The sequence below is a fragment of the Helianthus annuus genome, chromosome 11 (genome assembly GCF_002127325.2).
Source record: "Helianthus annuus cultivar XRQ/B chromosome 11, HanXRQr2.0-SUNRISE, whole genome shotgun sequence".
Lineage (NCBI taxonomy): Eukaryota > Viridiplantae > Streptophyta > Magnoliopsida > Asterales > Asteraceae > Helianthus > Helianthus annuus.
Genome location: NC_035443.2, coordinates 178,894,680 through 178,966,479, shown reverse-complemented (window position 1 = coordinate 178,966,479; position 71,800 = coordinate 178,894,680). Strand labels below are relative to the sequence as shown.

Genomic DNA, 71,800 nt, shown 5'->3' with positions numbered 1-71,800 from the left:
CAAAGTGCGATACTTAAACATCCATCGATTTAACGACGAACGACAAAGTATAACCCTATGTGGGCGGCACTTAAACATCCATTGGATATATTGATCAGTCGGAAAATGAATCGTAATAGCGATTGAGTTATTACCCTGATTGCGGCAGCACTTCGTGAATCGTGTGTGTTTGTGAACGATTTCTATGATATCTCAGAGCATAATTCGAATTTTAACGTCGTTTCAGTGTTAGAATTCAAGTCCCAAGGCCCTCTATTTATACCCAAAATTTGCATCTCCCGCGTGTCGCGGAAGAATTCATGGCACCTCCCGCGTATCGCCTGGGGTGTCATTTTTAGGGTAGGGTAGGTACGTGTCCAACTAGCTCAGGTGAGTCGACAGTTTCGATAAATTCAATTTAGACAGCGAGTTTTGATGATAATTATCAATTAGGGTTTACCCCCCTGAGTTTTTAGGGGCCCTGATCCTAGTTCCGATTGTTCTGAAAATTTTAGGGTTAATTCAGAATCACTTGGGTTTCTCAATTAGGGTTTCCTATTGGACAATTTAATTAAATAAATATAACTTTTGATGAGAGTTGTTACAACATATGCTCTCCGTTTTAATTTTCAGACCACCAATAATGAGGCTGAATACGAGGCACTGATCGCCGGTTTAAGACTGGCCAAAGAAATGAAAGTTCAGGAGCTTGAAGTGTTCACAGATTCATTGCTAGTCTCAAGCCAAGTCAACGACAGCTACATTGCTAAAGAACCCAACATGAGAAGATATAAAGAGAAATCCAAGGAATTGATGAACACCTTCCAAACATGCAGCATCAAGCAAATTCCAAGGTCCCAAAACAAAAAGGCCGATGCCTTAAGTAAATTAGCGTCCCTCACCTTTGCCCACCTCACTAAAAAGGTGTTGGTTGAAGTGTTGAAGGCTCCATCGATTGATGAATTGGAAGTCCAAGATGTAGTCACTGAGGAAGATCCAAACTGGATGACTCCCATCAAAAAATTCCTTCAAAATGGTGAACTACCCAACGATCAAATAGAAGCCGAAAGGGTTAAAATCAAAGCAAGACAATATGTGTTACAATGAGAAACCCTCTACAAAAGGGGTTACCTTGCCCCCTTGCTAAGATGTGTTGGTCCTGAACAAAGCAAGTATTTGATCAAGGAAATACACGAAGAAGTATGCGGAGCTCATTTTGGAGCTAGGTCGGTGGTTGCAAAGCTTATGAACCTTGGATATTTCTGGCCCTCGATGCATCGTGACACCATTGAACAATTGAAGAAATGTGATGCTTGTCAAATCCATGCCCCAATCCCAAGAAGTCCCAAACATGATCTTGTTCCAATAACATCGGCATGGCCATTCCATAAGTGGGGAATGGACATTGTTGGGCCTTTCCCTCCAAGCAAAGGAGGAGTAAAATTTTTGTTAGTAGCAATTGACTACTTCAGCAAATGGCCCGAGGTTAAACCCCTTGCAAAGATCACAGGAAAGCAGGTCATAGACTTCGTTTGGGAAAACATCATCTGCCACTATGGGCTGCCGGGAGTGATTGTCACTGACAATGGAAAGCAATTTGCTGAAAAACCTTTCAGCCTTTGGTGCAAAGAGTACAGGATCAACCAGATCTTTAGCTCAGTGGCTTACCCGCAATCAAACGGCCAGGTTGAAAGGGCCAACCGAAGCATAGTGGAAGGCATCAAGACGAGATTAGGAAGATATGAAAGCAATTGGCTCGAGGAATTGCCTAGTGTTCTATGGGCAATTAGAACAACCGAAAAAACAAGCCACAAGAAAACGCCTTACAGCTTGATATTTGGATCCGAGGCTGTAATCCCTGCTGAAATAGGAGTTGTAACCCAACGAATTGTCAACATGGATCCCGAAACAAACCAACAAGAGACCATGTTGAATTTACAACTCCTAGAGGAAGCCCGAGATCAAGCCGCAATACAATAAGCCAAATACAAACAGAAGATGGAAGCCTACTACAACAAGAAGGTTAAGAATGAACGATTCAAACCAGGGGACCTAGTCCTCAGAAACAATGAAGCTAGCAAAAAGGAAAATCAAGGAAAGCTGGGCCCAAAATGGGAAGGTCCATACACCATCCTCGAAGCACATAAGGGCGGATCCTACAAGCTAGCAGACTCAGAAGGCAAAAGGCTTCCAAGACATTGGAACGGAAAAACCCTGAGAAAATTCTATGTTTAGACAGAAAAGTTTGGTTTGTATCAAAATGAAAACCTTTTGTAAAAAGCAAGTACTGCTTGAATGAATGAAGTTGTTTTATCAAACTTGTCTTTCTATCCTAATATCAGGTTGAGAACCTAGCAAAAAACTCCATGGCAAGGGCCATGTAAGGGGATGAGCTCCCGGGCCATATCGCTCAATAGGTTCAAGGGTTGAATGAACCAATATAAGGGGTGAGTTCCTAAATCAATACAACTCCATGAGACTTATTAAGCCAAAACAATAATGTCTCATAGACAGGTCTGAACAACCTACACCAATCGTTCCTTAAGCCTTAGAAATATAACCAACAAATAGGCTTACGAAATCGAGTAAATCACAAAGAAATAATGAAGAGGATAGATACTATGTCTTCTTGTTCAAAAACACCAAGGCTAAGTGTCTGCAGCACTGAACCCTTTAAAGTGTAAAAAACATAAAGACAAAGTAAACTCAACAAAGACAAGGCTAAAAAAGAATGACAATTGCCAAAGGAAAAATAAGCAAATCCCTCAATAAAACATACAAACCAAACCAGAAGCTATCAAGGCTTCAAACCACCCACATAATAAGCTTGAAACGTTGAAGGCTTCAACCAAAAAACAGCTAACCAAAAGGCTTGAAGGGTTAAGAGCCTACCGAACAAACTAAGCAAAGCAAGCATAAAAACATAACACAAGTAACATAATAACCATCATATCATAGCAAAGAAAGTCATAAAAGACTTTCAGATAACAGTTAAAGCAAGTTCTAGTAACTTGCAAGGTAAACTACTGTCCAGACGGCCATACAGGCCCAACACACCACCAACAGGAAACTTAAGGGTTCCTGGAAACCTAATATTGTTCAAAATAATATTACAAACCATAAAGTGTTTTGCTAAGAAAGCTACGAATAATCATCAGATGGCGGTAAGCTTGGAACCTTCAGCTTTGGACTTCTTGGCTTTCTTAGACTTCTTGGCCTTAGCACCATCATCACCACCAACCGCGGAGGCCTCTAAACCAACATCCTTTGAAACATCAGGCAGACTCGAGAGAGTATCATCACTATCTCCGGAATAAGTCCTCTTCTTTGAAAGGGAGCCCAAAACCTCAGTGCACACCTTTTCGTTCAGACCCTCAGGTTTCAAATCCTGTAAAACAGACAAAGGCTTACCAAAGCAAGAGGAAACCTGATGAACATAAGGATAGGTTAGCCTCTCCATTTGTTCAACTGAGCTCTTGAACACATCAGGAGCATCTGGGCGAAATAAGGGAGACTTTTCCAGAGCATGCCCAGCTTCGTGCAGTTTGTAACCAGCAACGAGACCTTGGTGTTTTCCCAAGTTTAGCAACTTTGTATACACATCACCAAGGGCAGAATTAAACTCAGTAGAATGAAGCAGGTAAGTGACAACCTGTTGAAAGCCCTGCTCAATCAACCACTGGTTATCACTAGTTGCACGAGATACCGAAGCCTTCAAACTCTCTTTCTCTGCATCAAAGGCTTTATGAGCAACAGACAAAGCCTCCCTGTCCGCCTTTAGCGTCAACCGATCAGCCTCGAAGCTCTTCTTAAAATCAGTCATTTCAATCTCATGCTGCTTGGACAAGCCTTCAACCTTCTTCGACCAAGCTTCCTCCTTCTTAGCAAAGCTGCTTATCTCCTTTCTCATCGACGCCATCGAAGACTTCATCTTATCTTTCTTCTTGGAAAAGTCTTCATATTCTCGCATCCTTTGGCGAAAACGAGCAACCCCCAGAGGAAGCATAGCTGCAAGGTTGCAAGTACTAAGAATCATCCGGGACAGCATCACATCATCATCCATCTCGGAGATAGTCTTGTGAACCGAAGGAGGAGCAATATGACTTAGGGCCTCTTCACAAACAACAGCATCTTTAAAGCTATCATCAACCTTTACCGACCAGTTTGGCACATAAACTGCATCGGGATCCAACCCTTCAACGTCCATACTCGAAGAGCCTTGAACAGGTGTAGCAGCAACCTTTCGGGTTGAATCCTTTTTGCCATGAACAACTAACTTCCTCTCCCTTTCAGAACCCGCCTCAACACCTTGGTCCTCAGACTCTTCAACATCATCACTCAACTCCACCGGTTCAGTAGAGGTGGATTGAGGAGCAGCTTTCAAACGACGAGTAGATCGCCGGGTCGAAGTCTTGGGAGCAAGAGGCTTAGAGAAACCTTTAACATTCGACACACTAACATACCCACCACCTTCAAACCTTTGTTCGGTACCTTTAACCACAACATTTTCATCAGGAACAACAGGAACATCCCCAAAAACCACATCCGAAGTGTCATCAGTTTTGATGAAATCCAAGGCAGACATAACTGCAAGCAACAAACAGACAGAACATGAGACAAAAATTAGAAAGATAAAAGAAAGGGGAAAACAAAAATGCATACCCGTGCCATCTCTCATCAGAACCGGATCCCGGTCAGCTTTTTCCCACAACTTACTAACCCCTAATAAAACCAGCAAATGCTTAGGAAAGGGACGAACCCTCGCAGGGCATTTACGAATAGATTTCAGAAAAGCATCATTTAAATCAGATTCAAGGGGTTCCGGTTCATTGAGAACAGCATCCGGGTGACGCCACACAGTTTTAAACGGAACAATAGTGTCTGAAACCCAGAAAAAACGATTCTTCCAAGTTCCAAGTGTGGTAACCATAGATGAAATAAGGCCAGAATCAACCTTAGATGCTTCAAAAGTAAACCAATCGCCATTCTTGGCCAATCGGAAAAAACGACGGAATAACAATAAGGAAGGATCATATCCGAGGGCACGGCACAAAACCTCGAAATGTAAAACCCTAGCCATGCCCTTCGGATGAATCTGACCAAAAGAAACCCGGTAATACTCTAACAAATTCAAAACAAACAGAGAAAACGGATAGCGAAGGTTTGAAAACTCAAAGTGGCGACAATAAAGGGCGATGAAACCAGTTGGGCATTTATCAATCGAAGCATCACACGCAGGAGCAGTAGGTGTAAACTCAATCCCAATGCCATATTCCTTACAAAACAACTCTACTTCCTCTTGGGTTAACCGGGAAAAGGATCTTGCTAAATCCTTAAGGGCACCCATTTTTGCAAAGAAACTATGAAAAAGTAAAGCAAAAGAAAACAACACTAACCTTCAAAGAAAAGGGGAAGACTTGCAGAAAATACTTGGATGGAAAAATGAAACGGCAATTAAGAAAAACATAAACAAGTTAATATAGGGGCAAAAATGTAAATAATAACTTCTGCAAAACCGCCACCCTATCAACTGCTACACATCAATCAAATCAACTGTCAGTCATTTAAAATTCAAATTCAAATATTAACTGCTTTCAGCCTTTCAAGTCATCAAGCAACGAACCCTTGAACCCTTCAAGCGATAAAACACATGCATAAAAGTCAGAAGTCTTTGAGCATACTACCCAAAAAACCTCTGACTTGGGGGGCTGATGACGGGGGTAGCCCAAGACTAAATAAAGTGACTAAATATGCAAATGCTTAAATGGTTAAACGGTTCAATGGTTAAAAAGCTGTAAGATGGGAAAAGCGAGGAGGAAACAGTGGTCAGTCACATCCGGAGCTCGCTTCACCAACCCTCGGCCGCAAAAGCAAAGCAGGTCTGCACAATACACGCTATTACCCAGGGGTCAAAAGCCTTCAACCCCAAAAGGGGAAACCCTCCACTGCAAGCAGGATTACTAGTCTAAATACATGCCACTTTCGGAGATGTCTTCCCTTATAAAATGACACTTCATTTACTCCAGAAGACATCCCCTGATCAGCTCAGATTCTCTAATCTCTGGTCATTCGTGTGGAGGACTTGCTTACGTACAAGTCACTCCTTTTCACATCCACCACACACATTCCGTTTGCTCTCACTTCTGGATCTGAGAACATCTCAGAGAAAGAATCTTCAGCAAACGACAACTACAAACTAGTAAACCTCCTTCCACGTCTTGCAAACGTGGGGGGACCCCGCGACCTGCGTTAGGCAAGGTTAAACCCTTCAACCTTTTTGCCTAACCAACTCAGCTACTATCTTTGGTCTCGTGTTTGTTGCATCAACACTTAGTTTTGATAAAAGAAAATGTGATGACTTTCAATGTATGTCGGGTTGGAACGGGCTGAAGTGACAAGCATCATATTGCACATTATATATATATTAAAATGAAAGGTCGGTGCTCAATCCATGAGCCCGACTTTCACCCCTCAACTTTTCCTTTTAGCATGTTTAGTCCCTTTTCTTCATATATCCGTACAATCTCTTTCTTTTACCACCTGTTTTTGCTTTGCTTTGCTTTGCTACAGGCTACAGCTGTACCTCCAGGCAATTCTCTCTCTTCTCTTTATGGACAAACAAATGTTCTCCTCCATATCCATTCTCTACAAAGCAAATCTGAACCAAGTGAATAATTATGCCGATGGTGATTTTTCTTCCCTTGCTTGACTATGAAATTGAGTATTGCGTGACGTATACCAGTAAGCATCTAGGGTTTTTCTTCCCTTGCTTGACTGTTATCTGCTTTGCCGATAAGAGAGTAAGCAAAGTCCCCGTTGCAGACTGCAACCGCCACCGGTCGTTCCATCTGACGAGGATCCCGCCATCTTCGTTGTTCAGTTCACCGGCGAGATGTCCTGGAGGAGGGAACTGGAAAGCCGTATAAATGATCGTCTTTCTTGGTATAAATCTTAGGGTGCCCGGGGCACAATCGGTGACCCCATGCGGGGAACGATTTCACCGAGCGGTGAGGTGCCGCCTGTACAGCGGTGAGCCAAAAAAGGGGGGGATGATCGGTGAGGAGGCATCGAAGAGAGGGGAGGAGAGAGAAGGTGGGCCCCATTCAATCAACCAATGAAAAATTTTCTTTTTTTTTTTAATAAAAAACCAAGTCACCTAAGAGGGGAGTGCCACCATCAATTTAGGGTGTGAGGGGAGTTGACGTGGCACACGAGGATTGGTTATGCGTAAGAGAGGGGACTCCCCTCTTAAGGGAGTGCCCCTTACACCCTTATACATCTTTTGTTTAAAATTTGTTGTTATCACTAGATTAGGAATTTCAATTTGTTTTCTTCAGTTTTGTCACTGTTTGCGTGTGGTGTGGTGATAATCATTATCATCATGGTAGTTTTCTATGTAGGGGGTGTTTAGATACAAATATTCAAGGTGGTAGATGCATTGAAGGAACGGGGGATTGATTTGAGTAGAAATGTAATTGGGGTTCTTAAGAATGGGGCCGCAATAAACTTCTGGAAGGATTGCTGGATTGGGTCACCCTAATACTCACGTGTTAAGTTTTTTTTATGGATATGTTGGTATAAGTTCGAGTTCGTCTACGTTTTAACGTAGTTTTTGTTTGAAAATAGGTCGGGTCAATTGTAAAACGTTTTATTTATTTATGTCTTGAGTTAGACTATGTTTTGATGTAAATTTATACGTTTTGATTCGGCGGTATATTTTTGAGTTATTATACATTTTACATAGATTTATTTCGGAAACAAGCTTTATCGATTATAGTCTATACGTCCATTTCGCGTACCGCGCCGCCGCAACGCGCGGCAGGTACAAAATCTAGTGTATCTTAAAAAGCTTGTAAATAGTCATGTATTACGTAAGAAATTATGTAAAAGCTAGTGATGTGTCTTTTTTTACAACATAAGAAATTATATAAAAGCTAGTGATCTAAGTGCCTGTTTTACAAACAAAACAAAAATAATCGAGACATTGGATTAAAAAGCTCCAATAGGAATGGCAATGGGTCGGGCTTGGGTCGGGTATTGGTAATTCCAGACCCGTACCCGGTTGTAATTCTTTGTCCCATACCCGGCCCGTTAACCGTCGGGTATTTTTCGGGTAATTACCCGCCGGGTATCGGGCATACCCGCGGGTATCGGGTATACCCGTTAATTTTTTAAAAATACCCGTTGGGACAAATGTGCAATTTTTACTTTGATGTTTATATAATTTACTATTTTAATGACTATAACAAATGAAAATATGATTAATAATTTACATATCATATTCAGACCACATATACTAAACTAAATTAAAATGTTTACTTAATTAAGTAATTGTATGAGGACCACCTAATTGCATAAAATATCCACATAATAAAGGGTGATAACTTCCATATCCAATATACATGCTAAAAAGTAAGTTATATATTCACTAAACACTTGCCATATACGTATTCACATATGACTATAGAGAAGGTAATAAGTACATGTACTAAGTTTATATATATGGAAATCTATAATATCATACTTTCGGGTATTATTCGGCTAAATGGGCCGGTTATCGGGCGGGTACCACTAAATCCCATACCCGTACCCATACCCGCATTTTTTCTATTTTTAAGCCCGTACCCGGCCCATACCCATTGGGCTTCGGGTATACCCGGCCCGTATGTTTCGGGTTTCGGGTATACCCGTCGGGCTTGGGCTTTTTTGCCATCCCTAAGCTCCAACATGTTTACTTATGGGTCGAACTAGAAAGGGTTCGTTGACCCTCAAATCGGTCAAGGTTTTTATTTTTTTATTATTATTATTTTTATAGTAGGTGAGTAGAGGCATACAAAATTGTTACTTTCTTGTTTCTTAACCCCTCTAAATTGTCGGTGGTGTAGCTAATATGATTATAAAATAATTGTGTTATGACTTCCTTGTTCCATCACATTCTTTAACATAATAATCTAAGTTAAAAAGGAAATTAAAATTACTTGTATAAAAAAAGTCAAATGATTCTAACTTGAATTGACAATATGATTTTGACATTCTTTATAAAAAAAGTCAAATAATTGTGTTATGACTTCCTTATAGGAAAACTACGTGTGTTGACAAAGAATGTGCACTCTCTAAAAAGAAACTTGAAATAAACCTAATTATATGTTTTAATTAACTACATACATTTGAGAGTGTCACAAGTATGAAATATTTCATGAGAGGCTTCGACAAGATCGTGATGCATATATCAATTGGTGATACTATGAATTTACTTATTTAGAGAGATTAATTTGATCTTATAATCATCTTAGATAAATACTAGCAAGTATATAAGAATTATACATAAACACAAAATGGATGATGGCATATAAACAAACAATTCGTATGGATATTGATGAGGGTGAGTTCGAACAAAGTTTGGAGTGGGTAGCTACTTCGATGCTTACAACGTGAGGGCGATAGATATCTCCAAGAAAGCCTTGGTCCAACTACTGGTAGGAGAAGTTATCATTCACCAGATATTAGGAGTACAGCATGCACCTTCGAATTAAACACACATCACACCTATCTTCCAACATGGCTTATTTATAAAATGTCTTCAAACGAATCACAATCACTACCATGGTAACTTAATATCATATACATCCCAAAAGAGTATGATCGAATCACGAGAGGCCATGCCCCGAAGATACCCTCAAACTGTCACACCCCAACAGATGCCGGAAACATCAGAGTGAGACGAAAACGAGATTGCTTGAAACTTCATAACCACTGGCTTGTGACAATAATTTAAATAACGATTCCTATTTCATTTCAACAAATTCGAATACATTGTTTGGAAGTAAATAACAACATGACACTTAGGAGCTCACTAGAGCACTCGAAACTTTCTGTCAACTTTTGATCACTTTAATACAAAACTCAAACATTTTGAATTTGGGTCCCTGTGGTTTCAATTTTGTTGTCATTTTCATCCAAAATCAAAATCTGGTCAGATTTTTCAGTTAAAATCCAGCTTTTTTTTCCTTTTTTCACCATTTTAATGAAGGGAAAAATGGTCTATTAACGTTTTATTATAACAAATTAAAAAATTTGACCATTTTGCCCTTCATTAAAAAGGAGGAAAAAAAAACAAAAAAGTTGGATGTTAATTGAAAAATCTGACGAGATTTTGCTTTTGGATGAAAATGGCAACAAAATTGAAACCACATGGACCCAGATTCAAAAGATTTGAGTTTTGGGCTAAAGTGACAAAAGTAACCAAACCTCAGAGATCATTTTTGACAGTTTACTCTTAAACAATAAAAAAGATACCCGTTTCTAAAAAAGAAATATTAGTTATTGATTTAGTTCTTTCCTATATGTAAATAATATTTCTTTTAAATATCAAATGGAAGCATTGTCTTTTCTAGTGTCCTACATTTGTGCCTTATGCTTTTATTTCCACATATAGTCGGGGACCAATAAAACTAGTTTTTATTGTGTGGCGTTTTGTACCTCTCTTATGTTGAAATCATATAATGCACATTTGACTTAATGCACTCTCACCAAATTTTAACAATTCACGTGGCCAATAGCTTATAGATATGCCTTAGTATCATACTCAATTTATTCATTTAATGAAAAAATAAATTAAAAAAAATCAGGGGTTGCATTTAGCACCATATTGATTCCTCCAATCGAATATTACAAGTTTTATATTGTCACTCCAATATCTTTTCATAGGTAACGGTACAAGTTTGTTTGGGTGGAACTCCATTGCCCGTCAGATTGGCCCAGTTTTCTATTAACAGTGGTATGTAACGTCATTGTTTTCTTGTAGTTTACCCTCTTAAAGTGGCATCGGTATTACAGTTGAAACAGATGTAATAAACCTTAGGATAACTCTCTAGTTGGTACATGTGGCCGAAGATTTGGATTTCATAAGGTTCTTGAACCTTAGAAAATCGATGCTTTGAAAATAAAATTTAATATAGGTTTATCTCTAGGGTAGCTAGATGAGGAGTTGAAGACAATAAGTGAATTAACTGAAACCATTATAAACAAAATTGTTTGGTTACGAATACCAAAAAACCGACCTTTATAAACAAAATTGTTTGGTTACGAATACCTAAAAACCGACCTTTATAAACAAAATTGTTTGGTTAAACATACCTAAAAACCGAACCTCGAGTATAATTGTGGTTTTAATCCATAACTAAACAAAATCAACTCAAACTCTCTCCACATTTCAACTATCCAATATTCCATGTACTCTCAAAAATCACTATGTTTTCATTCAAGTTATCACTTGGTACAAAAGCACATATAACTCATAAACCAATAATGGGGTGGTCACAAAATACATTTTAAGTAAAGAAACACAAGAACACATAATTCACTTGTAAGGCCAGCGGGTGTGGCTTCACGCCCCCCGCCACCTCAACAAGATTAGCGTCCTTTGGCGCCCTACACCCCCCTGCCTCCGTTAAAGGGAGTGTTATCCTTGGCTTCCGCCAAAGGAATGCGAGCGCTAGAAGAAGAAATCAAGGGGCCCCACCTTCATCAACCAATCCGATTTTTTATTTATCTTTTTTAATATAGTTAAAAAGGAGCTTTATAAGGGGCGTTATTCCACACCGTGTAAGTTAGCGATAAAGTCTCCTGCTTATGTGTCGCCTACGTGACGCTTACGTAGCATAATAAAGCCCAAGGGCTTTGAACATGTGATTTAATAAAGTCAAAAAGTCAAAAGACTAGGGCAAAATTTTAATTCTTTTATACAAAACTAAACATGTGATTTTAAATTTGGGTTTTGATTTTTTTTTTTTTGTTGTCAAAAAAGTAGAGCAAAATTTTATTTCTTTTATATAAAATAAACATGTGATTTTTTAATTTGGATTTTGATTTTTTTTTTTGTTGCCCAAATGCAGGTTGTTTACGGTTTTTGACCGGTTTTTCGGTTAAAGGATAAAACAAGGTTGTTTACGGTTTTTGACCGGTTTTTCGGTTAAAGGATAAAATAGATTTTCTATTTGTGATGCTTTATAGTTTTGTATAGTTAAGCACATGGTTGTGATGATGGTAGGGTCGTTGGTGTTGGGGTAGTTAAGGAGCGGAGATGGTGGGATAAATTATTTTTAGATTTTGTTCCCAAAAAAAATAGAGAAGGATAAACAAAACTAATTTTATAAAAAGTAATACAAGATGAGAATATTTAATGGTAATTTTGACGTTTTTTTGAAATTATTGTCAAGTTATATATTTGGAGCAAGGTTATTGTACTATTTTTTTGTTAGAATATTTTTTACATAACACCGAATTTTAGACAAAATAACAAATTACAAGCAAATAGCAGGTAAACGGGCAACAAGCTGCGCCGTAACCCTTTTTTTAATTGCAAAACCGATCCTACTAAAGGGACCTCTTGCAAGAGGGATGGGTTGAGGGCCCAACACATTTTTGATGCACTTTGTGGAGAGGGGTCGACGATCGTTGGCGGGGTGCTTACGGCTTTTTCTGAGGTAGTCAACTTGTGCTTGGGTGGGAGGTGCCCTAGGGTCTTGGTGGAGTTTGTTGCTCCTGCCTCCCTCACGCCTTTACTTAAACCGGACGTGATTAGGCCTATGTCGTGGGCGCAATTTGGAGGAGGTTAGTCTCTAAGGCGGCTATGAGGGGTGTCGGGAAGGAGATGACTAAATACCTCGGTGATTTTCAATTTGGAGTGGGTATTCCTAGTGGGGCTGAGGATGTGCTCCATAGCGCGAACAAGTTCTTAAACGTGTTCCACTCAGATGAGTCGTTAGCCATGATTAGTGTTGATTTCTCTAATGTTTTCAACATGGTGGATAGAACTGTCCTCTTTCAGAGGTGCGGACCCGATGCTCGTCCATTTCCCTATGGGTGGATTTTCTATATGGACATCCAGCTAGATTATATGTCGGAGACGTTCATATTTGGTCCACCACCAGGTTTCAACAAGAAGACCCCTTGGGGCCTCTTCTCTTTGCCTTAATTTTGCATCCTCTCATTCACCAGATACGAGATAGATGCAAGTTACTCTTCCATCCTTGGTATTTGGATGATGGCACAATTATAGGAGATGCTAAAGAGGTGGCGAAAGCTTAGAAACCATCAGGTCTAAAGGGCCCTGTTTAGGGCTTCAACTTAACGTCAAGAAAACAAAAGTTTTTGGCCTTCGTGCAATGGAGTTAAGGCGCAAGAGGGTTTGTTTCCTAGAGGGCTTAGGAGGCCGGTGTCGGGTGTGAAACTCCTAGGGGGCGTTGTTTGTCGGGATGCGGGTTTTATCAATAGGTTGGTCGTGAAAAGGGCATCTTGTGCAGTGGATCTGATGAGCTATCTTCCATATCTGCGGGACCCTCAATGCGAGCTCCTCTTGTTGCGCTCCTGCATGGGTGTTGCTAAGTTGTTGTTCGGCCTCAGAACATGCCAACCTACGTTTGTTGGGGAGGCCATTTCAGTTTTTGACAAAGGCCTTCGGAGAGCTATCGAGGATATTGTGGTTTGCAGACGTCCATTTTTTGGGGATCTTCAATGGAGGCTTGCATCCCTTCCGACTCGTTTTGAGGGTTTGGGTTTATGCTCAGCTGAGGATGTATCTACATATACTTTTGTGACCTCGAGAGCGCAATCTTGGAGTTTGCAGGACCACATTCTTCGTGAATGTGGTATTGTCGGGTTAGATTACGATTATGTGTGCGCGCTGGATTGCATGCACATGCCCCTTCCTAATTTTGATCTTGGTGGTTTCTCTAATAAGGACACTGTCCCCCTAAAGCCCAAAATGCTTTGGCGACTGCCCTATTTAGTAGAACTGTCCAGAGTTTGGGAGAGAAGTTTTGTTTATCCCCTCGTCAGAAAACCGTGTTTGATTGTCTATGGGCTCCTCATGCTCAGGATTTCCTGACAGTCATCCCCATTGAAGGATTGCGCCAACACATGACGGCTGTGGAATATCGGGCAATTCTTAAGTACCGGCTAATGATCCCTCTGTTTCCGGTTAATGAGCCTTGTCCAGTTGGCGCAAGGTTTATTTAGATACTTTTGGCGAGCATGCGGTCCATTGCAAGGAATTACATGGGTTTAAATATAGGTAGGATTCAGTTAGGGATATTCTTATTGATGTTCTAAAACGGGTAGGGATTTCGACAAAAAAATGAGGCTCTAGTGAACTTTCTGACGAATCCGCTCGATGGGAGGTCTACTCTTCGGCCAGCTGATATTCTTATGTTTGGGTGGGCTAAGGGAAAACACATTTGTGTGGACCTTACAAGAGTGTCCCCTCTTGTTGGGCTCATGGATAAAGGGTTTGTTGTTGGCCATGCAGCGTTGAAAGCGGAATCAAGCAAGGTCGATAAACACGAGAAAGCATGTTCAAAAAATCAACGTGTGTTTATCCCATTTGCTTTTTATACATTTAGTCCCCTAGCCCAAGTGGTCGTGGAATTCCTTAACACAGTCCAGCGGGTTGTGAATAGTAATCTCTCAACCCTTAAGAATCGTTTTGTACTAATAGGCTTAACATATCAAACATAATAAGTGAAGAAGAGATTTTTTTCTATCTTGTCAAACACGTATTTTAGTCCCCATTATCTAAAAAATCGTGTATTTACATTTTTAGAGTAATTATGTAATCACTCTAGAGTGATTACACATAATTACTCTATTAGAGTAAATACATGATTTGTTTTTACATTTTGCGACTAAACGTCATGTTTGACAAGAGAGATTTTTTTTTTTAAAAAAAATAAAGAAAAAACCTCCTACACTTCTTATGTTTATTATGTTAAGACCTATTTGTATTTGATCCTTACACTATATGTTTGTATATATGTTTTTTAGTATAGTTTAAAAACGGTTGACAAACTAGCACGTTTAATTTTGCTACAACCTAACAATTGTATGTTTATTTTACCCGAATGTGATATTCAAGAAAGTTTCAGGGCGTGTGATTGAAGAGGTTACATGGTTGTATTTATGTTACAAGAAATTAAGTGTGTCAAAGTTAGCTTTGGTGTTTTTTTACGTAGGGAATTGGATCTTATCACCCCTAACTAATCAAAATTGATCGTTGGCACTAACAACTTTCACTTTGGCTCCCACCACCCCAGGGTTAACTAAACACTAACTGTGTTTGTTTTTTAATCCTACATGTCATTGTAGTCCTACGTGGCCAACCCTCTTATCCAACATGGCATGTTGACATGGCCTATTTTCAATGAGGGGGCATGTGTAATTGTTTTTTTTTTCACATATGCATTGTTATTTTTTTTTTTTAAATCTGATTTAAAGTAAAAGAGTTAATTACTGTTTCCGTCCCTGAGGTTTGTTAAAAATAACGGTTTCAGTCCATTAGTTTAAAAATTGCGATTTCAGTCCATTAGTTTCATTTTCGTAACCATTTCAGTCCACTAACTTAACTCCATCCATTTATTTTGTTAACTTTGAGTTAACTAACTAATTCAGGGACGGTTTGCGTCAGTTTTAGAAACACAGGGACTTAAGTGTAAACTCTAAAACATTAAAACAAAAAAAATAGTAAATTCCAAAAAATCAAAAAAATTCCAAAAAACCAAACAAATTCCAAAAAATTCTAAAAAATAATAAAAATTCTAAAAACTTCTAAAAAATCCAAAAAATCCGTTTCGGCGCGAACTGTTTCGAACCCGAACCGTTTCGAGCTGAACCGTTTCGACGCGAACCGTTTCGACACGTACCATTTCGACCCGAACCGTTTCGATCTGAACCGTTTCGAGCTGAACCGTCCGAACCGTTTCGACGCGAACCGTTTCGACCCGTACCGTTTCGAGCCGAACCGTTTCGACCCGTACCGTTTCGAAGCCGAACCGTTTCGAGCTGAACCGTTTCGAACCGAACTGTTTCGACCCGTACCGTTTCGAAGCCGAACCGTTTCAAGCCGTACCGTTTCGAACCGAACCCTTTCGAGCTGAACCGTTTCAACCCAACTGTGTCGTATCGAACCGAACCGTTTCGAGCTGAACCGTTTCGAACCGTACCGTTTCGATGCGAACCGTTTCGAACCGAACCCTTTGGACGCGAACCGTTTCGACGCGAACCATTTCGACGCGAACTGTTTCGAAGCCGAACCGGTACGGTTCGATACGGCACGGTTCGATACGGCACGGTTCGCGTCAAAACGGTACAGCTCGAAACGGTTCGGTTCGAAACGGTTCAGCTCGAAACGGTTCGGTTCGATACGGCACGGTTCGGTTCGAAACAGTTCAGCTCGAAAGGGTTCGGTTCGAAACGGCACGGTTCGGTTCGAAACGGTACGGCTTGAAACGGTACGGCTTCGAAACAGTACGGGTCGAAACGGTTCGGTTCGAAACGGTTCAGCTCGAAACAGTTCGGCTTCGAAACGGTACGGGTCGAAACGGTTCGGCTCGAAACGGTACTGTTCGAAACGGTTCGCGTCGAAACGGTTCAGCTCGAAACGGTTCGGGTCGAAACGGTACGGACGGTTCAGCTCGAAACGGTTCGGCTTCGAAACGGTACGGGTCGAAACGGTTCGGCTCGAAACGGTACTGGTCGAAACGGTTCGCGTCGAAACGGTTCAGCTCGAAACGGTTCGGGTCGAAACGGTACGGACGGTTCAGCTCGAAACGGTTCGGGTCGAAACAGTTCGCGCCGAAACGGATTTTTAGGATTTTTTAGAATTTTTATGATTTTTTAGAATTTTTATTATTTTTTAGAATTTTTTGGAATTTGTTTGATTTTTTGGAATTTACTATTTTTTTTCTTTTAATGTTTTAGAGTTTACACTTAAGTCCCTGTGTTTCTAAAACTGACGCAAACCGTCCCTGAATTAGTTAGTTAACTCAAAGTTAACAAAATAAATGGATGGAGTTAAGTTAGTGGACTGAAATGGTTACGAAAATGAAACTAATGGACTGAAATCGCAATTTTTAAACTAATGGACTGAACCCGTTATTTTTGACAAACCTCAGGGACGAAAACAGTAATTAACTCAAAGTAAAAACATTAAAAGATTTAAATTATAAAGATAACTTGATTTTATAAGCCACACTCTCTCCCTCTCCCTCTCCCTCTCTCTCTAACACTATCGCCACCATCAAATGCACCACCACTTTCCCCCCTTTCCGACCACCGCCACCGTCAACTCCACCACCGACTCCTACCCCTTTTCTGACCACTGCCACCCTCAACCCCACCACTACCTCCTTCCCCCCCCTTTAGACCACCACCACCATCAACTCAGCCACCACCTCCTTCCCCCTTCTTACCACCGCCACATCAACTCAGCCACCACCTCCTTCCTATTCCAAACCCTAATCCTAGCCGCCTACAATGGCGAATCTTCACATGTTCCAAACCCTAACCCTAGCCTCCGCCCTGTAAAAACCCCGAAACCTACCAATCGCACACTTTCGAAACCCTAATTACACTGATGTCTGTTACTATTATAGGTTTGAGGTAAAAAAAAACTATAGATCTGATCTAGTTCATGTAACCCGGTTCATGTTTAAAGGTGGAGCCATGGAGGTCGCTTTTGATTAGGTTGTGAAACGATGGGGATGGTGGTAGTGTACGATGGGGAATGATCGTGGTGGTGGCGGTGGTAAGCGGTGGTGAACGATTGTGGTGGTGAAGTGTCGGCTGTTAAGGTAGTGTGGCTGGTAATGAGATTTTGGGTTTCATATGTTATAAAGGAATTAATTTTAGTGAGTTGCTGATTTTAATTTAAGCATTAGACCTACTATTGAAAAGTCAAAAAGGAATTATTTTGTTATAAAACCAAATCTAGATTTCTTTAAAAAAATATTTAGATTTATTTCAAAAAATATTTTTTTCCATCAGCATGCCACGTCATCAAAAATTGGCTACATTAGCAAAAGAGTTGATTGAGTCAGTGGCTTGTTAACTCCGGTGTGATACAACAACCCAAGTGTTAAGTTGCGTGTGGTGGAAACCAAAGTGAAAGTTGAGTGTGACAGCGGCCAATTTTTATTAGTTTGGGGTGATGAGATCCAATTCCCCTTTTTACGTTAACCAATATATGGTTTGTGTACGTGGTCGTCAATTTCAAATGTCAACTCACAAACCTAAACATGTCAATTCATTAACCCGCTAAAATGGCACGATTACCTCCGCTAAGATACCCGCCTAAGCATTAAAACGGTGTTAACAAACAAATACAGTAGGATGAAAAGTAACCAATAAAATAAATAGAATATTAATAATCTAAACTATAAGTCACTGATTGATAATAATTCATTCTTACAATTTAACAAATTATATTCCAAACTTTTACTTTCGTCGTCAAGGGTAATTCCACTCACATAATCATCATAGATTTGCACATGATTTCTACTCAATTTCACTCCCATGAATGTTTTTCCTTGTGATCGAAATTAAGTGGAAATCAAGTTTAATATGTCAATCTTTGAAGATAATGCGAGTAGTATTGTCAAGGAACGATGTGAATGTTATGAGTGTCGTGGTATGAATTATTATCGACAATGATATGATAGGAATAAGAACACAGAAGAAGAAGTCACAATCAATCAAGCTATCTCATTGAATCGATAATTCTGTTACTTATACAGTTACAACAATTCTAAATTATCAACAACCTACATTACACTTAACCCCCTAGACTTATAACTATTGACCTCCCAACCCTTCTTATTATTCCTAAACCATTATTACACTTTACCCCCTTACACGTCATACTATAACAATACACCCTCCATTAACACGAATTTTGTCCTCAAAATTAAAAATTAGGAAAACGCTTTTTCAATTCTTCAAGATCTTCCCATGTCGCCTCTGTCACTGGTAACCCCTGCCAATGAATTAATCCCTGTACTCCGGCTCGTGATCCTTTCTTTAACAATTTCCGATCGATAATAGCTCTTGGTTGGATCGATACAGTTGGTAATTCCGGTAATGGTATGACATTGAAGCTGGTCCCGGAGCTGCTTTAAGCAGAGATACATGAAATGTGGGATGCAGTTTTGATTCCACTGGTAAGCTCAATCGGTAAGCCACTGCTCCTATTTTCTCCAGGATTTCAAAAGGTCCAAAAATTTTAGGACCTAATTTTTGATTATAATGCTGTCGAAGAGATGTTTGAACATAAGGTTGCAGTTTCACATAAACCCAATCTCCCACCTTGAATTGCCTATCATACCTGTGCTTATCAGCCAATTGCTTCATTCGATTTTGTGCCTTCTCCAAATTAGCCTTCAAGGTAACTATCTTAATTTCCCGCATTCGAAATAATTCCTCCAAAGATTCAATCTTTGTTTCATTCGGTATATATGGAATATGTATGGGCGGAGATATTCCATATAAGGCTTCATACGGAGACATTCCAATAGCTGAGTGATTGGTGGTGTTGTACCACCATTCAGCCAAGGTTAACCATTTAGGCCAAGCTTTTGGATCATCCATAACCATGCACCTGAGGTATGTCTCTAAACATCGACTTAAAACTTCTGTTTGGCCATCTGATTGTGGATGGTAGGCAGAAGAAAATGCCAATTGAATTCCTTGGAGTTTCATGAAATCTTTCCAGAATCTGCTCACGAATATAGGATCTCTATCCGAAACAATGGTACTAGGACATCCATGTAGCTTAAAAATATTATCAAATACCACCTGGGCTACATGAGTGGCAGTGTAAGGATGGGCTATGGCCATAAAATGGCCATACTTTGTAAATCTGTCCACCACTACTAAAATAGTGTCTTTCCCATTGACCTTTGGCAGCCCACTTATAAAATCCATAGAAATGTCAGTAAAATTTGAATTAGGAGTTGGTAAAGGTTGTAGGAACCCTGGGCTTGCCACTCGCTCATATTTTGCCCTGTGACAAACTTGACAAGCTTTTACCCACTGTTTCACATCCGAATCACATTTTTTCCAATAAAACAACTGCTTTAACCGCTGCAATGTAGGGTAATAGCCTGAGTGTCCTCCAACAGGAGAGGAATGGCATAAATGCAATATATCCTGTCTTAACTGATCATCTTTCCCAATCACCACTTTATTCTTCCTTTTCAAAATAGTTCCATCCCACATCCAATGTTTGACCTGAGTTCCTTGTTTCAAACTTTGAATAATTTGTTGCAGTTTTTCATCATTCAGCCAACTGTTTTGAATACGATTCCATAAGCATGGATCAATGGAGCTCAGGTTCAATTCAACAAAGCTAACCCTTCAACTCTGGACAAGGCACCAGCTCCTTTATTTTCAGTACCCTCTTTATACACAATTTCATAGTCATAACATAAAAGTTTGGCTAACCATTTTTGTTGCAATGGTGTACTAACTTTTTGTTCCAGCAAATACTTCAAACTCCTTTGATCCGTTCTGATGAAAAAAGTGCTTTTGCATCAGATAATGATGCCAATGTTTGACTGCCATTAAAATGGCCAATAGCTCCTTGTCATACACAGACATTGCTTGTTGTTTGACAGAAATACCCCTACTCACATATGCCAATGGATGGCTGTCTTGCATCAATACAGCCCCTAGACCCTTAGAAGATGCATCAGTTTCAAAGATAAAGACTTTAGAAAAGTCAGGTAAAGCTAAAACTGGTGCAGTAGTCAAAGCAACCTTTAACTGTTCAAAAGCCTGCTGAGTCTCTTTATTCCAGCCGAAAGCATCCTTTTTCAACAGATTATTGAGGGGTTTAGCAATTGATCCAAAAGATTTAATAAATCTTCTGTAGTAGCCTGCTAGGCCCAAGAATCCTCTCAACTGTTTAATTGTTGTAGGAACAGGCCAATTAACCACTGCTTCAATCTTTTTAGGATCTGTACTTACCCCTTCCTTTGTAATCACATGGCCCAGATACTCCACACTAGATCCAGCAAATGTGCATTTAGATTTTTTTGCTAATAAGGAATTGGATTTGAAGAGTTCAAATACAGCTTCCAAATCCTTCAAGTGTTGTGACAGAGATGAGTTGTAGACTAGTATGTCGTCAAAAAATACCAATGCACATTTTCTAAGTAGAGGCTTGAAGGTAGCATTCATAAGAGCTTGAAATGTGGCCGGTGCATTAGTGAGTCCAAAAGGAAGAACTAGGAACTCAAAATGACCTTGATGAGTTCGAAATGCTGTCTTGTGAATGTCAGGTTCGTGCATTCTGACTTGATGGTATCCGGATCTCAGATCCAGTTTGGAGAATATAGTGGATCCAACCAATTCATCAAGTAGTTCATCTATTAAAGGAATTGGGAAACTATTTTTTACAGTTGCTTCATTGAGCTTCCTATAATCCACACACATTCGCCAAGTTCCATCTTTTTTCTTTACCAATACAACTGAAGCTGCAAACGCACTTGTACTTTCTCTGATTATTCCCATATCTAGTAATTCCTGAGTCATTTTCTCAATAACATCTTTTTGGGCAGCAGGGTACCTATAAGGTTTTTGAGCAATCACATTGACCCCTTCTTTGAGACTAATTTGGTGATCACAAGACCTTCTAGGTGGTAAAGTAGTGGGTGTAGCAAATACCATTTCATATTTTTGTAATAAACTATCCAGTTGTTGCAGATCTTGCTTCCCTTGTACCACAGGCTCATGAATTACATTTTCATCTGCTACTGGCTGTATACTGAACAACTGAGCACTGGCTATAGTTTGATAGTTTGACAGAATATCATCCAGTTTCTCACTAGTGCATAAAGACACTGCATTATTCTTTTCACCTTTCAATTCACAGACCTTGTTTTGAACCTTAAATTTCATTGTGAGATCCTTAAAGTTCCAAGTGATGTCATCCAAACCTTGTAACCATTGAATGCCTAGCACCATATCATAATTGGCTAATGGAATGAGTAACACATCAGTGGTAAACCAATTCCCCTGCATCATCCATTTCATGTTCTCACACAGCTTGGTACAACTCATCAGATTCCCATCAGCTACTGTGATTTTCATTGGTGGTATGTTTTTTGTAGGACATCTCATTCTTGCAGCCAGTTTTTCATCTACAAAATTATGGGTAGATCCTGAATCTATGAGTATATGTAAAACTTTAGTTCCAATAGATCCAATAACCTTCATGGTTGAATAAGAAATCACCCCCATAATAGCATTCAGTGATATCTGTGGATCTAACATCTCTTGTAATTCAGATTCATCTTGTTCCACTGCATCATCATCATCCCATATTTCAATGGAAAACAGTTGCTTGTTTTTACATTGATGTGTAGAGGTATATCTTTCATTGCACCCAAAACATTCCCCCTTTGCTCTTTTTTCTGCAATTTCTTTCGTAGATAGTGTTTTTGTGTATCTTGGTTTAATAGGGGGTGCTACTGGTAATAAAGGTAAATTGGTAGAAGATATTGGTGCAGGGTTAAGGACAGATTTAGAATATGAATCATTGGGTTTGTAAGAAGGCTTGTAGGGTGCTTTATAGTGGCCTGGTTGTAACAAAGTCAAATTTTCTGTTTGGGTTCTGGCCAACATATATGTTTCAGGTAAGGTTCTTGGTCTCAACAGTTTAATAGGATTTCCTACTTCTGGTTTAAGAGCCCTCAAAAACAGACTAATAGCATATTCTTCTGGAATACTTACCCTGGTCAAGGCTAAGTCAAATTCATTGCAGAATTCTTGAATAGAACCTGTTTGCTTAATGGATGCTAATGCAGCCATAGCATGACAATCCATTGTTGTAGCAAACCTTGAAGAAATAAAATTCTTGTATTCCCCCCAAGTTAGCCCTTCAATAGAACCCCCTCTAGATCTCACAAATGCTTGATGCCATAACAAAGCCATATCTTCTAAATGAATGATAGCACATCTTACCTTTTGATTCTCGGGAGTAGCATCAATAGAGAAGAAATGCTCTACTCTGCATAACCAGCCTTCTACATTAGTACCATTGAACTTTGGAAATTCAGTCTTGGCTAAACGGCTATAATTGTTCCCTCTCATATCATTGAATGGATGATTAATCAGCCCTTCTGTTTGATGATTCCTTGCACCATTTAATGACTGAATTCCTTGCATAATTGCTTCCATTTGTGACTGTAATTTTGAGGAATTAAGATCTAACTGAATCTTAACAGCTTCAATTTCTTGATTACTATGGTTCATTGCTGATTTGATAGCTTCCAATTCTGTTAAATTGGACCCAGTGGCTGTCTCCAATCTTTGCAATACAGCATCATGATCTGCAATTCTTTGTTCTAATGATTGACTACGAGTTGCCATGGATGCGATTCGGGTAATTGATTGAACAAGTAATCAATTACAGAGAATGAAATGAATTCACGGATGAATTGATCAACAACTGATCAATTCGGCTACAATTGAATGGAATTTGAAAGAAAATTGAACGAATTAGGGTTGAATTCAAGAACTTCCGAGGATCGGAAGCTCTGATACCACTTGATATGATAGGAACAAGAACACAGAAGAAGAAGTCACAATCAATCAAGCTATCTCATTGAATCGTTAATTCTGTTACTTATACAGTTACAACAATTCTCAACTATCAACAACCTACATTACACTTAACCCCCTAGACTTATAACTATTGACCTCCCAACCCTTCTTATTATTCCTAAACCATTATTACACTTTACCCCCTTACACGTCATACTGTAACAGACAATCATAATTTAAATTATTAAACACGAATGTACATAATAATAATAATAATAATAATAATAATAATAATAATTTGTGTTTTGCTAACATTAGGCACGTAACTGTGCTGAGCCGTTTGTGAGCTACTCGAGACCGGTTGCTAAAAACTCGAATCTTTTATAAAAAGTGATCATTAACCATTAATAAGTCTGTAAAGTTATTAGGGATTTCGTTTGAGGAATGGTGGTGTTAATATGATTTGTCTTGATATGCATGATTATATGATATGTGTGTGTGAATTTCATTTGTAGGTTTCATGATTTTGCTACTAAGGAACAATTTGGTTTGAGAAATGATTATTAGCACTTTGTTTTTGTTTATGGATTACATATGTTTGGTGTGCATGTTGATCCACCCAAGAATGTGTTAGGTGGTGTCCTTAGAGAAGTTGACTCGATGGTTGTTGAAGAATGAAGACGACGACTGGTGGTTGTTGTCATAATGTTTGTAATTATAGATAAGGAAATAGTCATATGATATATTAGTTTTCTTGTGTTTTGAATTACCAAAGACGATACAATATATTGGGTCATAGTTTTCGGATTCGTCTCCAAAACACGTGTTTATTTTAGTTGTTTGCTAAAAAGAAAGATACAAAAAATTAATACAAAAGCCTTAAAAAAAGTTCAAAAAATATTACCAATTTCGGGGTCCTCCAACACGTCGAGCCAAGCTTGAGTTAATGCGTACTCCTCTTTATCCTCCCATGGTTGCACGTTTTTTTTTTCGTTCGGGCCACAGTTTTCTTTTTATGGTTGCGTGTGGTTTTGTTCTTTTGCGCCTCCTCTTCTTCCGGTTGTGGCTCCAGTTGCGGCTCGGTTTGTGTATCCGGGACGAAGTCGGGCTCATGTAGTGGCGAGCCAAAGGCTTGAGACGACCCGAAACCTTCTATGTTGTGATTCGGGTTCCATGAGACTATGAGAGGGGTTGGTTCAATAGGTTCATGAAACTGGTTTGATTTTGATTGTACTCGACAAAACCGGATCCGTAGGGGGTGGGTCGAGTGAGAACCGGAGAAACGGGTTAGCTAGGATTGGTCGTTTGATTCTTGTCCACTTAGAACGTGGAGGAACAAAACTGCGGTTGTAGCGATACATGGTATAAAAAAACTAGATTATTATAAAATAAAGAGAGTGGATGGTGGTAGAGAGTGTAAAATAAACAGAGTGGATGGTGGTAGAGAGTATAGGTTTTAAAAAAATGAGGTGAAAAGGTGTATTTATATACAAATTTAAGGAATTAATTTTTTTAATAAACTGAATGTTGAACAGTCTGATTTTTTGAAAATGGAACAAAATATGGCGTGATAATTTTTGTGAAGCATCAAAATTCAATCCTCATAGCGTCGGCTGTAATGGTATTGCTGGACGCTATTGGACGCGACCTCCAACTCCATACCCAGCCCCACTAAGAGGCTCTTATACTAGGAATAGTGATTCAATTCTGTCACGTCTCCATAATGGATGAGCATTGTTAATTCTTAAATCATAAATTAATTAATTAATTAATATTGGGTAGAGAGGGTGGGGAATGGGCAATGGGTCATGGGCAGTGGCGAAGGTTATTTAGTGCTCGGGGGTGCACCCGCCCACCCCAATGTTTCGGTTAAAAGTGTATAGGTTCCGATTTTTCGTTCGGAAATTTTAAAAATTATATATAGGATCGCCTCCCTCCAATTTTTTTCCTAAATATTTATACATACATATAAATTAAAGTAAAATTTCTTACCACTTTGTATCCTAAATATTTATACAATATATAAATTAAAATAAAGTTTGTTATCATTTTGTATATAAGTGATGGGTAGTTTTGTAAATATATTTTAACTCTTATTTGTTTAACCCTAGATTATCCACCACACAATAAACTTAATCGCAAGTTTTTATTTGTAAGAACGATCCTTTGAATGAATGAAATTTCTTTGTTTTATTTGGAACTATTATTATTTGACCTGACTCGAATCGATAGCCGACCCAACCCGAAACATAACAATAGGAAAAAATTTTTTAGGTCCCATCACGCCCCCTCGAAACTTTTTGTCAAGCTCCGCCACTGGTCATGGGAGCATGCTTGGGAAGTGATATGGGAACTTTGTTTTTTAAAATGAAGTGTTTCCTATGCACTCAACAACTGTGCCTTGAAGAGAGGGTCGATCATGCACATGTTTATTTTAGAATTTTACAATTCTAGAACTCTAAAAATGTGTTTAAAGTTTTTATATTTTTTTGGACGGCAAAACATATAGATATTATAATTAAAACATTCACTCTAGCAAGGAGCTAATGCCGTTAATAACAATATTAATTAAACCATAAATTTTACATTCACTTTTTTGCTTAAATGGTTAAGAAGAAGAAGAAGTAAGTGTCCTACTTCATTTAAACCATAAATTTTACATTTTGTATATACATGTCTTTTTTTTTTCTTTTTTTTTTTTTTTTTTTTGTAAAAGTTCAGTTAAGAAGTACATTTCTATTATCAATGGGGTGGTGGTCCATTAGCAAATGCAAAACCTTTAAACACCTTGAAAGATGTAGGTTTTGGGTTCAAGTCTCACAAACAACAAGAATAAAAGAAATTTGTAGTTCAAAAAAAAAAGTGCCTTTCTATTTGACGAATATAGCAATCGTCAATGTGCATATACGATGTCATATCCTTTTGTGAATATACATATCGAAATGTCTTTTTTTTGCAAAAGATTTTATGGATTCTTTTTACAATCACTCAATAATTAATTTTTAAATTGTTCATATAGAAACCTTATTATTATTATTATTTGTATTTGTCTATATCTATCTATTGTTGAAAGTTTTGGGTGTGAATAAAAGTCTCAATTGGTAAAACTCTTTGTCCCACATTGGTGTGGGAACAAAAGGAAGGGTTTTTATAAGGTAATACTTTGACCAAACCTTTGAATCTGTATGATATGTTTTATCACAAGTCCTACCCTTGCGCGCGCAGGGGGTGCAAAAATTGAGTTTCGGAACTGGAATTTGGTTGAACTCGTGCGCGCCCGCACGTCATGCGTCATGCGGACACGAATGCCAACTCCGCAAAACCTGGGCCCGCGTGAAGCACACCATCGACACGAATGCCAACTCCGCAAAACCTGGGCCCGCGTGAAGCACACCATCAAACAGCTTCTCCTCCCTTTTTCAGGCAAGTGCATTGTTGCTGCTTCAAACCGGCATACCCTCTGTTTAAGGGAACACAAGCCCGGTTCACTGTTTTTTTTTTTTCTGTACGAGGCTACTAACGTCTACAACATGAAAACAATAGTTTTTTCTTTTGGAGATTTCATAGAAAGAGGGTTTTAATATTAAGTTTTTTTTAACGTCAAATTTCTTTTATTTCTGTCGTCTGTATGACTTGAACCCAAGACCTCCCTCTCCCATGATGTTTAAAGATTTTGCCTTTACCAATAGACCATCACCCAGGCGATTTTAATATTAAGTGGAACATATGGTGGTAGCTTTTATATTTGATTATATCTATCTACAACATGAAAACTAATAGATTTTTTTGGAGATTTCATAGAAAGAGGGTATTAATATTAATAAGTGGAATATATGGTATTGGTGGTAGCTTGGTAGGGAATAGGGGTGGGGTTAGTCACGTGCCATGACCCTTATATATACAAGCATGGTTTAGACAAGAGGTTGTATCAAAAGCAAGGAATGGTCAAGCCATAAAAAAAAGGACTCAAAATACACTCTCACACACACATCTCTCTCTCTCTCTATCTTTGTGATTTGACACAAATCCATTGGAGTTGTACTATCTCCCTGTACCACATCTATTATTACATCAAGTCCCATATTCCTTTTGGGCTTAGTGTCTCTTAACTCTGTTTCTTCTTCTTCTCCACAACACATAACAATATTTTTGCACATATTTGGTATCACCAAAAAAGGGTTGTTTAAAAACAAGTTGCAAAGCTAAAAAATGGAAGTTAATGGTGATATGATGGTGTCAAGGTTCAAGAGGATTTGTGTTTTTTGTGGGAGTAGTCAAGGCAAGAAAAGCAGCTACCAAGATGCTGCAATTGAGCTTGGAAAAGAATTGGTATTTTATTTATTTATTTATTCATTTTTTCTTTCTTTTTCAAGATTTTTTTAGTATGGGGTTTCAACTTTCATTTCTTGCAAAGTTCATGCCTTTTTGCAATGTTTGTAATGGGTTTGTGTTCAACTGTTGACTTTAACTTGGTTCAGTCAAAACCAACAGAATTTCTTCATTTTTTTTATTTTTCTTTCTTTTTCAAGATTTTTTTTTTCATATGGGGTTTCAGTTCTTGCAAAGTTCATGTCTTTTTGCAATATTTGAAATGGGTTTGTGTTCAACTGTTGACTTTAGTTCACTTCAGTCAAAACCAACAGAATTTTATCATTTTTTTTTATTTTTCTTTCTTTTTCAAGATTTTTTTTTTTTCATATGGGGTTTCAATTCTTGCAAAGTTCATGCCTTTTTGCAATGTTTGAAATGGGTTTGTGTTCAACTGTTGACTTTAGTTCACTTCAGTCAAAACCAACAGAATTTATTCATTTTTTTTTTATTTTTCTTTCTTTTTCAAGATTTTTTTTTTTCATATGGGGGTTCAATTCTTGCAAAGTTCATGTCTTTTTGCAATATTTGAAATGGGTTTGTGTTCAACCGTTGACTTTAATTCACCTCAGTCAAAATCAAGAGAATCTGTGTTTATGTTATTGTTCAAGACTTCAAGATTTTGAATCTTGCATGTACATATATTAATAACTTACTAAAAAAAAAAAAAACAGAGTAATCACTAATCAACCATTTAAGCCATATTTCCAAAAGGGTATCTAAAAACTAGATCAAAACCGAGTCTTTGACTGAGTTGACTCATGACTCAGTAATCTTGTAACTTGCAGGTTTCAAGAAACATTGATTTGGTGTATGGAGGAGGAAGCATTGGGTTAATGGGATTGGTTTCACAAGCAGTTCATGATGGTGGTCGCCATGTTATAGGGTGAGATTATTCATTAAAAAAATGGGATTTTTAATGTTTAAATATATATTTATATTATCCATAACAATGATTTAAGATGTTCTCTTTGATTAAAACTAATGTTTTTGTCATGTTTTTGTCTCTCTATTACAGGGTCATTCCCAAGACACTCATGCCTCGAGAGGTATGTCTGCCATTTTTACATAAAAAGTTTTTAAACTTTTCTTTACATAAATAACCAAACAATTAGAATATAAATATATATATTATATATGTGTGTGACTGTGTGTACATGTAAAAAGTAGAAAACTTGTTGTATATATGGCTTATATAGTAAGTTTCTTGGCTTTAAAATATTATATTTTCCAAGATTTAATCATCTTTTTATAGTAGTAAAAATTATGAAAATAGGTGGTAAACATGAAGTTTCTTTTTCATGATAGTTATACAAAAAAACACACATAAATTCACATATCTACTTTATTTTCACGCAGTGGCGAAGCTTGAGATTTCCGACGGGGGGTCGAAAACGTATATACAAAAATTTCTATAAAACCAGGGGGCCAAAAACGTATATACCTAAAAATTTCTATACGAAAACTACGTACTCTCCACTAACGAGCGAAAAGTTCGGGGGTCAGCCGCCCCCTCCCACCCCACAAAGCTACGCCCTTATGACGTATTGTTAGCTTCGCTTTGGAAAGTACAATCTTTATTAACTTATTTTTATAAATTATAATTTTCATGTATTTACTTTAATTTCTTAAAAGTAAGTTAGTTTTATACATAAATAAAATAATTTCAGAAGTGGATTACGACATAACTTATTGCCAGTTTACCTGCCAGTATACGACTATATTGTAATTGGTTGATCAAGTGCTAATGTATATATGGTCCAAAAAAAATAGACAATTTTAAAGATATTTTAATTTTCCAATCAATGTGATTGATAATGTATTATGGGTTAGAAAAAAAAATGTGTTTTTGAAGTTTGTTCTTTCTTGGTCCTTGTAACTTGTAGCCTTATCCAGATAACATGTGTTCAGTGGTTGGTCTGGTATATACTATTTTTGTTTATAAAATGGTTGATTTTGAATCTTTCCTTTTCTGCATCAGAAAATGCCAAATACAAACAAATGCATGAGTTTAATGCATGTTGTACAATTCATAATAGCAATTTTTGGACTTGTATGTATTATTATTATTACTGTATTATGAACTGCAAACTCTGAATACTGCAAAAGTTTACTGAAAGTCCACTATGATAATTTGTCCAAAATTATATTTTTATTTTTTTTTAATTTTTTTTTTTTTTTTTTTTTTTGCAGTTAACTGGTGAAACAGTAGGAGAAGTGAAAGCAGTGGCTGGTATGCACCAAAGGAAAGCAGAAATGGCTAAGCATTCTGATGCTTTTATTGCTTTACCAGGTTTTTAATCACTTCACATTCTTTCACAAAAATTTTATGTACAAATTCATCATCATCACATTTGTATATTTGTTGTAAATATCTTTGTCAAAATATAAAAAGAAGTATTTTATTAGTAGTTTTTACCATGGTCGTAAAAATCCCGCCTGGGCTCAGATTAGCCGCTGATTAATCACTAATCGGTGGTTCACCGAGTAATGATCGATTAATCGCTAGTCGGTCAATGGTGGTCCTATTCCGGCCAAATTTCAACCAGACCTTATAAATTCCCTCCAATTACTTAAAAATGGATCAACGAGGGGTTAAAACATGTCTACTTAAAAAATTAAATATAAAAATGTGTGCGTATTATATGTATGAAACTTAAAATTACATATAAAAATCTCAATCCGACTAATCCCTGTTAATCTCGATTAATCGCTAGTTGGTATCTCACCGACCGACTAGCGCCTACTGATTCTTACAACACTGACTTTTTACACACATTTTGTCTTCTATAGTAATGAAATTCACTTTATGTGATCAAAAATGTCTTGAAATACAATCCGACTCTTTATTAAAAAAAATAAAAAAAATACATGAAAAATAAGTAAGAAGTTGGTAACTTGATACATTTTAACACATTTGTAATAATGACTAGAGAACTAAAGACTCGATGTCGAGACGGTCATTTTCAGAGTAAAATGTAAAACATAGAAAATAACTAGTCGTTTTTAACTGACTTTAAGCTGTTAATTTTAGCAACCATTTTTTTAGCAATTTTTTACCACTTTTTATATATTATACTTTTGTCATGGTGGATAAAGTAGGATAAAAGTGTAAAAGTTTCTTTATATTTTATACAGTTTTCCATTCTTTTTTACACTGTAGTAAAAGAGGAAACAGATATGTGGCATGCAAAGTGGTCTGACTAGAGTTATCATCAAGAAAAGTAATTAAGATTTAAAACACACAATAAAGGTTGTACCTTTTTACCTTATTTAGTCTTTCTCTACAAAGGGTACAACTCTGAATGCATAAAGTACTAACTTGGTTTAAAAAAGCGCGCCTTAAGTGTGCTTAAGCGCAAAACGACTTTAGGCGCAAAGAGTTGCGCCTTGTGTGACATAAGGCGAGCTTTGTACAAAAAGCGCACGAAAAGCGAGCTTTTTTCGAAAAAAAATCCCACTGAGGCGCGCGCTTTTTGTACGGAAAGTGTTTTTCTGCTTTAAAGTGTTATACATGTAGCTAAAATGGTTGTACATTAAGTGATTTATACATTAAATCATATATAAACTTTATTTATCACTATATTTCGGGTAAGGGATGCTAAAAGCCTATAGGATATATATAACAAATATATAAGCACCTTGCGCCTCACGTACGAAAAGCCCGCCGCTTTTGCGATTTGCGCTTCGCGCTTTGATTTTAGACCTTGTCGCTTTTGTGCGCTTCACGCTTTTTTAAACCAAGAGTACTAACCAAAGAAGCAACATTTGTTTTTTTTTTTAAAAACTTTTTAATTAATTACCAGTGAGTGATGACCAAATTTTGTTACTTTTAGTGCTGTGAAAGCTACTTGTACCAGAAGCTTTATGAGCAAAGAAAGTTTTGAACTTTTTAACAACCCACATCCCAAGATTCATGATTAAAAGATGATCATTTTTAAGTTTTAAAACCATAGTGTCTTGACCAATCTATCAACATCTTAAACTCAAAAATCAAGAAATATATTTTAATGACTTAAGACCTTACTTCTTTGAATAGTAGCATAGAGATCCCAAGTTTAAAAAGACCTTTGGGATTGCTTGTATTTATTAGGGCTGGTAAATCGTGTCTTATCGTGTTTAACTGGTCTCTGACGACGCGACAAACACAAGCATTAAATATAAATAAAACTCACTTAACTACTTCATATCTCATGTTTACAACGCAGCTGTATGTTTTATGTACTAAGAAAAAAAAATGAAAGAAACGATGGATCCTAGCCTCCTAATTCTATTTATTTTAAAAAGAGTTGATTACTGTTTTTGTCCTGTGGTTTGTCAAAAATCACTATTTCAGTCCATTAGTTTAAAAATTGTGATTTCAGTCCCTGTGGTTTCACTTTCGTAACAATTTTAATCCATTATTCTGTTAAGTATACGGACTAAAATTGTTACGAGGTGGACTGAAATGGTTACGAAAGTGAAACCACAGGGACTGAAATCGCAATTTTTAAACTAATGGACTGAAATAGTGATTTTTGACAAACCAAAGGGACGAAAACAAAAATTAAATCTTTTAAAAAAAGTAAAAAAAACACGTAATGTACTTTTCAGTAAACAGTTGACGCCTATACTTTTTCAATAAAGTTGACTAATGTAATTTGATTGCAGGTGGGTATGGCACTCTTGAGGAGCTTCTTGAAGTGATAACATGGGCTCAACTCGGCATTCATGATAAGCCGGTAGAAATTACTAAAATACCCTTTTTTCAAATTTCAAAATAATTCAAATTCTTAGAAAGAAATTGAGGTGTTCAAGAATCTTGCAGGTTGGTTTACTAAACGTTGATGGATACTACAACTCATTGCTGTCGTTTATCGACAAAGCAGTTGAAGAAGGCTTCATTAGCCCAAGTGCGCGCCACATCATCATCTCCGCTCCAACAGCTAAGGTTTTGGTCAGGAAACTAGAGGTAAGACACACCCTTTGACTTTTTAAGTCAAACATGTTGTAAAATTACAACATGTATAGAAAATTATTTTAAAAAAGAGTAAAATGCCATTTTTGTCCTTGAGCTTTGGCGAGTTTTGCGACTTTCGTCCAAATGATTGTTTTTCCGCATCTGAATCCAAAAGATTTAAAATCTTGTCATTTTCATCCGATTCGTTAACTCCGTCCATTTTTCTAAGTTAAGTTTTTTGTTAACTTAAAGGACATAACTCGGTCTTTTTACATAAAGTGAAAAAGACCGAATTTCCCTTAAGTTAACATAAAAGGTGAAAATACCCTTGACTTAACGGAGAAAACGGATGGAGTTAACGAGCCGGATGAAAATGGCAAGATTTCAAACCTTTTGGATCCAGATGCGAAAAAACAAACCTTTGGACGAAAGTCGCAAAACTGGCCAAACCTCAGGAACGAAAATGGCACTTTACTCAAAAAAATTAGTAATTACAACAAGTTAGTCGGTTTGACTTCTTTTGACCCGAATGGCTTATATGATGAACATCACAGGAATATGTTCCATGCCATGAAGGAGTGAAGTTAAACTGGGAAATAGAACAACTGGAATTCACTGACTATGATATCACTAGATGTTGAAAGACAAAAAAAATGGGAGATTTTTGCTGCACAGAAAGTTTTTTATATTTTCTTGAATGAAAGATCTGTGGCAGATGCAAAAAGGTGCTAACTTTGAATTGGGCTTTTGTTCTAGTTAGATTTTGATATGAAGGGTATTAATCTTTTTTTTTTTTTTTTTAATTTTGTAAATTATTAATGATGGAAATGACATCCAAAAAACCTGTGGGAAACCTCTCTTTTGTAACCCCCTTCACTTGCAAGTCCTGTTTGTTTCACAGGTTGTAAAGATACTATATATATGCATATTAATGTCACTTGTTTAGTGGTTTTATTTCCAACTGTTATTAACTTAAATACTTGTATACCCATGTTGTACATTGCTCTTATTATTTTTTTAATTATTTTTAAAACCGCGGTTCATTTACATTTAGAAGGATGATTACAATAAAGTGGCAGGTAAACAGGCAACAAGTTGCGCCGCAACCCACTTTTTGAATAGCAAAACTGATCCTACTAAAATAAAGCTTTAGGTCTTACGGGCGAATAATTAATATGCACGACTCGCTAAACCCTGTTCAGAAATTCCACAGCCTTCAGGGCTAGGAAACGATAAATATCAAAAGCAACGTGTTGATTTTTAAAAAAGTTTTATTGTGGTTAGCAACTTTGCTTGATTCCGCCTTCAACGCAGCTTGGTCGCAACAATTCCATTGTTGCTAACAGTGGCGAAGCTTGAATTTTTCGGCCGGGGGGGGGCGAAAACGTATATACCCAAAAAATTTCTATAGAACCGGGGGGGGGGGGGGGGGCGAAAACGTATATACCCACAAATTTCTATACGAAAACTACATATATAACACTACTGAGCGAAAAATTTGGGGGGCGGTCGCCCCTCCCCGGCCCTCTTATCCTTCGCCCCTGGTTGCTAAGCCCAACACGAGAGGACACTCCTGTAAGATCCACACAAGTGTGTTTTCCCCTGTCTTGTCTGCTCAAACACAAGAATATTAGCTGACCGTAGAGTAGGGTTTTGACTTAGCACTTCAAGAAGAGATCCTTTTAGAAAGTGTTGTAGTAAGACATGCACAGTATGCATTGATTGTTTGTACTGTACAAATGAGGGATTGGAAAAGAAAGGCATGATGATTTTGATTTGAACCTATGATGTTGATCACATGGAGAGTGAGAAAAGTGGCAGTAGGTATGTTGGAAACATGTTTGAAGGATGATAGAATATGTTGGAGACAACCATTGATGTGACCAAAAGGGAGGGTCTAACCCACATTCTTATTGGTCCAACAATAAGTTTAATCATCTATCTCCAGCCGGGGTCTTACTGGAAGCAGCATCTCTATTCGAGTCGGGGGTCTCACTGGAAGCAGTCTCTCTATTCCTACAGGGTAGAGATAAGGTTGTCTACATCTTACCCTCCTCAAACCCTACCTTTACTTTGCTATTGGTGGGATTTACTGAGTATGATGATGACGACGATCTATCTCCCATGGACAAAAATCAGGGTGTGTCCTTGTTGAATTAATCTTCAAGTTTTTTTTTTTCAAAATAATTATTGTATTTTACATATTTTTTCAACATTATATGGTTATTATTATTGGAATACTAGGCCCAAGAATCAGTAAACACAAATCGTGGAATCCCTCCACGACTTTTTTTTATTATTATTATAAGACTGTGTAATATTTCCACGCCCAGAGACGTGAACCATCCGAGTCACGCTTAGGTGGCACCACTTTTGCAGGTTCTTGGGCGTGAATGGAGCGTGAAATGCTGCGCGGGAGGGGCGTGGAAGATTGGGTGTTAGCCTATTAACGCTTGAAAGGGCAAAGAGGGAAGGACGTGGCGGGTTTGGTCAATGTGGCTCCAACGTGGTGGTGGTCACACCCTGGGTTTGGTCGATGTGGCTCCAATAACCCGAGTACTGCGTTCAAAAAACTAATGATTATCAAACGGATCATAAAAAGTTATAATTATCAAATAATACAAGACTTATATTATCATTGTAAGAAGATTTTTAAGAGTTGGCTTCCATCATCTTTATAGACTTCAATTATTTCAATCTAACCACTAATTTACAACCATCCAAAAAAACCAAATGGCTTGAAAGTTGTCAATTATTATTATAAGATATAATTATCAAGGGAGTCAAAAGCAAGGTATAAAATACGAGTTTAGGTTTAGTTTAAACAGGTTTTGGTCAGTTCCAAGTCGACCCGCAAACACGTTAGCTAAACTGGTTATGTTGTGTCGACTTGGCGGGTTCATGTCACAACTTTAATTGATTAGGTATCTTATGACACAATATAAAAGATAAATAGAAATGAGCATCATGTTGATACCTTAAACATCACATTTTAATATACATGTGTAAATCTCTAATTCTAGAGTGTATTATACACAAACAAACAAACGGACAGTGTCCGCATCAACTAAAGGATATGTGTTTCTCGTTCAGGTTTGACCCGACAACACATAAACACGACCCATTTAACACCTCTACTTAAAAGGATTAGATACGAAAACATGGGCAAATCCCAGATCGAGCCCGTTAAGGCCCATCAAAACTAAAGTGGGTCTTATCTTTTTTTTGTTTATACTCATATATTCATCTCTAAATTTGAGATGGTCATGGCTCATGAGAAAATAGCCAGATAATTGTTCTAATATAAATAGCCTTGTTAAAAAACATTACAAAACTGTTTGTTTAAAAAGCAAAGAGTAAACTTCCATTTTGCTCCCTGTAGTTTGGTCGTTTTAACGGTTTTGCCATAATCCTTTAAAAATAGCCATTTACTCCCTGATCTATGAAACTTATCACGATTTCACTCTCTGCCCCAAACAGAATCCATTTTAAATGTTAAAAATTGTCAGGTTTCAGTCTAGGTATTTTGGTCTAATTATGGTCATAATTGTCTATCATGTGTTATGCACGTGACAATTTTTAACGTTTAAAATGGATTCCGTTTGGGGCAGGGAGTGAAATCGTGATGGGCTTCATAGATCAGGGAGTAAAATGGCTATTTTTAAAAGATTTGAGCAAAACCATTAAAACGACCAAACTACAGGGAGCAAAATAGAAGTTTACTCAAAAGCAAAAATGTAATCAAATTTTCTTACTTTTTCGCTTACATAAGAAATTCCAACTGATCTTGTTTTTCACCAATTTTCGAATCTCAAACTTGATGGTTTCACAGTCTCTCTCGAGCTCAAGAACGCGCTCCCTCATTTCACCCATACCCGCCCTCTCATTACCGTCACCGACTTGTTCCAGTGACCCGACCACCTCATCTTCATTTTCCGACACATAAAACCACCCAGCAATCGATGTTCTTATCCGTAGTTGTTCAAAGAAGATAACTTGAACAATCACACGCATAGGTAGCCTCTCGTTACGCGCTGCATGAGTGCTCGCTTCCTGTGACAGCTTTTGAACATTCATAAGTCTGCACATTTGCTCCCGCTCGAAGTCTGCAAGCCATGGATGTGCCTGTATCGTTGTCACAACGCGTATAAAACTATAATCCCAGCCAGGGCTGCAAACGAACCGAAAAAACACGAACCGAACAAACACGAACACGAACAAGACCTTGTCCGTGTTCGTTTGTTAAGGATATATGTGTTCACGAACTGTTCATGAACACTTACCGAACGAGATTTTATGTTCGCGTCCGTTCGTTAAAGAAATGAACGTGTTCGTGTTTGTTTGTGTTCGTTTGTTAATTTTAGGTAACGAACGTTCAATCGTTCATGAACACAAACTAATGTTTATGAACACATATGAAAACAAATCAGCACCGACAAGCGTTCATCAACATAATATACAATACACCGATACTTATTCAGTATTTTATTTATCGGAATTTTTAAGTATTTAAATAAGAAATAAAATATAAAAATTAAAACAGTAATGAACTATCAAACACAAGCGAACATATATGGTCGAACACGAACACGAACATAGATGAACGAACGTGGCCTCTGTTCATGTTCGTTCATTTAACTAAACGAACGAAATTTCTTGTTCGTGTTTGTTTAATATGTTTATTTATTAAACAAACGAACTTCCCACCAAACGGTTCATGAACTGTTCGCTGAACGTTCGGTTTGTTTGTAGCCCTAATTCCAGCAAGAATAACCAACAAGATACAAAACTAATGCAAGATCGATGAAGGGTATTTTAGGAAAACTTGTACCTTAAAATAAATATCTATTGCACGATAAATGCCGTCAGAAACTTGACGAGCATAGTCGGGAACAGCAGCAGCAAGAGACTGAAACTTTGGGAGCTTCAAATTAACATCGGCTGCCACGTCAGCAAGAAACATGTCAACCAGATTAGCGACAGATGTCATCGCCTCCAAAGACTGGGCCCCACTCCCTTCATCTAACCCGTCTTCGACAATGCACGGTGAACACACCGCACTAGGAGGTTGATGCATACACATGAAATATTCAATCATTCGTTGAAATAAATCAATGTCGTACAAAGTTTCCACCGTGTTAAACCCCTGGTTTGGTATCAAAACGTCCTCTAAAACCGCTGAATCCAACTGGGCCCCGACCCGTTTCTCGAGATTTTCTTGACACGACGGACTCACGTGTAGAATCATGCCGGTACGAAGAAGTCGTATGAGAAACGCGGTGTCGATGACGCCCTTTCGGTCGGGAAATAATTCCACGATATCTTCGAAAAGATTTCGTTGATCCGCTTCGGAAGGAGAAACGGTTTTGTAATAGCTACCATCGTTAAAACCCACTTCCCGGTTTAATAACGGTATGTATCGTTTTAAATAATCGACAAGAGACCCAGCTATGGTCTCGGGTTTCATTCCCCGTGACGCAACAGCCTGGATCACCCGTTTGTAAAGATGTAAACCGAGAAAGGACACGTCTTTATGCCACCAATCGTCATACGTTGTTACGGGTTTGTTTGTCGGTGAAATCCCATTCCAAACGGTGGAAGTTGGTACCTTTTCGCTGTTATTTACCGCAGCATTGAAACCCGTGCACGCTTTTTTCGCTAAAGACGTAATGCAACGTGAAACGAGGAATAACTGTTCCGCATCGTGAAGAACTTCTTCGCAGGATTCTAGAGCTTTCATGGTGTCCGCCCACGTGGCGAAAACGTCGATTAAGAAGTTTTCGGTTACCGTAATTAGGTTTTCGCCACCGAAATCGTCGGTCATTTCTAGCCAGTCTGCAGCGCATCGAAGGCTGATGACATTGTGGGCTGTAAGTTCCATTTTGATATCGTAACAAAATCGGGCTATAAGTTCGAATGTTTTCGATCCACCCGGTATCTCGTCAAGATGCACAATGCATACGTGCTCGTCTTCATTTGAGAAATCGCCAATAAGTCTTGTTAATAGCCCGCTTCTTGAGATTAAAGGAAACTGTAAGAAAAGAAATGGCAAACAAAAAACAACTCAGTTAAAGCTCATATGCATCATTTACAAAAAAAAAAAAAAAAAAAAAAAAAACACACACAATAAAAAAAGAGTGCACCATTTGATCTATTCTACCATAAACGATACCGAATTCAAACGATTACGCACCTTATGGAGGTGAAACGACGTTTCTCCGATCTCAATAGTGACATCACCCGGAAGTCCACTTGTACACTGCCTGAAACAAAACACATCATTGAATGCTAAATGTAAACACCTAAAATTGTGATCATCAAGTGACTGTACATGTTCGTGTTCGTTCGTTAAGGAAAAAAGGTGTTCACGAACAGTTCGTGAACACATGACGAACAGAAGTTTATGTCCGTGTTCGTTCGTTAAGGAAATTCAGTTGTTCGCAAACAGTTCGTGAACATTGTTCGCAAACACAAACGAACATTTAACATGAAAACTAAAAAAAAACATTGTTAACCGTAAACGTTAGACACAAGTAGTCAAGTACAGCCACCAAATGATACAATCAAGACACAAGTAGTCTACTCCAACCATTAAACGAACGTAAATGAACGAACGTAAACGAACATATTACCAAACGTCCACGAACGCAGTCGAACGAACGAGACCTTTGTTCCTGATCGTTCATTTACGAAACAAACAAACAAACATAAACGAACTTTCCGCCGAACGGCTGTACGCTGAACGTTCAGTTTGTTTACAACTTCATTTCAATTATCAAACTTTACAATAAACCCTAACAAGTGACCGGATTGTGATCATCACTAAATCTTTCCAAACATCATCTACACACAATTAGGTTTGGTTCAACAAAACTATGAGAATCATATCAAGTATAAAACTTTACAATAAACCCTAAATTTAATCAATCATATCCCAATCTTTACACATAATTGATTTGAAAAATGTGATTATTAAGTGCCTGTCAAACATCATGTATACACAATTAGGTTTTGGTCCAAGAAAACTATGAGGATCATATCAAGTAGGGCTGCAAACGAACCGAACGAACACGAACAAGACCTTGTTCGTGTTCGCTTGTTAAGAAATATATGTGTTTGCGAACCGTTCACGAACACTTATCGAACGAGATTTTATGTTCGTGTCCGTTTGTTAAGGAAATGAACTTGTTCGTGTTCGTTTGGGTTTGTTTGTTAATTTTAGGCAACGAACAAAAACGAACGTTGACGAACAAAAATGAGCACAGACTAATGTTTATGAACACAAATGGAAACAAACGAACACAAACAATCGTTTCATGATCGGAATATATGATACACTGACACTTATTAGATATTTATTTGTCGGAATTTTGAAGTATTTAAATAGATATAAAAACTAAAAACACTAATGAACTATCTAACACAAACGGACACGTTACAGATCGTTCACAAACATAAACGAACGAAAACAACCTTTGTTCATGTTGGTTCATTTAACTAAACGAACGAAATTTCTTGTTAGTGTTCGTTTGTTTAATAAACGAACGAACACAAACGAACTTCCCGCCGAACGGTTCACGAACTGTTCGCCGAGCGTTTCGTTCGTAGCCCTAATATCAAGTATCAAACTTTAGAATAAACCCTGAATTCAATCAATCATATCCCAAATTTTAAACATATTTGACTTGAAAATTGTGATTATCACTGACTCTTTCCAAACATCATGTATACACAATTAGGGTTTGGTTCAAGAAAACTATGAGGATCATATCAAGCATCAAACTTTACAATAAACCCTAACTTAAATCAATCATATCCCAATCTTTACACATATTTGACTTGAAAATTGTGATCATAACTGAATCTTTCCAAACATCATGTATACACAATTAGGGTTTGGTTCAAGAAAACTATGAGGATCATATCAAGTATCAAACTTTACAATAAACCCTAAATTAAATCAATCATATCCAAATTTTTACACATAATTGAATTGAGAAATGTGATTGATTACCAAGTGTGGCCATCAAGTTGGAAAGAAGCATGAGTCTTGGTGCCAAGCTGCATAGATGCCATTAGGAAGCAGTGGAGGATCCAAGAAACATGGTGAAATGATGTTGTTCATAGCGATGATTTGATCTGGGTGGTCCGAGTCTACTGGAGAGTCTCATGCATTCGGTTGCTGGGTTTACGCTTTCAAGATTTTTGTACATATGAATATATCCATTTTATGTAGATTTGTATGTCATTTTAATTTAATATTTTTTATTCGTTTTGAGAGTAGAAGAACTATGCATCTAGATTTTTGTTTTCTTATAATATCATTCTAATTTGTTTTGGTTAAATCATCAGCCATCATGCTCAAACATATGGTGTCAGTTTTGTCAGGTTGACGGGTTGAGTTGTTTAATCTGAATGTGACCCATGTCACATTTAAAAATGTGTAACTTGTACAAGACTCGTTTAACTTATTTATCTAAGCGTATTGAACGGTTTGACGGGTTAGTTGGTAGTAATTAAGTTGTAAATGAGTTGATCGGGTTGGTGGGTTGTACAATAGGAAAAGCTGGTTGATGAGTCAACATGTTTAATTAAAGGAATAAGAAGGCTAACCTGAAAACAATCAATTTGATTAAACAAGCCAACTCAACCTGAATACGATCTATTTATTAAATGTGTTAGATATGTTACCCCAAAACCCGATCACTTTCTTATGGTATTTCGGTTCGTGTCGGAAATTACCGCCCCTTTACACCCATCCTTTCTAGTCGTTCACCCATGCACTGCCATAAGAGGATCTGAGGATGTACATTGTATGTGTCGATGTCTTATTTGTATATGGTGGTCAAGTTTTTCCTTGTATAGAAGACCAACATGTCGACCCTCTTTATTTAAAGAGTTCAATCAAAAAGAGAAGACGAGAAGGATTTTATAGCTTAAAACTAAAAGCCCGTTGAGGAAAACGAGGCAAGTTCTTAGCCGTCTCTATCGTTGCCACTTATGAATTATGCCACACCTAGCCTCTACCATGTCGATCTATTCACACGCACTCACACGTAGAGTGGTGAGTGGTGACTATTGTATGCCTGGTCATCTGTCAAACTGTCATTACATTGGCTACGATACGTAATAAACTAGAAATCATATTGTGTATTGACTGTGTATCTAATAAATGTTACACATTCTAAGACAATGAGATCACACGATGTGGGCGTCGAAAACTGGCGTTGTTGCCAGTCCACGCACACTTTTCCACCCCGTGCCTAGCGTTGTTAACGACATTGTCTTGTGGACAACAGGATTTCCACCAGCGTTGAGCTAAACTTCGCGTTGACGTGGCAGCATTGATTCAACAAGAAGATGAGTCATTTTACCCCAACAGTTACTTTTTAAAAATTAAAAATATTAACTTTTTAAAATTCAATGTTTACCTCCATAAATACCAAACACCTCTTTTTTTTACACATCTTCACACCACACCCAAACTTTTTATAAAACCCTACACTTCCACACCCAAAAACCAAGTCATCCCGTGGACGCAAAAAGAAGACATCGCACTTTGCAAGTCGTGGGTCGAAGCTTTAAGCCACTACACGCCACGCAGCCGGTCAAGCGGCCGGTTTTGGGGGAATACTATGATTTTGTCATTTTTGTAGTTGCATTGTTTATCGAATACTATGATTTTGTCATTTTCATAATTACATTGTCTATCCTTAAGGCATAAGAATACATTTTTTTGAGCTCGAACAGGGTACATGAATTCCAAGAGATGCCTTTGAGTGCACAATCCCAAAAACAGTCAAACCAGCACATGACCCAAACCCATAATAGTCTCACATTTTTACCACACTACCAAAGCAAGAAACAAACACCAAATCTCCATTGAAATCAGAATGGCAGTTAGTATTTTCTAAAAATAAAAAAAAAGTTATTTAGACAAATACTTCATCAAATCAACATGAAATCAAACCACCTCACTGTTCTCATTCTGTTGATTTTCTATAAATAAAAAGTTGACAGTTTTTTCAGTTACCTCCATACTAGTACCATCAGTATCAGTAACAGAGTTCTTGACAGCAAATGGAGTCCTTGAGCAATTCGTAACGGGTTTATCCATTTTATTATCCTTCACAACAACTAAACATTCGATAGGAAGTACCTCTTTGTTCGAATTATCGTCCACGTTCTGAGATGGGTCCGTCATATGACCTGAAACATCAGAAGTTAGGGGACAAGTTTTGGTTTCGAGTTTGAAGGTTTGTTGTTGTGGAGATGGTTTAGGGGCGAGTTTTTGAGGATTCGGTTTCATGTTTGTAGCACCTGCGGATGTTTTTGGTGGTGGGATCTTTCCGAATTTTGCACCGTTTGAGCTGGTTTGACTAAATTGTGTGGCTACTGGTTTAACTGCACCTATTGGCAACTTAGATTGAGATTTTACGCTTCCGTTTGGAGTTCGAGCACCTGACTTTCCCTACATTACAAGTCAAGAGATTCATCGGGTCATAACCATACACGAAAAATATAAAATGTCAGAACAAAACAGGACATGTCTAAACTAGTCCATTTTTTTGGTTTAAACATGATCTGTTAGCAAACCCCAAAAAAATGTTTCAAAAAACACCAGTTGGGTCCAGGATCTTGACAGATCAAACCGAACAAGGAACGAAACTGATTTGGTTTCTCAGATTTGCACTATGCATGAGATTTGCACTATGCATGAGATTTCGATATCAAACGTCGAAAGTGATTAAAAGGGCCCACAAATAGAAGAGTATTGTTAACTTGTTACCAAGCCTGTAAACAAACCGAACGTTCAAGGACTGTTCGTAAACTTGATCGGCGGGAAGTTTGTTTATTTATTTAAACGAATGAACGTGAGCACATTTTTTTGTTCATTTAATTAAACGAATGAACATGAGCACACGTTTTGTGCGCTTTTGGCGCCTAGGCGTTTTTTCTGGGCGATTCCCAGTAATTGCGCCTTTGATTCCTAGCTAATTACAGCGCAGCCTAAATCCTATTGATATTTAATATTTTTCTTTATTAAGTCATAATATCCCCTTTTTCTGCAGTATTTATAGGGATTTTACTAAGGCTATAGGGTGTGGTCATGACCCTCATGGTCATCATGATCCTCCACATCGGCGCCATGTCACTCACTTCTAATCCATCATCCAAAACCACTACCCTAAGGGTGTGGTCATGACCCCAAACCACTTTTTTCTTATTTTAGTTTACTTTTGTGGAAAAGGAAAAGGAAAAGGAAAAGGAAAATGAAATATTGAAAAAGGAAAGTAGGCTCATGGTTGTCATGGTTTAATCCATGCCAACCATGGTGGATGAAGCAAGGGGATGGTGTAGCAATCATTGATGGTCCTATGTGGCATTAATGACCCAACCCATGCTCCCCATACCCTTTAGCCTAACAAAATGATATCACTAAAGATCAAAATCTCGTTTAGTAATATTCAGTTTGTATTATTAATTCGTAAATTCCACTTTTTCTGCAGTATTTATAGGGCTTTACTGCAGTATTTTTTTGCTTACTCTTTTATTACTTTAACGAACTATATTTGTTTTCGAATATTAACATGTTGGTTTTGAGTATTTTGTTATCTGAGACTTTTTAAATGGAGTATGGACATTTTTGTTTTGGTTTTGAGTACTTTATTGCTTTAATGAACTTTTTTATTTTTTTTATTTAAGTGCGCTTTTTTTCTCAGGCCCACGCTTTTTTGCGTCTATCGCCTAGGCCCTAAGCGGAGCGTAAGGGCCTTGAGTGCGCTTCACGCCTTCAATAACTATGGTTATATTCATATAAATATTAAATAAAGATGGAACTTTCTAACTATTTATAATAAATAATGAGTTTTCCAATCAAATTTATGGTAATTGGGCTCTCTAATAATAAAAATGAGTTTTCCAATTAAATTTATCGTAATTAATCACTAATTTATATAAAAAAGTTTACTTTTTGTTCGTTTATGTTCAGTCAATTATGTTAATTAGTTTATTTATGTTTGTTAAGTTATCTTCGTTTAAGTTTGTTAATGTCCATGAACTGTTCGTTTAGTTTTTAAACGAACACGAACATGCTCATTTTCTTAATAAACGAACATGAACAAAAAATGTGTTCGATTATATGTTCGTGTTTGTGTTCAATTAAAGTGCCTATGCTCGTGTTCGTTCAGTTCATTTACAGGCCTACTTGTTACAAAAAAAACTAGAAAATAAGCATAAAAGAAACTTAAAAGTTGTAACTAACCGCATCAAAGAACCCGATCTTAGGTGAAGGCATTCGAAGTCCCGTTGGTTGAACAGCAGGTGGTCGAGAAACTGAACCAGTTGGAGACGAACGCACAGCCACCGGTTGATTTCCTTTTTTATTCGAGATTCTATCCGTTGGATGATGAATACTCATATCTGACTGCACAGATGTATCTATACTGCTTCTTGATGTAGACGTTTGAGTGATAGTGGAGGTTAATGATGACAATGATTCTAAAGACAATCCACTTATCGAACTTGTAGGTGATACGCTTGAAGAAAGGTTTGAACTTGAACTGACAGATGGCGGTTTGATCTTCGTGTTAAGCCTTGAGGGCGTTTGAGGGATTCTCAATGTGGTTGTGAGTTTACCAGTTTTGGAATCAACTCTTTTTCTTAAAATATTTGCTGATGATTTTACTTTTACCTCAGTTCCTGAAGAACAACTACTAGAGTTGCTACATGATGAAGATGGTCTTGTGGGGTCCGTTTTGGGGGCTGTTGAAGTACCGAAAGAAGATCGTTTGGAACTTAAGACACCCCTTCGAGGAGCAATCACTCCTGTTACCGTTGATCCTTTTGTGGTTGTTTTTACTGTTTGAGTCCCTTTCTGTGTAACTGTCACGTTCAATAGGACAATAACGCAAAGCAGATTAGAGTATACAAAAGATATAGACAATAAGATAGCACCTATTAAAATGTATAAAATAAAAGGGTAAAATGTCATTTTCGTCGCAGAGGTTTGGCCAGTTTTGCGACTTTCGTCCAAAGGTTTGTTTTTACGGATGAAAATGGCAAGATGAAGTTAACGATCCAGATGAAAATGGCAAGATTTTCAAACCTTTTTGATCCAGATGCGAAAAAACAAACGTTCGGATGAAAAAACTGGCCAAACCTCAGGAACGAAAAATCTCAGTCTTCTGTAGTTTCAAATGCACAAAGAAGTTCAAAAACGTCAATTTTCATGATTTATGTTCAGTTTAGAGGTAAAATTACCCAAATGTCATGGAACTTTATCATTAATGTAACATAAATCATTAAATTTGAAGATACTTGATTGTGTGTTTGAAACTAATTTGGACTCAGATTTTGCAAATGAAACTAATTTGGACTAAAACTGTGAATTTTCAAACTTTTGGACGAAATTCATCATTTTGGCAAAAACACAGGGATGAAAATTGTAATTTACTAAGATAAGAATAGTTTTCGTTTTTACCATGAGCTTGCTTTGCAGTATCTTGATCCTTCTTGGCATGATTAGCACTCAACGAAGCTCTTTTAGTTAATGTTGACATAGAGTTCATGTTTAAATTCACTCTGCTGGTTATCTTCGGTTGCGGAATTGATGAAGTTTTATTATCTTTTGTTCTTGCACCAAGCTTCAAAAAAATACCAATACAAAAACAGATCAAAAATGGTCAGTAATTACTACAATCTAGAGGTGGGAATATTGACTGGTTCGCGGGTCAAAACGAATCATTTTGTAAAGGTTTGTCTGATCTAAAGCATTTCATGTTCAAAAGTATTAAACGTTTTGTTTAAAAAAAGAGTAAAATGCCATTTTCGTCCGTGAGGTTTGGCCAGTTTTGCAACTTTCGTCCAAAAGTTTGCTTTCGGCATCTGGATCCAAAAGGTTTGAAATCTTGCCATTTTCTCCGTTAAGTCAAGGGTATTTCCGTCTTTTTTGTTAACTTAAAGGACAATTCAGTCTTTTCAGGGGTAACGAGCTGGATGGAGTTAAAGAGATGCCCTTTAAGTAAAAAAGACCAAAATGCCCTTTAAGTTAACAAAAAACAAAAAATACTCCTGACTTAACGGAGAAAAACGGATGGAGTTAACGAGCTGGATGAAAATGGCAAGATTTCTAACCTTTGGGATCCATATGCAAAAAAACAACTCTTTGGACAAAAGTCGCAAAAATGGCCAACCCTCATGGACGAAAATGGCATTTTACTCAAAAAGAAAAGAGTAAATTACTTTTTGAGTCCCTGTGTTTTAGTGGTTTTAACCACTTAAGTCTAAAATCAAACAGTTTAACGCCCCGAGTGCCTAACCGCTCATTTTATAACGTTTTGAGTCTCTGTGTTTTAGTGGTTTTAACCGCTTGAGTCCAAAATCAAAAGTACAAGTGTTAAAAAATTGGACTCAAAACGTTATAAAATGAGCGGTTAAGGACTCAGAGCGTTAAACTTTTTGATTTTGGATTTAAGTGTTAAAACCACTAAAACATAAGCATGGTTGTAAAAATCGCGATTAGTCTCCGATTAGTCGCCGATTAATCACTAATCAGAGTCTCACCGATTAATGGTCGATTAATAGCTAGGCACTCAATGGCGGTCCTATTTTGGCCAAATTTTGGCTAGATGCCGGCAAAATTTTGACCAAACCATATAAATTCCTTTCAATTACTTAAAAAATGGGTTAATGAGGGGTTAAAACATGTCTACTTTAAAAAACTACATATAAAAATGTGTGTGTATATATATGTAACTAAAAGTTACATATAAAAATCTCAATCCGATTAATTGCGATTAATCCATACTAATCCCGATTAATCGCTAGTCGGTACCCCACCGCCCGACTAACGCCTAGCGATTCTTACAACATTGAACATAGGGACTCAAAAAGTAATTTACTCAAGAAAAACTAAACCTGTTTGAGCCAGTCGACATGTTTTGCTTTTAGCTAGCTTGTTCATTTTACCCGTTGAAGAGAAAAAAATACCATCCAGTCATAAGTAAATGAGTTAAATGAACGCGTTTACTTCACTCACAAAAACAATGTCAAAGTTTTCAACCATATAACTCAAGGAAGCATAGTATCATACCCGTTTTCCAGAATCAAGATCCACCTTTTTTGGTGCTGTAGTGATAAAATACAACATAAAAATGTAATTTAGATATAAATAGCTTGAAGATATGACGATTACCAAAAAACAAGAAGGTATTAAAACAGTCTACTCACTACTGGTAACTTTCGGCTGAGAATCTTTCTTTGCAGATGACAACTTGATACTTGAATTTCTCAGGTTAGATAATTTATTAGAATTCTGAATTGAAGCTCTAATGTCTTCAAATAGTTCAGCCTCAAGACAATCAAGTGACAAATTATCACTTTCTAACGTTGAGATTGATTCCATTGATCTGTAAACTTCCTCTTCGATTCCCGGTAAACAATTTTTTAAACGCTTATCACCTCCTTCAATTATAGTTGTCAGCTCATCTGCATCAAGAACACCTGTGTGCAACAAAGAAGTGATTTTAAGAATGAGCTTGAAAGTTATTATGTAATATGTGTTATTTGAAATTTGTAGCATACCGTCACTAGTGAAAAAGGCACTGTCCCAAGCTAAACTTTTGCGTAAGTTGAACTTCCCATTCTTTCTTAATTTTTCAGGTTCAAGTGTTTCAGTCAGTTTAGGCATTTCTTCAATCTCTTCACTTGTTGATTTATTAGCCTCGGTCTCAATTGTTCCTGTTTGGTCAACACTTGTCTCATTCCCGGATCCTAGATACAATACAAATTTAGTTAAGTTAATAAGATAATCTGGCTAAATTTGAAGTTATACAAATACCGTTGACCATCATTATATACATTCAAAACCAACCTACCAATTACATAAAAACTATATAGATTAAACTAGTCTTTAAAGGACCATAAAAAACATTATCAAAATGTGCAAGATACTAATTAAACTGTTCAACAAACAGAAATCAGAACTCAATACGTGTAACAACGATGAAAAACACAACAAATAACCGGAAGATCGTTTAAACTGAAACTAATCTCATCTGATCAAATCAAAACTACATAACACATGATCAAAATTCAAGTTATTAGTCAGTCAATTCGAGTCAATCTGTTCTCAAACACTATATAAACCGTTCAACAACTAGAAATCAAAGCTCAACACAAGTGGTAACAATAAAAACAATACAACAAATAACACAACACATGATCAAATCGTTTAGATTGAAACTAATCTGGTAAAATCAAACGATAATTACAGAACACACGGTCAAAATTCAAGTTATTCTTCGGTCAATTCGAGTCAATCTCTGATTAAATACTATTTAAACTGTTCAACAAACAGAAATCAGAACATAATACATGTAACAATAAGAAAAAAATCGTTTAAATCAAACCTAATCTGAACAAATCAAATGAGAATAACATAAAACACAATCAAAATTCAAGTTATTCTTCAGTCAAATCGAGTCAATCTCTAATCAAATACTATATAAGCTGTTCAACAAACAAAAATCAGAACTCAATACACGTAATAATGAAGAGCAATACAACAAATAACCTGAAGATCTGATCAATTTAAAGGACAATTACACAACAAACAATTAAAATTCAAGTTATTCTTCAGTCAATTCGAGTGAATCTCTATTTCAAACTGTTCAACAAACATAAATCGAAATTCAATACATGTATCAATGGAGAAAAATACAGTAAATAACCTGATGATCGATCGATAATAAGCCTAGAAGAAGAGGAAACATCGATGAGGAGGTTATCGGAGTGAGATAAAACGTCGTCGTTCGCTGCATCTGATGTTTTTACTTCGTGATCTGTTCTGGAAGTATCTTCCATATCACCGATTGCAGAACCGAAACCCTAATTGATCAGATTCTAGAGAGAGAGTAGAGAGAGAGGAATGGGTTTTTTGAAATTATGATCGGAGGGAGAAGCAGCTGAAAAGTTTGAACGTTTATTGCGCTTTTTGAAAAGAGAGTGAATTTTTAAATATTATCCTCCAACTATGCTCAAGTTGTCACTCATGTATAGGGTATGTGAAGCGGTGCGGGATGGCAAAACAACCCAAGTCCGACGAGTATACCAAAACACGAAACATCTAACTAATAAATATTGAGCCGGGTATGAAACACGATTTTATAACTGAGCATGAGAATGAGATTATCAATACCCAACTTGAACCCTGAGATTGTCATCCCTAGGTATGTAATTTATGTTAACTAAGTGATTATACCGAACCTGAACTAGGGTTGTCCAAAACATTTGTGGCTGGGAGCTCACTGGGATTTAGTTTAGAAAAAGCTCGTTAGATATGGCTCGGTTTGAAAATGAGTCGAGCCGACTCGACTCGGTTAGAAACAGAGCCCAGCTCGGCTCGTAACGAGCCGAATGAGCTCGGTTTGGCTCGCTTGGTTGCTCGGCTAGGCTTAGCTCATAGTATTTTACTTGTAATAGATTTATATTTATATAAATTATGATATATTACAAAAAAAATGATTTTTATCTATATGCATTTAGGAGTGTAGTTTGAAATTTATGACATATTTGAAGGTTGATTACCCATGCTAATGAACTAATATTGTATTTCGTTGAAATTTAAAACTAAGTTTGTGTTGTTGAATTTGATTTTCACTTGTAATGTATTAGGGTGAACTTAGACTGTCTGCAATGCATCGGCCTGCATTTACTACATGCATCCTACTCATCACTGCCACATCAGCTTTTTACACATTCTTAACACATGCACTCTCTCTCTCCTCTTTTTAACTCCAACTCATCCTTCCCACATGCATCCTCTCTCCTATATTTTTCTTTTTTTAGCTTAAAATTGATTTATTAATAGGCTCACCTTCTCTCTCGCACTTGGATGCACTTTCCCACATACATGCACCTCATTTTAATCTTCACTCCACTCCATCCTTCTCAAGTGCAGCATGCCAACTCATCAAATGCATCCCCCCACATCCACATGCGCATTAGAGCCAGTCTTATTTTGATATGTTCTTTTGAATTCTTAAATAATATTTTAGACTGCTAAATTTTAAGGGTTATGTATTATTTTTTTTCTTTTTAAAATCGAGCCAAAATAAGTCGAGCCGAGCTAGCTTGGTTTAAAACCAAGCCAAGCCCAAGCTTAGATTTTCAGCTTGGTTTCAAATCTGAGTCGAGCCAGCTCGAGTTATAATCGAGCCGAGCTAGCTTGGTTTAAAACCAAGCCAAGCCCAAGCTTAGATTTTCAGCTTGGTTTCAAATCTGAGTCGAGCCAGCTCGAGTTATAATCGAGCCGAGCCCGAGTTTGGCTTGGCTCGACTTACTTGACTAATGAGCAGTCCAAACCTGAACCACCATTGTCATCCCTAGGTATGTGACTTGTGTTGATTAAGTGATTAATCACGCGATTAAAAAAAACCTTTTAAAAACACATTGTACTTTTGGTCTCCTAATCTCAGTTAGACGATATAAAGTTAGACGATATAAATTTGAGGTACTTTACGTTTCAACGCCGCAACAACGCGTGGGACAACTCTGCTAGTATGATATAAAAAGTTTGGGAGTATATGTTATGAACATTACTTTTACGTGAGATGATAACACATAAACTTACGAATGTGATGTGTTTAAGACGTAAAATTCCGTAAATATGGAAAAATGGAATGACATTTTTCATCCAATTTTTTACTATTTGCATTAAATGATATGAATTAACTAATTTATACTTTTTTATAACTCTTAATATATAATGTTTTATGCCAAAACGAATATATGTTATATGTTTATTTTTATCTACGTTTCACGATTAATTTTATATCCTAAGGAGCTCTATCAAATATAAATTATTATGACCGGTTATAAAACTATGAACACTTTCATGAAGAGTTAGACCATGTGTAGTAGAAGACACAAATAATGCCCTCACCCTTAGGCGTTTTGCGTCATGTGGCAGTCCAGTCAGCAATGGGGCATTATAAGACGTTTTTCTAAAATGGATGTAGTGCGGATATGGGCATTGTGGGGCATTATGTTAAAATGAGTGTAATAAAATTAAGGGAAATTGGCCTATAATAATCTCACCTAGACCTTATTGGCCATTAATAATCCACCTCAGAATATTCCCCCCACCAGTCCCACCTTTCACCTATTTTTCCTACAATGGTCCCCCGTTAAAAAAAAAAACTTAACGGAGTTAAGTTTTTTTCCAAATTACAAACTGATTTTTAGGGCTTTTGATCAGAACGATGATACGAGTCCATTGATGTAAAACTTACTTCGAAATGTTGCTCCAAGTGACTTGATTTTGGTTAATTGAAAATTTAAACACCCGAATTGAAGCGTTGTTTTCATCGTTTGGAGCACCGTTTCGAGGCAAGTTTTACATCAATGGACTCGTATCGTCGTTCTAATCAAAAGCCCTAAAAATCTGTTTGTAATTTGGAAAAAAGCTTAACTCCGTTAAGATTTTTTAACGGTGGACCATTGTAGGAAAAATAGGTGAAAGGTGGGACTGGTGGGGGGAATATTCTGAGATGGGATTATTAATGGCCAGTAAGGTCTAGGTGGGATTATTACAGTCCAATTCCCCTAAAATTAAATAAAAAGCTCTATTAAAAAAATGTATTGGCCAAACAAAAAGAAGAAAAGCTGTCATTGGCAAAAAAAAAAAAAGAGTGGGGGCGTGGGAAAAATAACGCTTCTTGGATTTTTTTTTTTTTTTTTTTCTGAAAAAACACCCAAAGGGGTGGTTTGGGGGGGGGGGGGGGGGGGGGGCATACATATAAATAGAAAATCTTTGGCACACCAAATTAGAACTTTGGTTTTCACAAGAAATATACTTTTGTACTTGCAAAACTTTCTGTTTGATCCAATTAAGATTTCATACATTTGTAATACTTTGATCTAAAGTAAGTAAAAACAATTCAAAAGGCTCATTGGGAAATTCATAAAGTCAATTCCTTTTTGGGTCAAGATTTGTAAGTTTATGGTTTATCCTTTATTAGGTATAACAATAACAATCATTCATCCATATTAAAACAACTATAACCCACACCCTCAATTCTAAAACAAATGACTTAAATCACTACCAAGTCAACAACAGTCAACTTTGACCCCCTTTTCTAACAAACTCTTCTCATCTGGTCTTGCAAACCAAGAACTTGCTCAAATCACCATAGAAATGCTAGTTTGCACCTTGGGTGGGCCCGAATGACGCCTCGGTCTAGCCGGCGATCCCGACAAATGTCTCTTCGACCCAAACTCCATTTCCGCAAGACCGTTCTCCACCGCCCCCAACATGCTCTGCCCCTTTAACTTCGCCTTTGCAGACTTCGTTTGCGCCATGTAACTCGGAACCGACAGCGAACTGTCCATACTCTCGTCATCTCTCACAGAGGACGCCGCGATGCTATGCCTTCTGTTCATCTCAGACCGCACGCTAAACACACTTCTCATATCATCATCAGGGATCGGCCCGAAGGTTGTTCTAGAGTTTGACCTGCGTTTGACCTTCTGCGATGCTACTCGACCACCCGCTGCTGACTTTGGGGTTGAAGGGGTAGAGTTGAGTTGCCGACGCGCGTACGATTTCGCGATTTCGGTTCCGGTAATGTTGATGCCGTTTTTAACTGATGATTGATTTTTCTCGGTCTCCCATGGTCGGCCAGCCATGTATCGCTCTAACCAGCTCCAACCCCATTGCGGATTCGTCGGGTCCATGAAGAGTAAGTTTGTCGTTCTCGATGATTTCTTCCATGGTTGCTGTTTTGAAGAGGATTGTATCATATTAGGATTGGAAGCATCATAAGCTCATCATACAAAACCAACATTATTAGGGCTGCAAACGATGTTCGATTGTTAAGGAAATAAATGTGTTCACGAACTATTGATGAACACTTACCGAACGAGATTTTTAGTTTGTGTTCGTTCATCCGTTTGTTAATTTTTGTAACAAACACGTAACAACGCAGATGAACGTTCATGAACACAAACGAACGTTCGTGAACATAAATGAACAAACAACGACGTGTATTATAGGTATATAATATACAATACACTAACATTTATTAAAAAATTTATCGGTCGGAACTTTAAAGTATTTAAATAAAATATTAAAAAAACCCTAATGAACTATCAAGCACAAACGAACATAAATGAACACTTTACCAAACGTTCACGAACATAAATGAACGAATGCAGCTTCTGTTCATGCTCGTTCATTTAACTAAACGAACAAAATTTCTTGTTCATGTTCGCTCAATTATTAAACGAACGAACACAAACAAATTTCCCGCCGAACGGTTCACGAACTGTTCGCTTAACGTTTCGGTTCGTTTGCAGCCCTAGACACTATATACATATTCCAATGCAAGATGATTGTGTACCTGATGAGAAAACGAATAAGCCATGGCCCGTTCTCGTCTCATAGTTGCTTCGTATTTGCTTAATAGCTTTGCTTCGATTTGTTCCTTGGACTGCAAGCTATCGTTCCATTCTTCTCCCATCTGTTATAACGTTCGTGCATATCCGATTATCCGTTAAGACGGTTTATTAGATCTGATAAACAAAATTGTGTAAAACAAACCTGTGAAATCTCGAGTTCTTTCGCTTGTTTCTGTAGAAGTTGTCTCTGAAGAGCCTGATTCTCCTCGGACATTCGAATCCTCCGAGAATTGATCTGACACTGCACACGAGATAGATTTTGCATGCATTTGAGTGTGGTTGCCGTTTGCCGATTGCCCGTTGGCCCTTCGATTAGAGTTTTCAACCTTACAAGCCCTCTCAACGCCCGTAACGCCCTTCTTGCCTGTAACAAGACATGAAAACCTTCATAAAATTTCGTTTGAAAAAGCCATAAACAACCTCCAAGAATTAACAAAAAGACCAAAAAACGTTGACTTGTGTTTTGGGAAAATAAGAGTTTAATATCAAAATCAATATACATTTTACAAGAATTAATAATTTTTTAGAGTTAATTACTGTTTTCGTCCCTGTGGTTTGTCAAAAATCACTATTTCAGTCCATTAGTTTAAAAATTGCGATTTCAGTCCCTGTGGTTTCACTTTCGTAACCATTTCAGTCCACCTCGTAACCATTTCAGTCCCTGTACTAACAGAATAAATGGATTGAAATGGTTATGAAAGTGAAACCAAAGGGACTGAAATGGTTACGAAAGTGAAACCACAGGGACTGAAATCACAATTTTTAAACTAACGGACTGAAATAGTGATTTTTGACAAACCACAGGGACGAAAACAGTAATTAACATTTTTTATTTTTTAATGAGTAAAGTACACGAGCGGTGCCAGTGTTTAACCAAAATTTTGGATTTGGTTCCTAGCTTTCCAAAAGTACACAGATGGTCCCTACGGTTTGCACTTTGTAACATATTTAGTCCCTAACTTTTGCCAAAAGTACATGGATGGTCCCTGGGTTCGCACTTTGTATTTGTAACGTATTTAGTCCCTAACTTGGACCTGCTGAAACCTTTAGATTTGTTAGCTAGGGACTCCATGTATTACAAAGTGCAAACCACAGGGACCATTCGTGTACTTTTGAAAAGATAAGGACCAAATCTAAAATTTTGATTAACTACAGGGACCATCCGTGTACTTTACTCTTTTTTAAACAATAAGATGATACCAGATATCCGCGAAAAGCTGCTTGAATTCGAATGGACGCTGTTTCCTCGGCTGTTTTTCCTGAATACCGAGTCAACTCAGTGAGTTGAGTGGACTCAGCAGCAGCCTGAGTTGTAATGGCAGCAGACTGAGTTGTGGTAGTGGCGGCAGCCTGAGTTGTGGTGGCAGCCGCCTCAGAAGAAACCGAATTAGCATGACTTTTTAGCTCATTCTCCACTTTGAACGGTTTCGCTTCCTCTGGTGGTGGAAGTGAAGGAGAATCATGAGAACCGCTAGCGGGTTTTGTAATGGAAACAGAAGGTTTTTCATCTTCGAGCCCTTTCTTCTTTAATTTCTGGAACCGAGTAACGAAATTAATATATGTTAATCATGCATTTAGCTCGATAATATTAGAAATGGATATACTTATAAAGTTAGGGACAATGCCACCTAAGAGTAACCAGGTTTTTATTATTGTTCCACTCGAAACCTATTGATTCTTTCAAGTTTCAACTACCGAAGTCACTCGAGGAGGGGTGTTTATCGAAACGAATAACGAATTTTCGAATTACTTGAAGCGATTTTTTCCAATAATTATTATTTTTGCTTGAATTTGGATTCGATTAAAAACTGGTCAATTCGAATTCGTAATCGAATTAAAACGCCAATGCGTAATCGATTCAAATTCGACTAAAGATGGATTAGTTTTGATTCAAATTCATTTAAAATATGTAAATTTGTTATGGGCTATTTGGGCTTGGTAATGGGCTATTTTATGACTTAGATTAAATTTATAAATAATTTATATTATAGCCCAATCAAAGTTATATGTGTGTATATTATATATAAATATAATAAATAAATATGTATAATTTGAAATCAAATTTAAAATTATAAATTTGTCTTCGATTCAATGGACTCAAATTCGAATTGAATCAAATTGTAATCCTGATACTCGAATCGAATTCTTGATAATCAAATCGAATTTAGTCGAATTTCGAATTTTTCAAATCCGAATCAAATTCTGAACACCCCTACCCTCGAGTTTAATATTGTTCCATCGTTTTGAACTCTTTATAATCATGAAACGATATTAAAATCTCGTTACTTTTCAATGATTTTCACCGAAAGGTTATATACGTATATCAAACCTGGTTTTTCTTTTCCTTCGAGTGAGGACTCAGCGCCTTTTTAATTGAAGAAAACCAGCTTCCTTTCTTCCCCATTATATTATCATATCCCAAAACTAATTTCTGTAATATATTAAAAAAAGTTAGTATGATACAAATATGCAATGCAAAACTTCATTGCATAGAAAGACATGAACTTTGACATTTAAAAGTCAAACTCATTGTTATAATATTCAAAATTCGTTACGAATTACCAGTTCGACCCGAAATTTTTTTCGGTTATTGGTGATAAACACAAACTTCAATGTACTTGGTAGTTACTCTCTTCAAATTTCTATAAACACATGTCAATTTTAAACAAAAAAACAAACCATCCATTTGACTTCAAAAGTCATGTGAAACAATTCTAATATAAATTTCAGATTAACAGTTCAAAGATTGTTGAAATTCATCAACAATTTAATCGGATATATCAAACTTAACACCAAAAATTAAATACAAAACTTCTAAATCCACATTACATACTTCAAGAAAACCATCAAAAATTTCAAGATCCAGGCAATTGAACAACACTCAGATGAAAATCAACACAAAAAAACAACAAATTCAATTAATTTACACAAAAAATAGAAAAGCAGAAAACAGTAAGCATCTAAATCCACATGAGTAAATTACGATTTTGGCCCCTGTGGTTATATCACTTTTACCCTTTTAGCCCAAAAAGGAATTTTTAAACATCTGAGGCTCTAACGTCTTTTTTTCTAACCCTTTTGGCCCCCAACGTCTTTTTTTCCAACCCTTTTGGCCCCTAAAAGTAAATGGATGAGGTTAGTGTTAGGGGCCAAAAGGGTTAGAAAAAAAAATTCCTTTTTGGGCTCAAAGGGTAAAAGTGATATAACCACATAGGCCAGAATCGTAATTTACTCAATCCACATTATAACTTCAAGAAAACCATCAAGACTGAAGCAATTAAGCAACACCTTGATGAAAATTAACACATAAACCACCAAATTCAATCAAATTACAAAAAAAAAAAAAAAAAAAAAAAAAAAAAAAAAAAACACACACACACACACACAAGCATCTAAATCCACATTATAACTTCAAGAAAACCATTAAGATTCAAGCAACACCCAGATGAATATTAACACAAAAACCACCAGATTCAATCAAATTTAAAAAAAAAAAAAAAACACAAGCATCTAAATCCACATTATAGCTTCAAGAAAACCATCAAGATTCAAGCAATTAAGCAACACCCAGATGAATATTAACACAAAAACACCAAATTCAATCAAATTACAAAAAAAAAAAAAAACAAAAAAAAAACAAAAAAAAAAAACAAGCATCTAATCTCACATTATAACTTCAAGAAATTAAGCAACACCCAGATGAAAACCAATACCAACTTCAATCAAACTAAAAAAATAAACAGCAAACATGCAAAACCACATTATAACTTGAAGAAAACCATCAAGATTCAAGCAATTAAGCAAACACAAACAACAACAACAAATTCAGTCAAATTACAAAAAAAAAAAAAAAAAAAACAGTAAGCATCTAAATCCACATTATAACTTCAAGATTCAAGCAATTGAGCAACACCCAGACGAAAATCAGCACAAACAACAACAAATTCAGTCAATTTACAATAAAAGAAAAAAAAAACAGTAAGCATCTAAATCCACATTATAACTTCAAGATTCAAGCAATTGAGCAACACCCAGATGAAAACCAACACAAACAACACCAAATTCAATCAAATTACACAAAAAAAAAAGACAGTAAACATCAGAGAATATAACGTGTAAACTTGCCTGAACTGAAACTGATTCAGATCTTGTGGTAAGAACCCTAGATTGAAAATAAAAATCAGATCTTGGGAAGCAATTGGAGTTAAAAAATGAAAATGAAAATGAAAAGTGGGTATTTATTTTGGGGCAAATGGGTCCCTTAAATTATAAATCTTTTTCGTCGAAAATCTCACTTCACTTCTAGGTCAAGCATTGTCTTGTCCATTTCTCTAGGCAAATGGTCCAGAAGATGCCCAGATATAACTGAAAAGGCGAATATTGTACGCTTTACAAAAAGATAATATAATAATATCCTTTACAAAAAATATTTATTTTTTTATTTTATAACATGTCCTTGACTATAAAAAAATACGTTAAAATAATTCTATGTATTTAAGTCATAAAAGTGTTTTAAAATGCGACTTACTTTTTTTTATTTATATGTTAAAATTTTCAAGGCTAGTGTTTTTTTCTCATATTTATTTTCAAGTACATACTTTATATATTTAAGTCATAAAAATTGTTTTAAAATGTGACTTGCTAATTTATTTATTTGTTAAAAATTTCAAGTTAAATATTTTTTTTCTCATATTTATTTTAACGTATACATCCCGTTTGTATTATGTACATATAATGTATATATGTGTGGGCGTTTAAGGGCAAAAGTCATACTGCACTAATTTTAACGTTATGAAAATTGATTATCTTTGTGATTTTTTAATACTATATTACTTTTAAACAAACATTTAAACTGTTTTAAGTTTTTATAAACAGATCTAGAAACAAACGAACATAAATAACTGAGATGTAACATTATTTGATATTGAAGGGGTATGGTCCCAAAAAGTCGCGCAAACCTCTGCCAGGTTGTGCATGGAACCATACTCCTTATTTCAGAAAGCTTATTAATAATATCCACGCGCGACTTACACACGTTGTAGTTTGTCCCGCGCGAGGCAAAGCTCACAAGAGGCCTAGATATCAGCACTTAGCATAAAACAACGGAACAAATGAGCATGCTAACCCCGCGCGGGTTAGTTTGTTGTCCAACAAGAGCCACTCAGTAGGGAAGCGCACGGCTACCTACAGTGGTACATAAGGTACAAGTGGCAGTAAAAGGAGCCAATGAGCGTCTAGCAGGCTCTGGTCAATCGTGCGCCACGATCGCCTGACGAGAAGTACACAAGGACGCCTACGTGGCACCAATCAGAGGACGGGGACAACTGTCCCACGATCTCCACTTGTCTGCTGATGACAGAAGGACAACAAGGCCGACAACAATGACACGTGGCTCCAATCAAGGTGCGCCAGCACCGATGAGCGTCTAGAAGCCACTAAGCGGTCGACGCTAGTGAGACAAAGAGCATATCCGTTTTGTTGTCCGCTTCTGGCCCAAGGCCCATCAACCCATAACCCCTTACACCTCTCCGGCTATAAATAGAGACCTCATCCCACAGGTTAAACATTCTATTCCCTTGGCTCTCACTCTTTACACTTAATTACTCTAAAAGCAATCGCTTATTCTCACGCCGGAGCCTGGTTAAGAGGGAAACCCCCACATTCCCCTCTTAACGAGTAACGGTGTTTTGTTTTGCAGGATTGATTACCAAGTCGGAGCTCAAATATCATTAAGAAGATTAACCATCATGAAAGGAACATAAACCAATCTAATTAACTCCCTAATTAGACCACTGTTTCTTCATTGGCGCCCACCGATTTTTTCTATAACCACCCTCATCTTCTTTTATTTGAGCCTTTGACACCTCTTTTTTCCTTCGACTATGACTGGTCAAGGAATCATCCCAGAGTTCGGTTTCGGAACCAACTCTAACACGGCGTTGGGCGAAGGAATCCAAAACTTCCAAGCCCAACAAATCGAAGAAATCGGCGAAGTTGAAATCAACAATACTGGGGGTCCGCGCGGGAGCTTCACCCGCATCACCCAAGTGGTCACCCCAGGGAACGGAGAAGGACCTTCGAACACAGCGCCACCTCAAAATGTATCTGCATTACTTGGCTTACCAGAAGGCGAAACCCCAGCCTCGTGGTATGCCAAGAACATCGCCACTATCAATGCAGCATACCAATCGCTCATCGGGCAGCAAGCAGTTTTGACGGCAGAACCGTCCTTGGTCACCCCTCAGAGTCAAGGGGTGCGCCAAATGCCCCCGCCAGCCAACCTACAAGGCAGGATCAACAGGCCTCCCCCTACAAGACGTTTAAGCGTACAAGACACGCGCGATACAAGAGGGGAAACGGATAGTTACTACGACTATCCGTCGAACCTTCAGCGAGGCCCTGTTCACAGCCGGCTCACGCCGCGCAACATGAACAACGAATGGGAAGAAACGGACCCGTATGATCCCACATGGGAAGGTGACGAGGAATTGTCAGTCTTTAATCGTTTACCAAAAAATCATGAGTACTACAAGCCAAGACAACACATTGGCTACACAGAAGAAGCTGAAAGAGATTTCCGCCTGGCATACAGACCAGCGGAAGCTGCGGAACACTCCAAGTTTATCCCGAAAATTGCACTCGCGCCGCTTTCACGAGAGAAGCTACCCCCAACTGTTGGGAAATTCAATGGGTTGACTGACCCAGACGATCACGTCAGAACATTCACGAGTGTGGGCTGCATGGGAGGGTGGAACATGCCCATGTGGTGCCACCTGTTCATTCAAACTCTTATCGGAGCGGCTCGCGCCTGGTTTGACAGCCTTCCGCCTGGGAAGATTAAATCATGGACAGATTTCAAGACGCAATTCTTAAGCTACTTTAGCCAACAACGTCGCTACCAACGTGACACAGCCGAAGTAGAAGATATTTGGCGAAGAGATGGTGAAGGTCTGGAGGACTTCATCACGCGTTTTAACAAAGAATGTCTGGAAATAGGCGGCGTCAGTGAGCAACTCATGCGCTGTCACTTCAAAAAGGCTATACGCTGCGATAGTCTCATTAGAACCATCACAGGCAAAGATGGAATGCCAAAGGAGTGGGATAAACTAATGGAAGCCGCAAAAATCGTCGCGCAAACTGAGGAGTCCCTTGCTGGTGGAAAGGGCTACTACCCAGAAGATAGATTCTCAAGAGGAAGTACGCGCGATAACAACAACAAGCGTAACAAATACAAGAGTCATGACTGGAAGTCTGAGAGACCAAGAGGCCGTGACGACAGGCCGCGCTACAGAGAAGATGCGCGATAAACGATTGACCGAATCGGTTACAAGAAGGCGGTCAGAGACGACAATCGTGACAAACACTGGACTCCGCTCACAAAAACTCCAAAGGAGGTATTGATGACGGAGAATGTCGATTTCAAAGCGCCCAGACCAATGACAAACAAGAAAGGGCAAGACCCCAACTTGTACTGCGATTTTCACAAAGATTCAGGGCACCTGACCGACGACTGTTATAGCTTGCGCCAAGAAATCGAGAGAGCGCTCAAAAGCGGTAAGCTAAGCCATTTAGTGAAGAATGTACGCAAGGAAACCCGTCAACTCCAGCGCCACGATGAAGGGAACCACAAAAAGGTCCGACGACTAGAGACCCACATGGTCAACGGACCCAGGTATAGCGCGAAAGAGAAAGGCAAACGCCCTTATGAACCTTCTTGGCAAGAGCAGCAAGTTATATTTCCGGTAGTGCGCGGCGGACCTCGCGCCACGCGTCCCGTGGTCATTACCGGCATAATCGGGCATTATGAAACTGACTACATATTCATAGACCCGGGAAGTACTGCCGACATCATTTACGAACAGTGTTTCAATCAGTTGGATGAAGAGGATAAAGCACGACTCGAACCAGTCGATTACCCTTTGTCTGGATTTTGCAACGAGATGGTTTTTCCTCTCGGACAGATCAGTTTCCCCGTCACGCTTTCTGACGGGAAACACTCAAGAACAACAAATGTGAACTTCATGGTAATGCCAGTGAAATCGAGGCATGATGTACTTATTGGGAGGGAAACGCAAGGCGAGCTAAACATGGTGACTTCAACGCCTCATTCTGCGATAGGTTTCCCAACCAAGACAGGAGTAGCAATCATATATGCCAAGAAAGAAGTAATGTCAACTGAAGAGCTGCGCCCAACAAAGGCGGCGAAGGTCTCCACGACCGAGCCAGAGAAATGGGTTTTAAACCGAAAATACCCCGAGCAGACTGTGACAATCGGCCACGCCATTTCATCAGAAATCAGGACACGTCTAAAGCAACTGCTGTTTCGAAACATGGATATATTTGCCTGGACACCGGCAGACATGACCGGTGTCCCGCGCAACATCACCGAGCATTGCTTAAACACGTACCCATCTGTCGAGCCAAAGGTCCAAAGAAGGCGCAGTCTAGGGGCAGACAAGACAAAAGCAATGAACGAGCAGGTATGTGAGCTGCTCAAAGCCGGGATCCTGCGAGAGGTGAGATATCAGAGTTGGGTGGCGAACCCCGTGATGGTCGAAAAATCAAATGGCGGATGGCGCATGTGCGTAGACTACACTGATCTCAACAAGGCGTGCCCAAAGGATTGCTATTCCTTGCCTGAGATCGATAAAAAAATAGATTCTCTCGCGCCATACCGATGGAAGTGTTTTTTGGATTGCTACAAAGGATACCATCAAGTGCAGATGAAGCTAGAAGATGAAGACAAGACAGCGTTCAGAACAGATCTTGGAATCTTCTGCTACACAAAGATGCCTTTTGGCCTGAAGAATGCAGGCGCGACATACCAACGCTTGATGGACAAGACCTTTGCAGGTGACATCGGAAAGCATATTGAGGTTTATATCGATGATCTAGTGGTTAAAAGTCCTGAGGAGGACCAAATGTTGAAAGACATCGAGAAAACGTTCAACTCATTGCGCAGCGTAAATATGAAGCTAAATCCAGCCAAGTGTTCCTTTGGCATGGAAGAAGGGAAGTTTCTAGGCTTCATTGTCACAAACGGCGGTTTCAAGGTGAATCCAGAGAAAGTACAAGCTATTGAGCGAATGCCCTCACCGCGAAACATCAAAGAGATGCAACGACTGGCCGGCCGACTGGCCGCGCTTAATCGTTTTCTCTCCAATCACGCCGCAAAATCGTATCCCTTCATCAGCACATTACGCAACTGCGTAAAGAAGCAAGAGTTCAAGTGGACACCAGAGGCAGAAACAGCTTTTCAACAAATGAAAGCATGTCTGATTGAACTGCCCACCCTAACGGCGCCATTTGAAAAAGAGCCCCTTGTGCTGTACTTGTCCTCCTCGGATAAGGCAGTAGGGTCAGTATTGTTGGTAGACAGGAACGGAGTGCAAACCCCGATCTATTACGTCAGCAGGGTACTCACAGACCCAGAAACAAGATATTCCACAATGGAAAAGCTGGTTCTTGCGCTACTACACGCCTCTCGAAGGCTGCGCCGATACTTCACAGGGCATGTGATAACCGTGTTGACAAACTTCCACATAGGCACTATACTACAGAAGCCTGAGACATCAGGAAGGTTGGCTAAGTGGGCCATCGAATTGGGAGGCCATAACATCTTGTATAGGCCACGCCCAGCCATCAAGGGTCAGGTCTTAGCCGACTTCATCACAGAAGTACCGGCTGATAAAATCAAGGAATGCGAGATGATAGAGACTCCCAAGGAAAATACAACAGAGGAAACTTGGATGCTTTACACCGACGGGGCATCAAATGAAGACGGCGCGGGAGCAGGTTTACGCCTAGTGAGCCCAGAGAAGCACGAGTTTACTTACGCCATTAAGCTAGACTTCAAAAACACCAACAATGAAGCTGAGTACGAAGCTTTCTTGGCAGGCTTACGCCTCGCCATCAAGATGTGAGCAAAAAACTTGCGCGCACATGTTGACTCACTCCTGATAGCCAGTCAAGTAAATGGCATATACGACGCGAAGGGAGAAGTCATGGCTCTATATCTGGAACAAGCGAAAGAATTGCTCCAACAATTCGAAACTCACAAGGTTATACATATCAATCGCTCAGAAAACAAGCCTGCCGATGCCTTGAGCAAGCTTGCCTCGACTTCCTTTCAACATCTCGCCAAGGATGTAAGGATAGAGGTACTCAAGAATCCATCGGTATTACTGCGACAAGTGAACGTGATCGAAACAGGGCAACCATCGTGGATGACCCCAATCATCCAATACTTGCAAGAAGGGATGCTCTCCGACAACAAAGCGGAAGCAAGGAAGATCCAAAACAAAGCCCTACAATACGAAATGAACGGCGGTATTTTGTACCGAAAATCCTTCCTAGGGCCACTGCTACGCTGTGTGGACCCTCAGGATGCGAATTACCTGATAAGGGAGATCCACGAGGGGATCTGCGGCATTCACTCCGGACCACGGATGGTTGTCGCGAAGATCATGAGCGCCGGTTACTACTGGCCTGGTATGCATGTCGACGCAATGAAGGAGATCCGCAAATGTGACTCTTGCCAGAGGCATTCTCCAAAAACACTGCGCCCTAAAAATGATCTTATCCCTGTATCCACCGCATGGCCCTTTCAGCAATGGGGAATTGACATGGTGGGACCCTTCCCGGATGCTCCCGGCGCAGTAAAGTTTATCATAGTGGCTGTCGACTACTTCACCAAGTGGGTAGAGGCCAAAGCCCTTGCATCCACCACAGCGATGATTGTGCGCAAGTTCATCTGGGAGCACATCATATGCAGATTTGGCCTTCCGCTCAAGATCGTAACTGACAATGGCACCAACTTCGCATCAGATGATCTCAAGAAGTGGATGAAGGAGATGAACATTGAACACACTTTCACATCCGTTGCGCACCCCCAAGGCAACGGACAAGTGGAAAGCGTGAACAAATGCATCCTCGAGGGAATAAAGGCCAGATTGGGAACAAGGCGACGAGGATGGGTTGATGAGCTCCCAAGCATTTTATGGGCTCATCGAACCATGCCAAAGACGAGTACCGGCGAAACCCCCTTTAGCTTGGTATATGGCTCAGAGGCGGTTATCCCGGCGGAGATTGGCCTACCCTCACCACGCATGGCAGCGGTCAACTCAGTTGACAATGAAGCAGAAAGGCGCCTGGACTTGGACCTGTTAGAAGAAAGGCGCGAACTCGCGCGAATCAAAGAGGCCAAGTACAAAACCCAGCTGGAAAGGTACTACAACACAAAGGTCCGCATTTGTACCTTCACCCCAGGGGAATACGTCTTTCGCGACAATGAAGCGTCAAATGCGGAACGTCCAGGGAAGTTGGCACCTAAATGGGAAGGCCCATATCTGATACATGAGGTCTTGGGCAAAGGGGCCTACAAGTTACGCACCCTAGATGGCCACATCTTACCAAGGACATGGAATGCGCAGCAACTGCGCAAATGTTATATGTAATCTATTCCGGCCTTGCGCCCCATTTTAATTCCCTACGTCGGCTATAAGCCACTAGCAATTATGTACGAAGGCCTACGCGCCCACTTTTGACTTAATGAACGCATACGACATGTTTTTCTATTACATTTTTTCGTTACAAATGCATGCTAAACTTCTGATTAGCGCGAAAACACTCCAGCATCTCAGAGTTTGTCCAAATCGCCTCCAAGGTCCTCCGCAAACAAAGCGCGAGACCGGGCGATAACCTTTTATATAAAGGACACTTCCATTTATTCGAGCTAATTTAACCTAAGTTTTATAGCAATGCAATAATTGCAACGGAAAAAACGAAAATCTTTCATATCATTGAAAACTTGCGCAACAGCGCAGCATTGTACATTCAACTACCAAAAGAAAATTACAAGGGGCATAAAAGCCTATCAACAGCCTACCCTATTCAATATGACGGTCACCATCATCATCGCCGTCATCATCGCCATCATCATCATCACCATCATCATCATTGCCATCATCATCATTGCCACCATCATCGCCATCGCCACCATCATCACCAACTGGCTCTTCATCGGATAACTCGACAGTAACTGGTGGATCGAGGACCGCTTTAAGGCGCTGGCACCAGTCGTCTTTCTTCAAGGATTCCACAACCAGATCCATGATAGGCAAAGAGAGATTGTCATACGAGTTTTCAGCTTGTGCAAGCGCAGCATCAGCACGATCAGTCACCGAGCAATGGCTTACATCAAATTCTTGCCCTAGTATCTGCTCAACGTGACTGGCACATTCTAAGTAACCACCTCGGTGACCCACCGCACGCGCCGCATCCGTAAGACCAGCAACGGCGCGATCTAGCTCACCAGCATTCAAGATGGAGTTGGCAACCTTCCACAAAAGAAAAGCGTTAAAGATAACCCTTAACAAGATAGAAGCATAAAAAGTACTCACCAGCACTACTCCACGAGTGCGCATCCATTCAGCTTCTGAGACAAGTGTATCGACGATGCCTTGAGCCTCGGAGTAGTTGGTTTGGGCCACATTCAGCGCAGCAGTGCTAACAGCACGCGCCTCATCAGCTGTAGCAGCCTTAACCCTCTCAGCTTCCAGGTCGATCTCCAACGACTCGTATCTGTCAATCTGCTCGTTTAAGCGACGTTTGAGCTCCGCAATCTCAGCGTCCTTGGCGTGGAGATCTCTGTCCTTGCTGGACAGCTGTAGTTTGACCTCAGACAATTCAACCTGAAGGCCGACAAGACAATTTAGGCCGATTTGTTAACAACACAGCAAGAATAAAGGAAAACAAATAAACTAACCTCCACCTGCTGTTTGGCAGCCTTCTCTCCCTGCGCCTCCTCTACCTTCGAGGTCAAGTCAGCAACTTTAGCCTCAAGATCAACTATCTTCTGTCGAGCCGCATAAGCGCGCTCGTTGTCTTGGGCACAAATACGTTTAAACTCGGCCTTCTCTTTGGCCAGTTGCTCTTCAACATTATGAAGTTTTTTTTCCAGGCCCTCGCGGCCCCATGCTTCGGCCCTCTTATCGGATTCAAATTTGGCTCTCTCCTCACCAAGAGCAGCCTTAGACTTTTCAAACTCAGCTATTCGTTTTAACGAGCGCTCACGATAAGCCTCCCAGTCGGCGCGCTCTCTAACCATTGTTCGCCATTCACGAACTATCTGGTGGTTGGCAGCACGAGCGTTGGCCTCTCCAAGTATAAAGGTGCGGTATAACATTTCGTGGGGTTTCGCCCTTTGCCGGTTAACTTCAGCCGGGGTAAACGAATTCAAAAACCACTCGCGGCAAGGGGCAAATTCATGAAATGTATCTTTTTGCTTTAAGCTCCAAGGGGCTTGGTGAGGAGCATCGCCGCGTTCTTCTTCATTGTAAGTTTTATAGTAGATATCGCCGACGGTATCCTTCGCCCCGACCACGTTTGGGTTAAAACTCCCTGCACCACCAGAGCTCGCGCTGCTTGAAGCATGTCGACCAGCACCCTTAGAAGTAATGACAGGAGCGGAGTGGGTAGGGTTTGTAACCTCAGGACCTTGAGATTTAAGAGGCTGATCCATAGCCTTTTTCGCTTCTAGCTCTTTCTCCAAGGTTTTCTTCTTCGCCGCCTCGGCCAACCTCTCCTGCTCCGCCTTCTTCAAACGCTCTTCCTCCGCCTTTCTTTTTCTCTCCTCCTCCCCTTTCTTCTTCCTCTCTCCTTCTTCCTTCTTTTTCTCCTCCGCAACCCTCTTCTTCTCTTCCTCTCTCTTCCGACCCTCCTCCACCTTTCGCTGCGCCTCAGCAGCCTTCGCGGCATTCTGAGCAGCAGTGTCAGTGGACTTGACGGTAATATTGGGCCTTTTCGCCGCAGCCTCACTGAACGTGACACCCTTCTCAGGGGTCTTCTTCTTGATTTCTGAAAAAATAAAGCAAGTGCATGTAAGCAAAGAGAAAAGTATTAAGAAGAGAAGTGAAGAACATACCAGGAGAAAATTTGTATAACGAGCGCAGTTTGCTCGTTTTCCCAACCGCGGGAATCACAACAGATGTAGGGGCGGAAGCCACACCAGTCGTGGCTTCGCTCCTACCCCTCTTCCGCCCAATAAGATGGGCACCAGCATCTTCTTCTTCAGCTTCGTCATCTTCAGGAAAAGATGGAGTCGCGCCAGCTTCAGGGTTACGAGAACCCGCGCTCCCAGAGCTTTTCGACCCACCAGCACCAGTTTTTCCCTTAGCTACACGTGACAAGCCTTCAAATGAGTCACTGATGATCACATAATCATCTAAGTCACGTTGACGAAGGCGAAGAGTACCTTTGACAGCAGCAGTTGTCGCGTGACTAGGGCCAGTGCCCTTGCTGGTCACTTCAGGCTCCACCTTCTTTTTCTTCTTCACAGGTTTCTTTTTCTTCTCCTCAGGGTCAATCCCCAGGTCGCGCAACACACCTGCAAAGATTTTAGATCAGGAACTTAGCTCTCCGCTGGAAGAACCTACTGACTCCTCGCTGGAAAGATAGAGAGTCTCTTTCCCAGCAAGAGTCACAGAGCGCAAAGGACGAGGTTTAGGGTATTGCGCACCTTCAGTAGCGGTGGGCGGCGAAGCGAAGGCATCAGCAGCTGGAAACATGAAATTGCCTTTAATCTGGTCATACCAGCTTTCCTCGTCATCGTGCAATGGGCGAACGCCCATGGAGCCACCAAATGTCGAGAAGGCAGCTTGATAGAGTCGCGCCTCTAAACATGCACTTAAGTAAGTTAGTAGCAATTAAAGCAGATCAACTGAAAAAACAACAAAGAGGAAACTAACCTTGATCGCCGATCTTCAAAACCGGAACCTCCCTGCTGCTAGGTGACCACTGGTCACTCATCTTAGCAGCAACCAACACATTTTCCCCAAACACACGATTTGGGGTTGGGGTTAGCTGCTGGTACCACCGAGCAGTTTTTGGAATGGGAAGATCTTCCTTCGGTATGGCCTCGGTCCAGTCCCTAAAAGGCATGGCAACCGGCAAAACCTCTTCCCTGATAAAGAAGAACTTAGGTTTCCAGTCATGGAAACTCTTCGGTGGGTTCAGTAAAATCTTCTTCGCCGCACCACGGCTCGCAAAAGAAAAGAACCCCATTGTCCTCTGCAACTGGTAGAAAGCACGAAACTTATCTACAGATGGCTCAATGCCATGAGAATGGCACAAGAACTCGAAGTGCCTTACCCTCACCATCCCGGGTGGGCTCATCTGCGATATATGAAAGTTGTAGTGATGAAGGATACTGCCCATAAAGTTGGTCGCCGGCAGTCGGAAATTGCCCTGAAGGAAGAAGTCTTCGTATAAAGTGATGTAACCGGGTGGTGCATCAGCCGCGGTCTGGCCCTGAGCCGGATACCGGGCATCCCACTCCGGTGGGAATCGGAAACTACGAACGATTTGTTCGAAGAGACCTAAGTCCCATTTAAGGATAGGAACTGGTCCTTCTTCAATAACAGCAACCTCCTGATGTTCTTCACTCATCTTTTCAGAAAGATCTGGAAAAAACTCGAAGAAAAGTTTGAAGATTTGAAGATATGAAGAACACTTTGAAGATTCAAAGAGTTCTTGAGAGGAAAGTAGAGAAGAAACGAAGAGAAGTGAGAATCTCTCACCTTCTCTTCGGATATATATACCTATCGCATTTAATGCGATGGGTAACCGTGCCGCGTTCGCCGCTAGGCTAACCAACAGGAGGTTGCCACGTCAAGCGGAAAACCAGGGGTGACGGTTACCACGCGCGCGTGGGCCTCACTCTCCTGACATGAAGTGCAACCGCCGCAGGCGGCATGATGACACCCGTGCCAGGGGTCAACTCAAACGTCGCTCTCAGCGACTTATCTCACCAACCCGTCAGAAGTTCAAATTTCGAAGTTTCCCGCCATAAAAGTCGCAAGTAACTTCGTGCAGAAGTTACATGAACCGCGCCAGCTACATATCACCTCCAATAAACCTGCGCGCCTAATCGGACAAACGACAACCCCTAAAAGACCTGCATTGGTGCCTGCGCAATTGAAAACAACATTTTCACATGCGCCACACCAATCAGGATCAAAAGAACATTTCCCCTATTACACTTATTTCTCTTAATTTTATTAAGTCCAGAGCTCCAACCACTTGCGTTGCGCATGATGCAGCACTGGACTGGGGGGACTTGAAGGGGTATGGTCCCAAAAAGTCGCGCAAACCTCCGCCAGGTTGCGCATGGAACCATACTCCTTATTTCAGAAAGCTTATTAATAATATCCACGCGCGACTTACACACGTTGTAGTTTGTCCCGCGCGAGGCAAAGCTCACAAGAGGCCCAGATATCAGCACTTAGCATAAAACAACGGAACAAATGAGCATGCTAACCCCGCGCGAGTTAGTTTGTTGTCCAACAAGAGCCACTCAGTAGGGAAGCGCACGGCTACCTACAGTGGTACATAAGGTACAAGTGGCAGTAAAAGGAGCCAATGAGCGTCTAGCAGGCTCTGGTCAATCGTGCGCCACGATCGCCTGACGAGAAGTACACAAGGACGCCTACGTGGCACCAATCAGAGGACGGGGACAACTGTCCCACGATCTCCACTTGTCTGCTGATGACAGAAGGACAACAAGGCCGACAACAATGACACGTGGCTCCAATCAAGGTGGCCAGCACCGATGAGCGTCTAGAAGCCACTAAGCGGTCGACGCTAGTGAGACAAAGAGCATATCCGTTTTGTTGTCCGCTTCTGGCCCAAGGCCCATCAACCCATAACCCCTTACACCTCTCCGGCTATAAATAGAGACCTCATCCCACAGGTTAAACATTCTATTCCCTTGGCTCTCACTCTTTACACTTAATTACTCTAAAAGCAATCGCTAATTCTTACGCCGGAGCCTGGTTAAGAGGGAAACTCCCACATTCTCCTCTTAACGAGTAACGGTGTTTTGTTTTGCAGGATTGATTACCAAGTCGGAGCTCAAATATCATTAAGAAGATTAACCATCATGAAAGGAACATAAACCAATCTAATTAACTCCCTAATTAGACCACTGTTTCTTCAGATATAAAATAATCGTTGTACGTAATATTTTATTCGGTTTTCATCGTGTCTTTTATGTTTTAGTTAAATATTTTTTATGATTAAATCTTTCTCATGATAATATTTGGATTGTATCTTTTATGTTTTAAATTAAATATTTTTATGATTAAATATTTCGCAAGATAGTACTTGGATTTATGATTAAATATTTCTCATGATAGTATTTGGATTGTAAAGTTAATGATTTTGCAAAAAAAAAAAAAAAAAAAAAAAAGTACTTAGAATGAGAAAAATGACAAGTTTTTTTTTAATAACAAAAATGTGTAACGTCCCCGTCTTCCTTGATGAGAGTCACATGCAAAGCATGCATTCACTCCCATGCTTTCTTCCCCAACAACACACACCTACCAAACACCCAAACTACATACAAATTCAGAGCCGTCCCTATAGGAGACTAAATCTAGGCAACGGCTTAGGGCCTCCAAAAAATAGGGCCTCCAAATATTTTAAAAATCTTTATATAGCATGTGTATTATGCATTAGACCCAAATAAATAACCAATTTTTAAATAAAAGAGCTTAATTCCAACTCCAACCAATTTGCAATTCGTATTTAATTTAGTCCGCCATCTTTATTTTCACTAACTGTAACATCGCACTTGCCCATTTTGCTCAATTGTTTTGTCGATTGAGGAAAAAT

At 38.9% G+C, this 71,800-nt stretch overlaps 4 protein-coding genes across 6 annotated transcripts; 1 reads left to right on the top strand and 3 right to left on the bottom strand.

Moving 5' to 3' along the window:
- The first annotated feature begins 27,234 nt into the window (after positions 1-27,234).
- On the top strand, positions 27,235-33,626 carry LOC110891256 (cytokinin riboside 5'-monophosphate phosphoribohydrolase LOG3). The gene is made up of 7 exons (XM_022138951.2): positions 27,235-27,687; positions 28,515-28,612; positions 28,745-28,775; positions 29,920-30,019; positions 32,377-32,447; positions 32,534-32,677; positions 33,220-33,626. Exons 1-7 carry the CDS (start codon positions 27,568-27,570, stop codon positions 33,304-33,306), a joined length of 651 nt encoding a protein of 216 aa, XP_021994643.1. The 5' UTR covers positions 27,235-27,567; the 3' UTR covers positions 33,307-33,626.
- A 1,310-nt stretch (positions 33,627-34,936) lies between these two features.
- Positions 34,937-40,892, bottom strand: LOC110891255 (BTB/POZ domain-containing protein At5g03250). Of its 2 annotated transcripts, none has more exons than XM_035980328.1 (5): positions 40,680-40,892; positions 38,859-38,924; positions 37,497-38,696; positions 36,421-36,790; positions 34,937-35,224 (listed from the first exon to the last, which is right to left on the bottom strand). In XM_035980328.1, the coding sequence occupies exons 3-5, from the start codon at positions 38,544-38,546 to the stop codon at positions 35,112-35,114; spliced, it is 1,533 nt and encodes a 510-aa protein (XP_035836221.1). In that variant the 5' UTR covers positions 38,547-38,696; positions 38,859-38,924; positions 40,680-40,892; the 3' UTR covers positions 34,937-35,111. The 2 variants fall into 2 exon arrangements, with proteins under 2 accessions (XP_035836221.1, XP_021994642.1); XM_022138950.2 differs by having other exon boundaries at positions 34,951-35,224; positions 38,859-38,928.
- A 1,632-nt stretch (positions 40,893-42,524) lies between these two features.
- LOC110891254 (serine-rich adhesin for platelets) lies at positions 42,525-49,641 on the bottom strand. Its single transcript, XM_022138948.1, has 7 exons — positions 49,399-49,641; positions 48,251-48,439; positions 47,897-48,169; positions 47,760-47,794; positions 46,149-46,311; positions 44,931-45,550; positions 42,525-43,136 (listed from the first exon to the last, which is right to left on the bottom strand). Exons 1-7 carry the CDS (start codon positions 49,529-49,531, stop codon positions 42,630-42,632), a joined length of 1,920 nt encoding a protein of 639 aa, XP_021994640.1. The 5' UTR covers positions 49,532-49,641; the 3' UTR covers positions 42,525-42,629.
- A 2,987-nt stretch (positions 49,642-52,628) lies between these two features.
- LOC110891253 (protein IQ-DOMAIN 1) lies at positions 52,629-58,473 on the bottom strand. 2 transcript variants are annotated; one of them, XM_035980327.1, is made up of 7 exons: positions 58,253-58,473; positions 56,690-56,769; positions 56,457-56,558; positions 55,328-55,660; positions 54,270-54,491; positions 54,070-54,189; positions 52,629-53,446 (listed from the first exon to the last, which is right to left on the bottom strand). In XM_035980327.1, exons 3-7 carry the CDS (start codon positions 56,529-56,531, stop codon positions 52,850-52,852), a joined length of 1,347 nt encoding a protein of 448 aa, XP_035836220.1. In that variant the 5' UTR covers positions 56,532-56,558; positions 56,690-56,769; positions 58,253-58,473; the 3' UTR covers positions 52,629-52,849. The 2 variants fall into 2 exon arrangements, with proteins under 2 accessions (XP_035836220.1, XP_021994638.1); XM_022138946.2 differs by lacking the exon at positions 56,690-56,769 and having other exon boundaries at positions 58,253-58,472.
- Between the last annotated feature and the right edge of the window lie 13,327 nt (positions 58,474-71,800).

Bases quoted from the DNA above. Each gene is read 5' to 3' on its own strand.
- LOC110891256 (XM_022138951.2), top strand. From the start codon at position 27,568: ATGGAAGTTAATGGTGATATGATGGTGTCAAGGTTCAAGAGGATTTGT. The intron at 27,688-28,514 runs GTATTTTATTTA...TGTAACTTGCAG, and splicing joins TTGAGCTTGGAAAAGAATTG to GTTTCAAGAAACATTGATTT. The intron at 30,020-32,376 runs GTTTTTAATCAC...ATTTGATTGCAG, and splicing joins TGCTTTTATTGCTTTACCAG to GTGGGTATGGCACTCTTGAG.
- LOC110891255 (XM_022138950.2), bottom strand. From the start codon at position 40,741: ATGGCATCTATGCAGCTTGGCACCAAGACTCATGCTTCTTTCCAACTT. The intron at 38,929-40,679 runs GTAATCAATCAC...GTTTTGTTTCAG, and splicing joins CAACTTGATGGCCACACTTG to GCAGTGTACAAGTGGACTTC. The intron at 36,791-37,496 runs GTACAAGTTTTC...ACAACGATACAG, and splicing joins CAATAGATATTTATTTTAAG to GCACATCCATGGCTTGCAGA.
- LOC110891254 (XM_022138948.1), bottom strand. From the start codon at position 49,531: ATGGAAGATACTTCCAGAACAGATCACGAAGTAAAAACATCAGATGCA. The intron at 48,170-48,250 runs GTATGCTACAAA...TGTTGCACACAG, and splicing joins TGCCTTTTTCACTAGTGACG to GTGTTCTTGATGCAGATGAG. The intron at 46,312-47,759 runs GTATGATACTAT...ATTTTTTTGAAG, and splicing joins ATCTTGATTCTGGAAAACGG to CTTGGTGCAAGAACAAAAGA.
- LOC110891253 (XM_035980327.1), bottom strand. From the start codon at position 56,531: ATGGGGAAGAAAGGAAGCTGGTTTTCTTCAATTAAAAAGGCGCTGAGT. The intron at 55,661-56,456 runs GTTTGATATACG...ACTCGGTTCCAG, and splicing joins CGAAGGAAAAGAAAAACCAG to AAATTAAAGAAGAAAGGGCT. The intron at 54,492-55,327 runs GTATCATCTTAT...GTCTTGTTACAG, and splicing joins CAGCTTTTCGCGGATATCTG to GCAAGAAGGGCGTTACGGGC.